Raw genomic sequence first — 72089 nt, forward strand, 5'->3', positions numbered from 1 at the left:
ACAGGAAGCAATCACAGTTGATTAGACCTCGCAAACTCCTGCCTCGATTTCCCCCTGTCTATTGTCTTCAGTACCATCATCCCCCCATCTGACTTTTCTGAAAGTGAAAGTTTTCTGAGCCTGATTCTTTTTCTAGTTTTCTATAATATTCTTCTTATCAGCTGGAACCTCTCTTCATGAATGGAAGTGTCAAAGGTTCCTCCTTGTGATAAATCTGGTGGGTGTTTAGGTAACATCTCTTTATTCTCTTGGATAAGATTTACAATTATAATAGTATTGTGTCTCTCACAAATACATCTCCACCTGATGTCGTAATCTGTGTCTCTGTGTGAGAAAGCATGTGATGAACCTGGCCTGTATTCAGTATGATAACAAAGAGCTGGCCACATAAAAATGGCTTGCTCCTGTTTTTGTATTCCTTTATCACCTCCATTCTTCATCCTGCCTAATTACTGTCTCCCATTCAGTCACTAACATCCATAAAACTGGCCATACTTCCCCAGAAAGATATCATGCAAACAGCAGCAGCTCCCTCATCAGTCAGACCGTGAATCTATTTTGGGTTTTGGTCCAAACTTTGTAGGAGTGAGTGCCGAACTGAATTTGAACAATTAAATTTCAAACTAAATCCTCAAGTAGAGTCATTGACCCAATGGCATGGCATCCATCAACCCAAACTGAATACAGGAACCTTGTCCTTTCCTGCTAATGGTTTAACACTTCTGCTAATGAAGATGGACGTCTTTGTAGTGAAAGTATTTTTGCTGAGCACATATTTGCTATAGTTTAGAATGTATTTCTGCCCCTACTCTGTTGTTGTTGTTATGTGCTTCCAACTTTGATTTATAATAACCTTGTCACAAAATTTTCATGCAAACTTTATTTATTTATTTATGCAATTGCCTTCCTCTGAAGCTGAAAGAGTGTGACTTGCCGAAAGTCACTAAGTGGGATTCACTGGCTGAGCAGGAGTTTGAACCCAGCTCTTCATAGTCCAACACCCAAACCACTGCACCATGCTGGGTCTAATATATAGCCTAGAGTTACACATTCATAACTGATTTGCATTCACAATTGCTGTGTATTCAAGAGTGTACAGAATATGCAGAGATTGTAAAATTTCCCCCAATCCTGATTTACTGGGCAGCAACCTCTGTACCTCTAAGAGTGAAAAGGGTCAGTTCTCCTCTTTCCCATAAGCAATCTCCAGTGCAAGGAGAAATTATGACAGGGATCATGTTAGCTATGGAGTCATGGGCATCACTGTCTGTCCCTCTGGACATCCAGGCATTGGCACAGATGTGTCCACTGCTGAAGCAAGCAGTATTCTATATGCTCAGAAGAAACAAGTTAAAAGATAAGTAGCTATCTCTGTAATTAGTTGTTGGTTATTGGGAGACTGCTATTTTGCAGTGCAATGGCTAAAGTTTTCCAGATACCTTTAAAGGGCATTTAGAGGTGCTTTTGGTGGATTTTTTCAAATTTAATTCCATTTCTAAGCGTTTTTTTTAATGATTAATGTAATGAATCATTAAGGCTGTTGTGGTAGTTGTTTTCCAACACTAGTAGTGACAAAGTACTTTTGAAGGCTTTCTAACAAGTTACATAACCAATTTCTTTTAAACAGGTACATTCCAAGCTCTAATCTCCAGTTGTGCAGTGTCCTGAAACAGCTCCTTGCCAAGCACAAAGAAAAGTCTTTTCTTCACCTATTAGAAGCATTTCCATGACATTTTACTAGTGGGCTTGTCAAGGCTTACTGATTTCTAATAAGTTAAATGAATGTCCACAATAGCTGCTTTTGACTGCTTTACAGTTAACTCCTTTATAATGAGCACTAGGAAAGTTACCAGGTGTCAACCGCTTCTTATCCCTTCAATATGAGATGCATACTAATCATTGATTTCATAAAAATCTTTTTAATGATTCTGTTTTTGAGGGGATGGTAGGAAAAAGGGAAAGAGCTTCATGTATATGTTGACCACTATACCTAAAGAATAAAAATCATGCTTCTCCAGTATTTCTATTTTTAATCAAGCAGAAATTAAAATTTGTGCATTTCTAGAAATGAAAAAGGGATACTAATTTGCAAATTCCAGTGCAAACAATAAAGAACACACCATCTCACAATCGAGGAAAAACATCTTTGCATTTCCCCATTTGGTGCATGAGAACAAATTCTTATTGTTGCCTGCCTTCAAGTCATTTCTTACTTATGATAACCCTAAAGTGAACCTATCACAGAGTTTTCTTGACAATATTTGTTAAGCAAAGGGTTGTCATTGCCTTCTTCTCAGGCTGAGATTGTGTGACTTGCGCAAGGCTACCAGTGGGTCTTGGTGGCTGAGCAGGGATTCGGAAGTTATTCTCCTAAAATGTCCCGGCTGCACCATGCTGGCTCTCATGAGAATGAGGCAAGTGAAAATTTATACTCTTGCCTCGGAGAACATGTAATAGAAAGGGGATGCTAATTCTATGAGGAACAAACATATATCTCACACAAAGGCTGGTCTTTCAGATTGTTCTTTCAGCTAAGTGGGAATTACTGAATAAACAGCACCCTCACATATAAAGTAGCATATAGTTTTTACAAGGGCACTCCTCAAGTACATGTTGAGACTCAGTTCCTAAGATACCATATAGTGCATTTGGATATGAAGCTGACTATGCAGTTCATCTTGCTGTTTGCTGTAGTGAATGATAACCTCCACTTGTATGACATCAGAATTGAACAAATGTTTGCCATGCATGCCATAGTCAGTTTGTTTGTTTATTGTTTATTTATTACATTTAGGTGCCACCATTCTTGCATGAAGTTGGACCCAAGGTGGCTCACAAACAATGAAACAAAAGTAAAATTGTGGTGTAGTGGTTTGCTTGTTGGACTATGACTCTGGAGACCAGGATTCAATTCCCAGCTTGGACATGAAACCCACTGGGTGACAGGCAAGTCACAATCTTTCACTCTCAGAGGAAGGCAATGGCAAAACTCCCCTGAACAAATTTTGCCAACAAAACCCCATGATAAAGTCGCCATGAGTCTGAAACGTCTTGAAAGTACACAACAATAGGAGCTACAGTCTTTAAAATAGTCTAGACTCAAGCTATATAATTAAATTAGCATCCCATGCCCTGTTATAATGTCATAACTTCCAACATGTTTGACTAAGAATAATAATAATGACAGGTAAGAATTCAAAAACAGAACAAAACTCAATAATAAAAATCTGCTACTTTTGTTTGGGTATAAACCTTTGAAGGGTTAGATAAGAACAGAGTATAACTCAAAAACATATGAATGCCTAGAAAGAAAAGACATTACTGAAAATTGCTTAACCATGTGGCAACATGAAACAACAATGCACTTTTTAAATGGGTCACATTAAAGTATCACAATAGAGATCTTAAAATGAATGTAGTAAAAAATTTAATGAGTTAACAAGTAAATTGAGATAAGGGAAAACAGTGGGCCCTTTGAGGGCAACAGAAGGAAATCTACCTAGACCAGAAATTTCTCTGTTCATTAAGGGTGGCCATTATTTATAGGACAGGTTATAGCTGCCATTTGTGTAAGAAGGCTGAGCATTCCTACCTCCTATCTCACCACTGTAATGGCAGAGTGCTCTTGCAGTCCTTGAATGGCCTTTCACAGACAATAATGTTACCACCTTACATCCCTTATCCTCTCCTATATAAATACTCTGCCATTCTGTGGCCCTACTATCCCCTCTTTTTGGATTTCCTTTAATTTTGAACAATTGCCCATTTGGGGTGATTTAACACACATTTCTCTAAAAGCCCTAGAAAAGATCAAACAGTGTTCTGCCCATGCTTAGAACATGGCTACTTTCTGCCACTCCTTGCATCTCCAATAGTAATGTTTCTTAAGTTGGACAAGTAGGTCCTTATGGGCATAGGAGTTATTGTCACTTTTAGGTTTTAGTTGTCTGGAAAATATGCCATACATATTGCTGTATGGCAGCAATATAAAATGTATGCTGTGCATGTGTTAGTATGCAGCTCATCCTTGCTCTGAATGAAGCTATGTATATTTGTATAGATCTGTATTTGCTCACATTTATTTATTTCTTTTGCCTTCAGTACCTTCCATCTTGCTTTATTGTCTTCTCACTGTCAAAATCTGAACTGTAAGCAGGCAGGGAACTTTGGGAGTGTGCTTTGCAAGGGGCTCTGTACACCAATGGTGCAATATTAAGAATAAATAATAAAAAGTGGATAATCAAGAAGCCGTGGGATGTGTGCATACCAGTGTGCCCGGGTATTTTTGACAAGTAACACTTTGTGTTAATGAGATCCTGTCATCTGTGATGACAGCACAACTTTATGATCCCCATGTTTGATTGGCATGTGTATGTGTGGGTGGGTGAATGTAATGCACCAAAGTAACAGCAATTGCTGAGCCATGAGAATAAATCGTGGGTGAAAGGCTAACACTGGATTTATTGAAATGATGCCATAGAAAGAAACACAAAGTACTCCTGTCAAACCAACCAACCAGAAAACAAACAAACGTACAGAAGTAGCTGTGTGGCAATAGAGACACATATGGACAGGTTGCTTACCTGTAACGGTATTTCTTCGAGTGGTCATCTGCGAATACATACAAATGGGTTGAATCATACAAATGGGTTGTACTGCGCCTGCGCAGTGCCTTCGGAAACTTCTGGAATCACTAGGCAAAGTACACTTTGCAACATGTTGAAAACTTTTTGGCGGTAACCCCGCCCATCCCCTATAAAACCTCAGTTCCCGCTCTTTTCCCCAGTTCTGCAATTTTTCCGCCAAAGGGCGACAAGGATGAGCCAATGTGAGCAGGACACTGAGGGGAGGATGGGCGGGATTTGTATGTATTCGCAGATGACCACTCGAAGAAATACCGTTACAGGTAAGCAACCTGTCCTTCTTCTTCGTGGTCTCTGCGAATCATACAAATGGGTTGAGACTGGCGAGCTAAGGTCAGTGGAGGCGGGAGTGTCATAACACCTGAAAGAACACCAATATAAATGGTACCAATAAACGACAATGAAGAACCAAACGAGTTGTACTGTTTGTTTATAAACTCTTAATAAAGAACATATCCCACCTCAAGAGGTAAGCCCCAAGTCTCGTGCTGTCAAATTTTGAAATCAACAGTTAAGCTCTAGTCAATGCAGTCCTGACAGCAAAACAGCTCTCCCAAAGGTAGCATCCCTTCTGGCTCTTGTGTCCAACCTATAATGTTTGATAAAAGTTAGAGGTTGAGACCATACAGCAGCCTTACAGATGTCATCCAAAGGGACGCCGGACAGAAAGGCAGAAGAGGCGGCTACCGCCCTTGTGGTATGGGAGCGAACTCTAGCAGGTAAGGGTTTGCCCAAGAGTTCGTAGGACAGGAGAATAGTGCTGGACACCCACTTTGAGAGTCTTTGGGCCGAGACTGGGAGTCCCTTTTTCGGTTCCGAGTAGCACTGGAACAGTCTATCGGAACGGCTGTGTTCCTTGGTCCTATGCAAATAAAAAGCTAGGGCCCTACGAACGTCAAGGGTATGAAGGGTCCTCTCGACGTCGGTAGTCGGGTTTGGAGCCAAGGTCGGCAAAACAATGTCCTGACACATATGGAAAGCAGAGACAACCTTGGGTAGGAAGGTAATGTCCGTTCTGAGAACCACCTTGTCCAGGTGGAATCGTAAGAAGGGCTGGTCCCGGCGCAAGGCACAAAGCTCACCCGCACGGCGGGCAGAGGTAATGGCCACCAGGAAGACTGTCTTCCAGGTCAGGAGTCTAATGTCTGCGGTGGCCAAGGGCTCGAAGGGTTTGGACTGTAGGGCCCCGAGTACTATGTCGAGGCTCCAGGCTGGAGTCGGCAAGGCAACCTGAGGGTGCAAGTTATTACATCCTTTTAGGAATCTTTTAACAAGGGGATCTTTGAAAAATGAGGGCCTGCCCTCAAATTGAAAAAAGGAACAAATAGCCGACAGGTAGCACTTGACGGACGTTAGGCAGAGTCCCGCATCGACCAATGACATTAGAAATTCAAGGACCAGGGGCGTTGTTACCTGGTCTGGTGAAAGATGTCTATCTGACAGGAACTGAAGAAACTTTTTCCATTTAAGTCCATATGACTTTTGGGTGGCCGGCTTTTGGGATGCTAAAATGACTCTCCGTACCGGGGCCGGCAAATGCGCTAGGGACAGATTCTCCAAGCGACCAGGGGAAGGGTCTCGATGTCCGGGTGTCGGACTCGTCCTCCCTGGACTGTCAGAAGGTCTGGCCTGGGCTCGAGCCGGAGAAAATTGGCTTGAGAAAGGTGAAGAAGGCAGGGAAACCATGGTTGTGTCGGCCACCAGGGCGTGATCAGGATCGCGTTGGCCGCCTCCGTGGTCATCTTGGCCACTACCTTGGTGATGAGCGGGAAGGGGGGAAAGGCGTATAGCATCATCCCCGACCATCGAAGCCCGAACGCATCTCCGAGGGAGCCATCGTTCGGCGTCCGGGAGCAGAACTGGGGACAATGGAAGTTGTACACGGTCGCAAACAGGTCTAACTGAGGAGTTCCCCATCTGGTGAAGAGATCGTGTACTGTCTCTGGATGGAGTCTCCATTCGTGGCAGGATGACGGAGACCTGCTGAGTAGATCTGCATGCGAGTTCTGGATGCCTGGTAAGTGTACCGCTTGAAGCATGATGTCTCGGGTGATGCACCAGTCCCATATCCGGAGGGTTATGTCCAGGAGAGTGCGGGACCTGGTGCCTCCCTGTTTGTTCAGGTAGTACATCACCGTGGTGTTGTCTGTTCTGAGCTGGATGACCCTGCCTAGCAGAGAAGACTCGAAGGCTTTCAAGGCCTTCTCCACCGCCAACAATTCTAGAGCGTTGATGTGGAGTGTCCCTTCGTCCCGGGACCAGATGCCTTTGGCCCATAAGTCCAGAACATGGGCTCCCCATCCTTCTTCGGACGCGTCTGTGGTGAGCACCAGCTCTGGCTGAGGGAGCGAAAAGGGCATGCCGACGCAGACGTTGCGGGAGCTGAGCCACCAACGGAGGGAGCGCGCGACAGGTCTCGGGATGGTCAGCCTGCGGGACGGGGGGTCCCTTTCTGGGTCGAACGCCGACAGGAACCATGACTGCAGAGGTCGAGACCGAAGCCTTGCCCACGGTGTGACGAACGTCGTCGACGCCATGTGCCCCAAGGCCACCTGGATGTCTCTGGCTGGTACTCGCCTCTGGGCGGTGCAGCGGTTGACGGCCCGAACCAGAGCCTGAAAGCGGTCTGGAGGTAGGTATGCCATACAGTCGTTGGAGTCGAGGATGGACCCTATGAATTTTATCTGCTTGGTGGGGAGCAGCTGGGATTTGTCGAGGTTGACTAGCAATCCTAGGTCCCGTAAGAGCTGGAGCGCCTCTGAAGTGTGTTGGCGCAGTTCCTGAGGTGACGGGGAGACAAAGAGCCAGTCGTCCAGATACGGGAAGACCCTCATGCCTCGGCGGTGGAGATGAGATATTATGGGTGCCATGCACTTGGTGAAGGTGTGAGGCGCTGTAGACAGGCCGAAGGGGAGGACGTTGTACCTGTAGACATCCGTCCCGACGGCGAAGGCCAAGAACCTGCGGTGGGACTCCCGGATGCTTACATGGAAGTAGGCGTCCTTCAGGTCGATGGTGGCAAACCACAGGTCTTGCTGCAAAAGAGGTAAGATAGAGGCTAGCGTTACCATTCGGAAACGGCGATAAGACAGGTAAGTGTTCAACTGCCTAAGGTCCAATATGGGTCTAACACCTCCATCAGGCTTAGGGACAGTGAAATAACGGGAAAAAAAGCATCCCGGTATGTCGACAGGTTCGACAGGAGAGATGGCTCCTTTTGCTAGAAGGGTGCGTACTTCGTCGAGAAGGGTGTCTGAGGGGGATGTAGACAGGATAGCTCCAGTTGGTGGGAGCTCTTTGAATTCGAGGGCATAACCCCTGCAGACGATGGTGAGGGCCCAAGAATTGGTGGTAATGGAGGCCCAAGTGGTGGTAAAGGGCCTCAACCTGTCAAGGAAGGACGGGACAGAGGGAGCGACGGAGTACGCTGCGTCTCTTCAGGGTCTTTTCTTGTTCTGATCTTGATCTTGCCTCCTATAGTTTTTCTTATATTTAGGTCCCGACCGGCGACCCGAGGAGGAAGAGGATTGAGATGGGAATCGCTGCCTGGACTGTTCCTGGCGCTGGAATGGCCGGTCTTGTTGATAGGACCTCTGGCCCTGGCCATACCACTGGCGGACCGCAGTGAAGCGTTTGTGGGAAGATGACTGGGGGGAGGAGGACATACCGTGCTTTTTTGCCGCGGTTCTCATCCTGTATTTGAAGTTGAGCTTTTCATCGGTCTCTCGATGGAAGAGGCCCTCCTCATCAAATGGCATGTCCTCGATGGTCGTACGGGCGTTCTGATTCAGGTCCGACGACCGTAACCAAGCGTGTCTGCGGAGCGCTATAGCAGCCGCCATAGATTTGGCAGAGCAGTCGGTAGCATGCCTGGCCGAGGTGATAAGCCAACTCCCGATGGAATGGGCCTCATCGCGGACTTCTGACAGAATTGTCTGGGAGTCATCTGGTAGGTCTGGTACAAGGGGGGAGATCTTCTCCATCAGCCACTGAATATAAGCTCCCATGCACGCGTTGTAGTTTGCAACTCGCATGCCTAGAGCCGACGAGAAATAGGCCTTTTTGGCCAGAGCATCGATCTTCTTTGCTTCTCTGTCTGAGGGCATCAGGGAGGCTTTCGGGGTCGATGCTCGCTGGGATCCCTCCACAATGGCTGAGTTTTGTTTAGGATGTCCGAACAGCCATGACGGAGTAGCTGGAGCGATCCTATAGAGAGACTCCACCTTTCTGTTGTTGGATGAAGTCGATGAGGGAGCTTCCCAGGAGCGCCTGGCCAACTTCTCCAGCGAAGGGAGAAGGGGAATCGCCGGTGGGGTTGGCAGCTTGCCATGGACCCGCCTCTCAATGGGGTCAGATGCTTCATCCTCAACCTGGGAGGTCTTAATGTCCAGAGCATTAGACATCTTTATGACGTGCTCTGCGAAGGACCTGACATCATCCGACGGTGAGACAGCCCCCGGCTGGGCGAAGTCCTGAGAGATGGACTGGTAGTCATCTTCCCTGGAAGACAGAGAATCGCCTCTGGGGCGATAACGGGCTCGGGATGATGTTTTGTCGTCCGACTCGAGCTCCACGACCTCCAGATTGGTGGCGTCCACCCGGCAAGGTGAGAAAGTCGATGCCCTGGAGGGTCTGGAAGCAGCCCTTGGTCTGGGTCTCCGGTCCCGAGGTTGAAAAAGAGAGTCTTCATCATCCCGAGGGACCAGTTTGTAGTACCTGTCGGTCTCAGTATTGTAATAATACTCCGGTTCCCGTTCTCGAGATGGCGATGGCGAGGCCACTCGACGGGTACGGGTTGGCATTGGGGTGAGCGAGCGGCGGTCGTCTCTAGAACTGACGGGAGAAACCGGGTCTGGTAGCGTAGGTCGGGACCTCAGTGGTGACTCGGAGCGGTGATCAGAGCGGTGACCAGCAGTTTGAGGAGATCTGGGGAGCAAGTTCCTAGATGTCCGTGATGCCATCCGGGGGTCCGATGGTCGACCCTCGGCACCCGGCGATCTCCGATTGGTGTCTGCGCGCTCCCGATCAGGATCTGGACGGCTATGTGACACCTCTACATCGACGGTCATAGACGGGTCTCGCTCGTCTTGGTGACGGCGCTTTGCCGAACGATCTCTCTCTAAAGAGGAGGTGCGGGGCCTCTTAGATGTGGAAGAGCACGCCGTCTTAGTCGGTGACTTGGTCGAGCCGGAAGGAGTCAAGGCCTTGGTGGCCGAGGAGCCCGAAGTGGAACCCGACTTCGAGGTGGAGGAAGTGGGTGCCTTCGGGACAGATGATCTCAAGGCTGAACCCTTATGGGAGCTCGAGTCCTTCGCAGTGTCGCGACCCTCCTTGGGCCCCTTCTTGTGTTTTTTGTCCTTCTTCGAAGGCCGAGGGACTTCTCCCGATGGGTCCTGGTCTGGAGGGTCCGGGGCGGCAGTTCGCGCCGGTGGGTCATCTGAAAGCTCCTGGGTTGGAGCTTCGGCGACAGTTGGCAAGGGGGTCGCAGAGGAAGAGGAAGCCCCCGCAGAAGACATTGCCCCTGATGTGAAGACTTTGGTATATATCGCAGCCTTCAATCTAGTCTCCCGATTCTTTCGCGCCTGAGGGGTTAGGGACTTACAGAGAGCGCACGATGCTGGAACGTGCGTCTCTCCCAGGCAGAAAAGACAGGACGAATGGGGATCCTGGCCAGGAATCTTACCCCCACACACGGAGCACTTTTTGAAGGGCACCGATGGCATGATCCGGAAAACGAAGTCAGGCAGTCCGAGTTGGCAACGAGCGAGGGAGACAAGCCGAGGGGTAAGAAGATGCGAGGTCTAACAGTCCGAGTCAAAAGCCAAAAAGCAAGTCGTGGGGCAGGCAGAAGAAGAGTCGAGAAAACGGTCCGAGGTCAATTTTCCAGTGATTCCTAAACTGAGTCAAGAGCGAAGTTCCTACTGGCAGCTAACGCGGCGGAAAAAAGGAACTGGGGAAAAGAGCGGGAACGGAGGTTTTATAGGGGATGGGCGGGGTTACCGCCAAAAAGTTTTCAACATGTTGCAAAGTGTACTTTGCCTAGTGATTCCAGAAGTTTCCGAAGGCACTGCGCAGGCGCAGTACAACCCATTTGTATGATTCAACCCATTTGTATGATTCGCAGAGACCACGAAGAAGAAATTTAACTGTTAAGTGAGCCTGGCTACACATTACACTGCCCAGCCTGGCTCTTAATAGTCAGGAATTCTGAAAGTTTACCCTCAACAAGTTATAGTAGTGGAAAGCTGGTAGTCTCATGAGGAAGTTTCTGCCATGGCAGCAAAATCAGGAGAGATGTGGTTAGGCCTATCCTTTGCCGCTGCTGTGAAGCCAGGAGGGGCACAGCAGGAGGAGGGTCCAACCGGATGTTCCCTCTCTTCTGGGGTGTCACCTGGTATGGGCTGCACCCCCTAGTGATACCACTGGTAAAGGTTTTATGACAGTGCAACAAAGATTGTTTTCTGAGGCTTGAAGGGTATTCAGAGGTAAGGGCCTGAATTATGTTGGTACATTATGTGGATGTAACTATGCTGGTGTACAATGGCAATTAGTGGTTCCCATGACATTGGGACAGTGAATTTACTCCAGGTCTAACTCCAAGCTTTAAAAGAACTCTCCATGGTGCTGCAGCCCATACCTCAAATAAGTAGCCAAAGCCTGATGTTGATTCAGTGCTCTGCTGACACAGGAGACACCAGCCACCACTCTTGGTGTAAAGTGTGGTGGCAGGAGGACAAAGGCCATGGACAGAGCAACTGTGAATTAGGTAAATGGGAAATAAGCTACTTGGAGCCAGCAGATTTTTTCTGCCTTCCTTCACCACTGCTGCATGATGCTGAAAACAGTGCAACTAGTGCAGCAACATGATTGTGACCAGAACGTTTACTTTTCCAGACACAATTTAATAAGTAGTTTCTTAAAACAGAGTCTGTTCCATTCAGAAGGCTCAAAATGATATAATTTGAACCATCATGATGCATTCTTTTAAGGTGGGAAGGGGACTTCAGAGTGTTCGTCAGCTTACTCAAAAAGGCTGTTTAAGTACTTCAGATTCACTCAGAATGACTTCAGTGCTACCATTTCAAATTAGTTAAGAATCCTATAAACATTTGTCTGGCATTGTCCTTTTAATTCAACAGGACTTATGGTAGTTTGAAGCAGACAAGGATAGGTTTGTACAGTATTGTTAAAAATATAAATAAAGCTGTGATACATGTTAGAAATGAGTAAGACAGTATGAAATAAAAATAAAATGCATATATGATTTTATTTAAACAAATATCTATGAATTACAGACTTTGGAATAAGAAAAACACAAAAAGGGATAATAATTCCACAGCTGTTAGCATGGCATTTTTATTCATTCATTATCAATGAAACAAATACATAATGTCTTCTCAACTTTCAAACTAGAACACAGTGATGTAACTTGGATGTAAATCTGCCATAGATTTCTGATGATTGATTCACATTTTTATAATTACTTTCAGGGGAGCAGCCTTTTAGTTGTATAGTGTACTGCGTACAATCTCTTTCCTTGTAGTAAAATCTTTAGTGATTAAGTGTTATTTATTCTAGGATGTAGTTATGTGTTCTTGACCTCTTTTATAGTGAACATATCATATGCTGATAAGGATCAACACAGCTGCCTGCCTTTTTTGGACTTTCCTCCAGGGCCTGGCTATGGGTACTGCCCCACTGAGCACTTGCATATCAAAATCTACCACTATCCCAGTGGGTATCTGCTGAGATTCACATTGTGTATGCAGCCCACTGCTGAACAGCAATTATGAACGGTTGTACTGAGGCTTGACAAACTGCTTACTTTTGCAATCCCAGGCAGGTATCACAAAGCAAGAATTCCACTGAAACTCCTACATGTAGAGTTGTCAAAGCTCATGGCCTGACTCTTAGGCTGGCATCCTCTTCGACAGTTCACCAGGAGAGAGGGAGAAATCTCAAGGTAACAGTCTTGAAAGTGTGTGTGTGTGTGTTTACAAACACACACACACACCCCTTATTTATTAGACATTTTAAAACATGGATGGTATATTCTGTGGCAGTATGATACATTGGTTTGAGCATTAGACTACAGCTTTGGAGACCAGGGTTCATTTCCTTGCTCAGCTATGGAGACTCACACACTGAGTCACATACTCTCAGCCCCAGAAAAGTCCATGAAAGTTTGCTACAGGGATGTCATAGATCGGAAACAACAACAACAACAAAATTCTGTTCAGCTGTGCTGGGTGTCTAACATATCACCATTACTGAGATCAGCAGGGGGTGCACCTTGTATCCTCACTAGAACCTGTTTCCTGTGACATGACAGTCGCCTTGGGTCCCACTCTGGGAGAAAGATGGCATATAAATGAAATAAATAAATCAATAAATTAATAAATATTACATGGTCCTGTTCCTACACTTCAGGTTTTGGCACCCAAAATCTCAGCGTCTGGCAATGTACTGACCTGACAGTCTTATGTATATGCGTGTCTGTGTGTAAGGAGGTATGAGGCAGTATGTGTGCAATTTGAATTTAAACAAAGGTGTCTGTCATCCAAATTTCTCAACAGCTATGTCCCTATATACCTATCTATATTCAGAGTTTGGGGGAAAAAATTGGATGACAACTGCCAGAATACTCCAGCTATTATGGCAATAGACCAAAAAAAGTATTTTCCCAAGTCTTCTGTGTATTTTAGTTATGGTATGTGTATTTACATTCTTAGCCCTGTCATATTTCCATGACCCCACCCCATACATATCTGCAGGGTTTGGGAAAATTACTTTTTTAGACTGTGGCCATAATGGCCATGGGATTCTGTGACATGTAATTTGGAAAAGTAATATTTCCCAAGCTCTGTATGTAGATAAATATATGGGGGTTTAGGTGCCGAGAAGTTTAGACAATAGACATTTTATGAACATATGAAAAATCCACCAAAGTTCATACACCAAAGTTTGCATCAGTATCTTGTTTCCCATAGTGGCTTCCTAGAGATGACACCAGGAAGCCTACAAGCTTGGCATGAAAGCAACTTTCATTCAGTTGGTCAGTGAATCATTTTACACCCCACCTTTCTCCCTTGAATGGGATTCAATAACCCTATCCTGTTGTTGCTCGACCTCTCAACAGCTGCCTTTTAGAAGCATGCTGTCTCTGAAACTGAAAGTTTTATATTGCTGTTACAGCTAATAGCCACTCAGTGATAACCTTAATTGCCACAAATTCCCTTTCATTTTCCCTTTAAAGACTTCTTAAGGCAGTGGTTGTCATCATATCTCTGGTACATCAAACTGCATACATTAATTTCTTTTTCATTCCACCAAATAGTTCCAAGTGTATGCTTAACTCTGGACCCTGCCATTTAATATTTGTCTTTGTCAATTAAAAATGGCCCACTCACAGTTAATCAACCACATGATGTCAAGACAATTAACACTGCAATCCTATATATTCAGCAGTAAATCCTTTAAAGTTCAATGGGTCATACTCCCAGGAAGGTATATATTGATTTGCAGAATACAGCTTGTAGTCCAATAACATTTATATGTGTCTTTGTCCATATGTTAATAAGCATGCACACACACACACACGTCTTCTGAAAACTATTCAGTGTCATTTCATGGTATAATGCTCTTCATTTGATTATATTATGTCTGCCTTTCACTATGTAACAAAGAAGGGAAGTACATCAAGCAAATGCTGCTGCAGATAGAACAAGCATCCTCAAGCAGGAGTAATAATACCAGGAGATCTTTAGACGAAAGCCCATTTCAATGTACATTGTGTTTTAAAGAATCACTTCCTCTGTGCTCTAGGTCTTGAAAGGGAACATCCCACTTGTGTTTGCTGACACAAAGGAATGTCCCAGCCCACGTGATGTTATCAGTCCTTCCTGTAGCACTGCAACAGTATCCTGGTTGTTTCTTCCAGAGAATTATTAATTGTTTTCAAGGGAAGAGTGACTCCTTTGGGTGGGATCTTCTGGCATCTAATTCAGTTGCAGTGGGTGGTGTTTGGAGGACACCCAGGCACATGACACAGATCTCCGGCTGCTGAGAAACCAAATATAGGATCTTAGCTCTCAAAGCCATTAGTAAGCACAGATTTTTAGGGCTGATTCATAAGATGGAAATTATCATGTTCCAAAACTCAGCTTAAAGCAAGGGGGAGTTATTGCATCGTTATTAAGGAGCTCCCTCTTGAACCTAACATAACCTTGTTGGACACTGTTCTTAATATGTAATGCAATGCTGAATTTTGTCTAATTTTGATCATGTTCTTGCACTGTATGTTCAAATCCATCCAATTCAGTTTCAAGCTTCATAATTTCACAAATACATCAATCTACACTAAAGTTATTTCAATTTCAGGTTTGGTTGAAGCTAGAAGTATTAACTTGAAGATTCATATTTTCGCATTCTTGTGCCATTGCTAGTATTAGAACAATTTTAGAAGTATCTAAAAAGTGTTATGATGAATGTCCTAGCATTTATTCTCATTTTTGGGAGGTATTGAAGAATCCAGATGGACCATTCTTGGGAGTGTATGATTTTGCTACATATGGTGTTGAATTTGCACTCATGAAGTGCAAACCTAAAGCCGGTTTGATTGTAGAGTTTAGAAAAGTTACTTTTTTGGACTATTGCTCAAAGCCAGCATGATATTCTGAGACTTGTAGTCCAAGAAAAAAAAAGTTTCCATGTTCTGGTTATGGGTCAGCATAGGTCACATAATTTACATTCAACATGTTTCTCTTTTTGTTCCTTGTGACATCAAGGACTTCAGAAAGTAGGTCTGGGAAAGTCCTCAGTCTGGGAATCAAACACTATGGATATCTGAAAACATATCTCTCTTTTGAGTACATCACACATGTCAGATATTGCATGTTTGAATGCTCTTCCAAAGCATCTCTTACACAGGAGACACATTAACAAAACTGAAATAGGCTCACCTAAAGTTTGCCAAGACTGTGGACAATTCTGGGGTCACTGATTTGAATCAGTGTAGGGTAGCTCCTTAGGTGTTGTGATCAGGAGGAAAGATAGGTAAACTGTTCTGAGCTAGATCTGGCTATACTGTAGTGCCAGGCCTCCTAAACATTTCTGAAAACTGAAACACATCAGTGCTATACAGGAAGCTTTATTGGTAATCAATTATGCAGCAGGTGGTTTATGGCCAAGGAAAGCATTCTATTCCTTTAGATGAGGAATTCCAGCCTCATCTCTCCACAAGTGATAGAATCAGGTCCCTAAGCAACTAATTCTACTCAGACAGAGGACAATCTAGTCCCAGATATCAGACTATCTGGATTGGGGTGCAGCCCCGGTATGAGGCAACTGGAAAGTGGATCACTGAATCTACATAGAACAGAACCAAACAAAGGAAACTGAACTTCAGAAATATGACCCATCTCTCATCATCTTAGTTATAAGAACTGCAAAAGCAAGTAGGTAAAAGAAAAGTTTTATTTTCTGATGCATTCCTAGCTGAACTGCCAGCCAGCCAGCCAGTGTTTTCTAGCAAGGTGTAATAAACTAAAATTACCCTTTCTATGCCACTGGGATAGAACATTTGGCCATAGTATTGATAAAGATTCTAGTGGGGCTAATACTTATCACAATGACTAAGCAATTTTAAGATGGCAGGTGGTTCTGTTTTTTTTTTTTCCATTTTGTTCTTTATAGCTGCATCACTAATTCATACTTATTTTGGAGTAAGTCACAAGGAATACAGTGGGCTTAATTTTGAGCAAGCATGCATAGGATTGAGTGGAAAATATCGTTTTTCTGTCTTATTTTAAAATTGGTATTCCAATCCTTATAAATACACATTCACTGGACTATATAATTCATATGAGATATATAATATATGAGACCTGTCTGCAATCAATCCCTTTTTTTTTTTTTTTTTTTTTACAGTTAGATACATTAAATATGCTGTTGGGAAATTGTGAGGAGAGGCAGGCACATCAAGATTTGATTTATTTTACAGACAACACAAAATAATTCATTGCTGAAACACAAATGGTGATCTGGGCTAGCTTCAGCCCCTTGATGCAGTGGCATCACTAGGGATGGTGTCAGCTGGTGTGGGAACTCAAGGTGTGCCCCCCCCTCCATTGACCTCCTCCCATTACTACACCATACAGAATCCTTAGTAATGTTTTTGTACTAATGTTACTCATAAATCGTAATTCCCATATTACTCAATCTAATGGTAATAGTTGTGACTAGCAAAATTAAATTTATACCTTTAAATTACAATATCATATGCACAGCCTAAATATATGTACAGATGAATAGTTTCATGTGGTTAAAGTGAAAATTTGGTCAAATGCGATGTTTTTCAAGAAAATGTTAAAGAATAAAGTTTTTATTTAAAAAAAATAAGACTTAATTTAAAATAATAATATATTTTAAATTAAAAACCAAACCAAACCCTGGAACCTCTCCTTTCTCCTCCCACCAAGCCTCACCCCACTGATACCATCTCTTACAGCATTTTAAATGGAAACAGGCAAATACCACAGTCCATTTCTGCCAAAATACAGATATTTCAGAAGCAGTGGTGCCACCCCCTCTTAGGATGTCACCTGGTGCAGTCTTAACCCCCCGCCACATCCCTTAGTGCTGCCATTGCCCTGATGAATTAATCCACTAGATGGTTGTTGAATGTGAATTTGTATTTACAATAATTGTGAAAAGGGGATTAACAATCATTCTCTCTCTCTCTCTGGGAAACCCTGGAAACTATAAGGGTTTTAAAATCAAAGAAATCTTATCACCCTTGCTAAACAATTCCCAGTATTCCTTGGCGAAGCCATGACAAAATGGCATGCAGCTCATGTAAACTGTAGTACAGATAATCCATCTGTTCCCACCTCTACCTATAGAGATTTAAATTCTATTACAACTATGCTACAAAGTGATGAATCTTGGAGAAACTGCTATTTCAAATTTTGAGAAACAGAATGAACAAACTTACAGATTTATTTATCAGACCTGAGATGTAAAAATAATGCAGTGACAGATTTTGTAGCATAGGGAAGTATGTTGACAGTGCAATGAAATATATTAGTAAAATGTTTGGTATTTCTGTCTATAACAAGCTACTTGCACTCATTTTAGAAGTGACTATATATTCTGTTCCATTATTACTTACATAGATATTTAGTTAGTGTTAGCTAGTGCCAAGCATGAGCTGCTGTGACATAAATGCACATTACTTCATCTAGCAAAATATGAACTTGGACGTTTCCCATCAATGGGAATGTTTTAAGCTCTAGTTACTACGCCACCCACCAGAATTTTAATGACCTAGTGTGTGTAATATGTGTACTAGTAGTGACAGGAATTATCTGCCTAGCTATCCAAGAACAAAGTGTTATTTTGTGAGAAGAACTGTGTAATAATGCCATAGCAACCTTGCTGAAAATGGTAGCGACTAAATTGCGATAACAGTGCTATGTTATTTCCTAATGACACTTATGTTTCTGCTACATAAACCATTGCCAAACTAATAAGACTGTCCATGTAGCACTGTTTTTTGCTAAATGAGTCAAATATGAACTTTCCATATTTAAGTGAAGACTTTTTGTGTGTTTTTTTTAAAAAAAACTTTACATGATGGTATTTATCTGTCACATTTATATCCAACCTTTTCCCCCTGAAGGTGTTGTACAACTCATTTTACCTTTCTGCACTGTGTCATCATGAGAATACAGTGAGATAAATTAGGCTGAAAGATGATGGTCTTATGTCACTATCCAGTTAAAGCACTTTGATGCCCTTTAATTGCCAAGGCTCTATCCTATGGTATTCTGGCATTTTGTGAGGTATTTAAAATTCTCTACCTTCTCTAGAGCCTCACCAAACTACAAATCACATGATTCTGCAGGATATAGTCATGGCTGTGGAAAGTGGAATTAAAGTGCTATAATTACACAGTGAAAAAGAAACCAGTGACTGGCTCAAGGTCACTTGGAGGTTTTTCTAGCTTCATGGGGAATTTGAAAGTGGGTCTTGGTAAGGGAAGGCAGATAAAATCTGTTGGCTCTGAATATTATATTTCTCCAAAGTCTTACCTCCTTCGTGGCCACTGTGTCTGTGACCATTTCCCTGTTGCTTCTGCCTGTGCATAATTACATTGGAACAGCATACCAACAGAATTCTGCCCTTAGTCTGAAACTCTAACCACTCTACTACACTGACTCTCAACTGTGCATCTCAGCCCATATCATATATTTGACCTCTAATGTAGATAAGCAAGGACACTGTATGGCTCACACAGATAGCTGGCCACCCAGAGCCTACTCTTCTCCCATGTGTGTATAGAAAGCAAGGGTATGTGTAACTCATGAAAAAGAGGCATCTGTGGTGAAAAGTGTTATAACTGGAGAAATTTGTATGAGTAGCTATATGCCTATGAGAAACCACAGAGGACTCTGTCTATATTGTCTGCTCTGTTACTTCCTCATCAGCAGACTAATGGTATCAGACTTAACCCCACATTCTGGCAGGGAGTTGGACTTGATGGCCCTTGAGGTCTCTTCCAACTCTATGACCCTTATCACATGGAGGCTTACCATCGGCAAAAGATTCCTGAAGCATACCTGAAGCACTAAGGTGGGATAGCCAGTCGCGCTTCTTAATCATCATTGAGGGATCTTGCTTCTCTCCCATTTTCAAAGCATTCATGGAGCAGTCATTTCTTGAATAACAGGAAAATCATGCGATTTTCCCATTAGAGTTTTTGTTGTTTATTGCCTGGTTATTCCCTGGTTGTTCATGGGATAAAGGCTCTTGTGTTAATCACATTTCAATCATGTTTTAATCTCAATTGTGTGATTTTGATGGGTTAATCACCCAATTTCACCCTGTGTGATAAACTTCTATGATTCTGTGATTCTGTAATAACAATTTTTGGCATGGTCAGGGTTAGTGAGTGTGACTGCGGGGGGGGGGAGGGATATGACCAGGGGAGAGAGAAGGATGAATAGGGAGTGTGTACATTTCAGCTTGATTTTCTTTGTAACAACAAGAAACTTTTAATCTTTTTTGCTTTAGAAAAATATCCTTTGCCAAGTAATTGTTCCTCCCTAGGGCTTGTCAGAAGCCAAAACTTTGCTCACTCCTCCTCCCCATTTTTCCTTTTCTAGCCCCATTCTATTGCTATAATGCTATAATATTATGGTGCACTAATAGTGCCCGCATTCCTTCTCTCTCTGTCTCTCTGTCTCTCTCTCTCTCTGTCTCTCTCTCTCTCATACACACACACAGAGAGACAGAGAAAGTAAAGAAGTGCCAAAACAGTCTTAAAGTTTACTAAAAGAATTTATTTCCTATGTCTCTGTTTCTTTGTTCAGACATACTACTCACTGCATGGGGATAGATTAGATAGGTAGGCCAGTAGCTATTGACATTCATTCATTAGTGAAGTATGATCTATTCCGGCCGTGGGAAGTGCACACACACATGTGCAAACACACATACACACTCACATAGGGTTTGTTCTGAGGGTAAAATGGGATATCTCTTTATATACCAGTGAATTTTGTTTCGTAGATGCCAAGGAGTGTTCTATGTTTCTTAGATTCTCCCTCTCTCTCTCTCTCTCTCTCTCTCTGTGTGTGTGTGTGTGTGTGTGTGTGTGTATAAATCCTAAAAGGAAGGAAGACTGTAATATTTTTTTTCTGATATTTCAAATATTAATCATTCTCAGTACAAGACATATTCTGGGTAATATTGTAATCTTTTTCTGGTTTTATAACTTATTTGCATAATATGGCTTATATAATATATGGCGCAAGCCTTTGGTTGTATTTACCTAAACCAGACGTATCTTTATTAACTGGTGAGCCTTGAATCCACATCTTATTTCATCACTGCTGGTGCTGCTTATTCAGAACTGGTACTCTCCAGTAGCTTATATTGCATTTCAAACATCTTCCTAATAAACCCTGGATTGAAGTAAACATATATTTTAAATTTTCTGCACATTGTCTATTAATTTTTTCAAAGAGTGTTCTTTCTGGGCGGCTTAGGAAATCATTTAAACTAATTTTTTAGACTCTCAGATGTAGATCCTGTTGCCACTGTGAGAAAACTACACAATGGCCTGTTACAGACTGCCAAAATAAAGCTGCTTCAAGTCACAGTGGAGGCATGGTGTTTCAATGATGCATGCGTCCTAAGAGTCCAGAAGCCGCACCAAAGCCACACTCCAGTCCTTAGGGCTGGAGCGTGGCTTTGGTGCGACTTCTGGACTGTTAGGACGCATGCATCATTGAAACATCATACCTCCACTGTGACTCGAAGCAGTTTTATTTTGGCAGTCTGTAACAGGCCAATCTAACATCAAGACTCTGGCATTTGGCTTTTATGCATGCACAATAGACTATATGGCTACACCAGGTGTTAAAGGACAACGACACCATGTTTCCAAACATAAAGTTGTCATCACAAAACACCAGATGCAGATAGCTGCCTTGAGCCATGAAAGGGATCATTAGGAAAGAGATTTTTTTAAAAACTCACCTGCCAATATTGCTATAGCCTTTGTACCAATGGATGGTGACACCACACTTGGAACATGGTCCAAATAAGTATTCCATTCTTTCTGGAATGGGAGCACAAAGCTTCCTGCAGCTGCTTCATCTCTGACCAATGTAAGGTGACAAGTTGGTCTTTCTGTTGTCATAATGTTCTTCCTGGAAGGTAGCATTTACAATGGTACTTAGTCCCTTGGCTGGTGAATCAAGCTAAAATATGCTTTTTGTCTGCTCTCCAGTCCCAGGGCACTTGGAGCTCTGGATCTCAGCTGCATACAAGGGACTATCTCTGGATAAGGGCTTGAAAATCCAAGTCTTTGAGAAACGATTGTCTACCAGCTGATTTATTTGGAGCCTGTTAGCTTGACTAACAACAGTTATCACCATACTGAATGCTTCGTTGGTTTGTATAATTTGCTTTATTCATCTGACTCAGTCCCACCCCTTCATCACATCCTTCCAGCCCAAAGTTACAATTCTAGCCAAAAGATATATGTAATGGTTATATATAATATATAAAGTCATGACATTAGGGGAAAATATTGCATGAGTTTCAGTAATGCTTTCTTTTGTTTGAGAATGTAAAGATAGAGAAACAACTGGCCTCAAGTAGCAGAAAGGATCGACCTAAGGTGCCTAGACATGTTTCTCACAAGATAGGATGCCATATTTTACACAGAATTTCAGCAGGTTGCTGACTTCTGCGTCACCTTTTGCATTGTATTATTGCATGGGGTACAACATTGGCTCAGCAGGATCTTTATTTCTGCAAAAGCAAAGAACTGTGAAAGAAATTGTTCCTGCTGTTTTGCATTCAGCATTTAAGTGCTACGATTCATCCAAAAAGATTGAACTGTCTGGGCTGTGAACAGAACTGAGCTATGAGTTTCTTAGATGTCCATTAATGGTTTTAATAACCATAGCATCACTGACATTTAGTTCCAAAACACCTATTAGGGGATTCCTTTATTAGAAGAACCTGAGCTGCCAAAATATTGTACAGGTTTTCAAGGTTTTGAGATGCCTTCATCAGGCTAGGTGGCAAATAAAGCTAAAGAGCAAGAAGAAACTAAACAGTTGATGAAGTGAAAACAAGGGATTTGCTTTCATCACAATCATAACATGAAGAAGGAAGTTGTACTGGATCAGATTAGGTTCTGTTAGGAACTGTAAATGTAGTGTCATTTGCCTAGGAGTGCTGGGTGGAAGAAACAGAAGTGCCTGTCCCTGGTGATGCCAGAACTGACTATGGTGACCCATGCCTTGATTACACCCCATTTGGATTGCTCTAGCACACTCTAATTGGGTGTGCTTTGGAAACTGGAAGTTTCAGAAAGTCCCAAATATTATGGCAAGGCTGCTGACAGGGGCTGGTTACAGGGAACATACAGTCGGCCCTCCGTATCCATAGATTCTGCATCCATGGATTCAACCATTCATGACTTGAAAATATTTTCTAAAAATCCAAAAAGCAAATCTTGATTTTATCATTTTATATAAGGGACATCATTTTATAACACTATTGTATATAATGGGACTTGAGCATCCACTGATTCTGTTAACAAGTGCCATTCAATGGCAGAAGGTTACCTCTGGATATGCCCCCCTTTATTTTACTCTGATGAGAAGTGTTTTGCATCTTCCTTCCCAGGTTTGGGATTTCTCCTTTGCTTCTCCCTCTTGGTCACTGAAGTAGGTAGGCTATAAAAATATCAAATGAATCTGTGAATTATCAACATTTTGTAAAATGTGGTTATAGCTTAATTTTCAGATTCTCATTTGTTGTTGGTAATGTTGTGTACCTAGAAGTTGTTTCTAATTTGTGGTTAACCTATCATGGGTTTTTCATGGCAGAATTTGTTCAGAGGAGGTTTACCATTGCCTTTCTCAGAGATTAAGAGAGTGTGACTTGCCCAAGGTCACCTGGTGGGTTTGCATGGCCAAGCAGCATTCAAACACTGATGTCCAGAGGTGTAATCCAATGCTCAAACTACTACACCACACTGGCTCTCTTAACTTTTAGATTCTCATTTGTGGTCACAACTTAATTTTCAGACTCTGATTTGAGCAGAAAAAACGTTTCATCCATTAATTCTGAAATGACCCACACCCTCAAGAAAAAGCCAACCCAAGCTGTTTTGGATTTGTTTTTGTTTTTAGGTCTGGATGCTTTCAGTGGTGTGAGTCAGAATACAAGTGTATCTTTTTTTCTTTCATTTTTGTTTTTTGCCCTGGGGCAGAAAGATAAATTTTAGATTTCTTATTTTTCTCTAGTCCTCCTCCCCACCTTCTTAAGGGCTAGTTGACAGGGAGTGTACTTGATGGAAAAGTCACCCCCCCAAAAAAAAATCAAACAAAAATGCAGTTAGTTTTTAAAAAAGAAAGAAAGAACTAATCTGCCATTGGGAGGGAATTGGCAGTGAGTGGGGGAATATAACACATGAATATCTTGTTAAAAGATTTATGAATCCATGCTGAATGTCAGCCCATTTTAAGACTGTTTATAAAATATTAAACAAAATGACAGAATTAGTGGTTCAAAGAATGATTATATGAAACAGGCTCCAGGATTTTTCTTCAGTGTGTGACCCAATTCTTTGCTGAATTTTAAGAAAGATGTCTTCCAGCGATTAGATGCATACTTTGCTATGTAATTTAAGTGCTTTCTTTCTCTCTCCTCCTTATCTCTCTTAGAGATGATGTTAAGATCTTTGTATTAACATATATCTATTTTTTCCCTTATGGTAGAGGAGTAGTTCGGGAAAAGGAATAATTTTGCAAAGGAAAATGCTTGAGAAGAAAAGTGTTAAGAAGCCCCCTCCCATTTACTGGCTTTGAATTATAGACTATTATGGCTGTTTTTCATTAAAATAAAGCCTCACCTTCCTCAGTGCTGTAGCCGGGGGGAGGGGGGGCTATTGTCTTAGAAAAGACAATAATGCTAGGAAACGTAGAATGCAGTAGAAGGACAGAGAGACCATATGCCAGATGGATGGACTCAATCAGAGAGGCCATGGGCCTGAGCCTGCAGGACCTGAGCAAAGCAGTGCAGGACAGGGTCTCTTCGAGAGGTCTCATCTACAGGATCACCATGAACCAAGCGCCTTTAATAACAAATAATTTAAATAATAATAATTTGTTTTATTTATATACCACTATTCCAAAGATCATAGTGGTGAACAGCAAGTAAGCTAATTAGCAAGTAAGCTAATTTGCCCCCAACAGTCTGGGTACTCATTTTAGCGACCTTGGAAGGATGCAAGCCTGAGTCGAGCTTGGGCCCTTTTGCTGGTCTTGAACTCGCAACCTTGTGGTTTTGAGTGAATGGCTGCAGTACAAGCATTTAACCACTGCGCCACCAGGGCTCCTTATAGATAATATTAGATGTCTGACTCATCATGTACTTTAATACTTTAAATATGCTCCCCTCCACTGGAAATAGACACTGGTTCTGCATATTCAGTTTTGATTTTACCTTGCCTTATGACAGCATAGAGAGAAATATCAAATCTTAGTTGTTAATAGAAATTGAAATACTCATGGATGCTATAAACAAGGGAGCTGAAACAGAGGAACTTAACACTGTGAAATTCCTCAAAACTGTTGTAATACAAATAAAATGGCAGCTACACTTGTTTCCAGATTCTTAATTAGCATCCTCCACAATGGTTTCCCTCCATTCCAAGAGCATACCGATACAGATAACAGAAAGTGATGAATAGAACACTTAAGAAAACAGAAAAAACACTGAGAGAGAAGTGATAATGAACTGTAATTAAAAAGGACATCTAAAGCCAATTTCTAGATGGGAGGAATGTTAAATTGGAAGAATTTATTTGTGTGCTTTTTTGGATGTTTTTCTTTTGTTGTTTAGTAATGTTTACAGTTTAGCTATTGTTCATGTATGATTTTTTTTTTAAAGAGATATAAATAAATTCTGTGGGGGGCTATTTTTCTTTACAAGCTTAATAAACATGATTAACAAAAACAAAAACAAAATCCTTAATGGTTCTTTTGACTTACATTTACTATTCCCACTAGGCCAGTTTTTTATCTGGGTTTCAATTTTGCCTTTTCTGGGGGTTACGTATGGGGCCTCTGAAATATTTTCTTCATGATCTTCTTAGGCTTGGGCAATTGTCATTGTCACAAAAGAGGAGCAGCAGCCTAAAAAAAAAAGGACAAAAAAGGGCACAACAAAATTAGAATGGTCTAATATATAAGTATAGATACAAATATGTACATATGTAGAAAGTTAGCATGTAGTAATATGCAGATGTAGATGCAAATGTTGAAAGAGTGTTCATCATTTAAACAGAAATATAATATCCATTATATTGGGGAAGACCAACCAGGTGGCCTGGATCACCATCTAATTGTTGATAGGCAGCTCCAAGGGCTGCCTTTTTGTTCAAATCTTAACAGCCCCCTAAACAAAGAATGTGCCAGTTGTGTGAGAAAATGGGCCTGGCAAAGTGGAAGTCAGGCCATACCTTTTCAGAAGCAAAGAGCATTTTGTTCTGCTCTCTTAGTTATAGTTTGCATATCTTCCAAATCATCTGAAAGAAAGCACACAGGAAGTGTATGGAAGCTGGGGCAAGAGTTCTCTTTGTTCTGTGGACAATTCCTCCAATGTAGCCTTTTCAAATTATGTAAGTGGCACAAAGCATGAACCCAGGCTCTTGTATACGTGCATGTACAAATGAAAATTATTCCATGATATATGAGCAGAAGGAATTGCAGGGGCCAACATGGCACAGAATAAACCTTTCAATGCAAAACTGAACTTGGAAATGAATTTTAAAACCAGCTATAATATGTTGCATGCTATGTTTGAACTGCACAAAATATCTTTAAAATATTAAAGTTCTGGTCATGACTTGATTTCCTGGATGGTTTAAATGGCTTAAGGAGATGAATATGTTTAGCCTGGAGAAGAGAAGACTGAGAGGCAGCCATTTTAAAATATTTAAAGGGATGTCAGATAACAAATGGAGCGAGCTTGTTGTTTGCTGCTCCTGAAACTCAGAACCAAATAGGTAGAATCAAACAGTGCTCCAAAACAGACTGGCAACCTGTGGAACTCTTATAACAACACAGTCGCTCAACAGGCCTCCACGAAAGGGCAGCCTGCAGCCACCCATTTTTATGCTGCAAGGAGGCTGCACTAACCAAATGGTGCGACTTCCGCCAGGACTAAAAAGAACCCACTGAAACCGGGTTCTTTTTAGTCCGCATGTTGGGCGCCATTGTTGCACTATTGGCACATTCGCATGCACCGATGATGCATGCATGGCACCATGGTATTTGGAAGCTGCTCTGCACCTGCATCATCATGGCGGCCCCCATTTGGACGGGACTGACCCATGATGGCACCGGCAGTGTGGGATATGGCTTGGGAGCGTGCAAACGCTCCACATCCCGAGCCCTAAAATCAGCCCCAGATTGCCGCTTTTCAGCAGTCTGTACTGGGCCTTTAGTTGTGTGCCTTTAGCGAGTCCCAATCAACAATCTGGCCAAAGTGTTTTGGGCCAGCAGATGTTTCCAGGCACTCTTCAAATGCTTCTTCCTATAGCCAGGTCCAACTTCTGTAGGAATGAGGAGCTGGTTCACAATCCTTAACTGTGCAAATACACTCCTGGCTATTGTTGAAACCTGAGCTCCCATCCTTAGAGCTGAATCCAGGAGCACACCCAAGCTGTGCACCTGCATCCTCAGAGGAAGTGTAACCCCATCCAACATCATGAGGTATGACTGGCACCAACATTGGTTTTGTTTCAGGATCAGTGTAAAGCATTCTTTTTGACAGCCAGCATGGCGCAGAAACAGAGGGCCAAGTAACAGGGGCAGGTCAGGGTACTCTGGGCTGCCCTGGAGTATCTTGGCCATTGGAGACAAGATCCTAGTCTTGATTTTATTGCTTTTGCAGTTTTTCTTTGTTTTGCTAGCATGTTTGAGAACCAATGCAGTGTGGTGTTTGACTAGGACTCTGGGAGACCAGGATTGAAATCCTAACTCAGCCATATAAAGCACCTGTGTGGCCTTGTGCAAACTGCAGTCACTCAGCCTCTGAGAAGGCAAACTCCTTTTGAATAAATCTTGCAAAGGAAGGTCATCATATGTTGGAAACAATTTGAAGGAATTGTGAGAGAGACAGTATATTTGCAGTGTCTGAGCGCATGCATATATGCATGCAAACCTACTGAATTGCTGCCCCTGAAGGTTTTTAATAGAGGCAACTTACCTTTGACATGGACAAGTAAAAGGATCACATGGAGGGCCTTTTTTGCAGCCCCAGGGTCTTAAACATTCTTGGTTTAATGTAACCCATCCCTCTGGTTTTTCAAAAGTAGAGATTGATTTCCAGGTACTTCTGATTTGTCTGTCTTTTCCCCTGGGAATCCATGCAGCCAGTGCAGGAGTCCAGGAACAACAAATTGGCTCTCATGCTCACTGAAGCTGGCCATCTGCTTTAGAAGGCAAGATTTGCATAGAACTACTAAAGCCTAACTTTTGGATCTGTAAATGTTTCTTGGGATACTACTGTCTCTGCAGAGACACAATGGCATTTTTGACTGCCTATCACTTTAGTAACTGTGGAGAGGGGAGGAGGAATTTTTCACTCACCCCTGCCCCATGCACACACACAGAGGTCAAGGCAGTGTGCCTAACATAATTGGAAGGTTAAATGAAGTGTAGGATGTGGGGATGTGGAAAGAAAATTGCCACCTTTTGCTTTGGTTTTGACCCATGTGTTAACTTGGTTTGGCCTGAACAATCCAGCATTTTTCCCAATTTGGGGGGGGGGGGGCTTGAAGGCTTCAAGTATTGCAAAATGGGGCCTTGTAGACCATATGAGCTCACATATGTGCCACACTTTCCCCACCCCTGGTTTAAGCTCAGCCTATGGGGAAATAAGGGCAAATAATACAAAACACTAATAAACCACTTCTGACCTATTTCTAAAGGAAACCAAACCTTGATTAAGTACTGTACCCTGGATCTTCTGCTCACCAAGAATAATGGAGTGGACATGACATTATTTTAACAATTTTTGAATGAAAAAAAAAACTCCCAAGGTGCTGTTTTCAATGGTTTATCAGTTTGCTATTAATTAAGCAGTTTTATTTTACAACATCAAGGGATGCACTTTACATCTGAAAACAGATTTAAACAGCAGGAAAAAGAGTTAACAATTTTCCCAGACAGATTAGCTCTGTGTTTGCATTCAAATCTGTGATCCTTAATCTTAACCTTCTTTACAGAACCTTCTTTTCTCAGAAGTTGATTAAAGAATGAATAAGTAATTGTTTCATTATAACATGTGACACCAAATGAGTCGAATTCAATCCAAGTACAGTCATTCTATTAATTTCAATGTGCTTAACATTTGAATTTAGCCAGTGTTTTGAGCCCTGTTGTGCCTGGAGTGAGTACAGCACAATTTCACATACAATTAATAATAATAATAATAATAATAATAATAATAATAAGTAGTAGTAGTAGTAGTGATGGTGCATGTTATTCAGCATGTTGTCTACATACTTCTACATAATTCTCTTTGTATGTTCATGCTAGGTGCCATTTCCTGCTACAAGGCTGTAAACAGTCTCCCAGTCACCAATCACCACTAAGGTCCAAAACACACAGCAGAAATAACCCAGTCTGAGACTGCTTTAACTGACTTGGTTCAGTGCCAGGAAATTAAGCTAACTGTAGTTTTTTGTGAGGCATTTAGTCTTCTCTGCCGGAGAGCTCTGGGGCCACAATAAACTACAGTTCCCAGAATTCCCTAGCATTGAGCCAAGGCAGTTAAAGCTGTCTCAAACTGGATTATTTCTGCAGTGTGTTTTGGACCTTACATTTTAGGATGGCTTGGTTTATTTTTGGTCCATGTGATTTTTGAAAGTCTCCACACATAAGTCCGTTCTGTCCTGCTTCCAGACTAATGACATTTAAAAATCTAAGCTCATATTTAAATACATATTTGATTACATATTTTGAATACATTTTCTCTTAAATTATATATGTTTAAATATATTTTATCTCAAAATATGAATTTCTAAACATATTTCATGTATGAATTGTTTTTTTTAAAATACACAGATTGTTGTTGTTGTTGTTATGTGCCTTCAAGTCATTCCAGACTTATGGTGACCCAATCACAAGATTTTCTTGATAAGATTTATTCAGAGGAGGTTTTGTCACTGACTTTCTTTGAGGCTTGGAAATTGTGACTTGCCCAGGGTCACCCAGTGGATTTCCATAGCTGAGCAGGGATTCAGAACGCTGGTCTCCAGAGTTGCAGTCCAACCATCAAACCAAGACATCATGCTGGCTCTCAAATACACAGATACATCATATATATACTTTTTAAAGAAAACTAGTTGAAAATTTCATAGCAATATTTAGTCAAGTGCAAAATGCAATGCCCAGAATTTCCAAATCAAGTTAGTTTTAACTTGCCTTCACAAAGATCCAGTTCTTCAAGCATCCCGACTTAGAATGCAGCCTAAAACATGTTCGGTTTTGATGTATCTTGGACTCATAAACCAATTAAGCTAATGCATGTTTCATGCAATCTCTTTCTTTTCTGTTTAGTTGAAAACATAAGACAATACTAGCAGATTTAGGGAGAATGGGGATTACATTTCTGTCATAATAATGATTATTTCTTGTTTTGAATTAATTCCTTGAAATGACCATGAGCCAGCAATATTTAGATGGAAAATTTTCTGTACTACGAGTTAATACACCAAAGCATTAGAGTGTCAGCTGACGTTATTCATTTCACTTTGATTTGATGAACACTTGACTTCAAAGTGTTTTCCGGCAGCCAATCGTTCTTGTTATATAAAATGGGATTTGGCTTACTGCTAGCTTTGCTCAATACCCACCCCCAATGTTCTTCTAGTGTAGTTTATAATTGAACAGCAGGAAGATTTGCCAAACAATCGTCACATGGAAAAGGCTTTGCTGCTCCAACAGCTGATTCTATTTTTCTTTGGCTTTCCTATTTAGAGAGGTTGCTATACTAGCTCTAGAGATATGGCTAGATGCCCAACAATTACTTGGCAAACTGAAAAACAATTGATATGCTAAATCTCTCTAGTAGATCAGGGGCCATCTTGGATCTCTTTCATACTTCTCCAAAGGGCCGTCTTTAGTCAAGTGTCATCAAAGCTTCCTTCCACCTGAAGCATTCATACCCCAGCTGGACTAAAGAGAGCCCAGCATGTTATGAAGCGAGGTATCATTACACAACATATTGACAGTGGGAAGTAAAGTTTCACAAAACAGAAACATCAGCTGTTCAGCATGCTCCATTCTTTGTTTGTGATGAAACTTTGTGTTTCTGAAGTTACTTGTTGTTTTTTCTCTAGCTGGCTGCCAGCAATAAGGATGAGGGTCAGCAGCTGCCTAAATCTTCATAACAGTTCAGGCTGTCAGTATGAGCAGAGTTTACTGATGACATGGTGGCAACCTGGCCTCAACCCAGCAACTCGACGTCTTGGTTAAACATTATGACACATCATCACAGTCTTACTTTTGATTGGCCATAGTTGCTCCACAAACAAGGAGAAGTAGTCATAGCAGATAAATATGGATAAGGGAAGCAGTACTGAAGCACACACACTATCACACACACTCACACTCATACACAGAGAGAGATGCAGATACAAAGCTACAGCTCAGGATTGAGCAATTCAACTGAGTCATCAATGAAGCCAAGCTTTGTAGGAAGGTGTCTTGATTTCATCAAAGAAACTATGACCCTGAGTTTGCAGGACATGAACATGGTTATCAATTACAGGTTTGCCAGAAAGCAAGGTCATTGCAAAGGTGTGTAACATCAAGGAAGGTGTTTTACTGCATTTGAAAAGGGATGACTGTTTTGATATCACCAAGTAATCCTATATGTATCTACTGAAAAAGAGGGATGTAAAGAATGCTTTCAGGTTTTCTCATCCTTGAGAAAGGCTAAACATCATGATACCTTTCTTGTTTCAGTGTGTGTGTGTATGTATGAGTGTGTATGTGTATATATGTGTGTGTGTATTGCAACACACACACACACAAAATCACAAATAGTTATGAAATATGAAAAGGCATGAAAATTGTATCATGCAATTTAATAGTCCCCCATAACTCACAACTTTTTTAAAAAGGAGAAAAAAACTAACCTGAAGTGAGAGCACAAGCTGGAGGGACTTAGGTTGATACCTAATCATGTAGAGAACAGGTTTGTGTGTTAGAAACTGGAATGACCAAGCCAAAAGGATGCATTTGATTTCTGCAAAAGATTTGAAATGGAAGAATTTAATCAGATCCGAAGCAATGGAATGCCAATTCACTACCCTTTGCCTGGATCATGCACAGAAGAGCTGGAAATTACTCCAAGGCTCATCTTGTCCAACCACCCTGACTATTGCAGAAATCACAGCTGACATCCAGCACCTGTTTTAAAAACCTCTAGCGAAGGGGATTCTATCACCTTCTGAGATAGTCTATTCTACCGCCAAAAAGCATTTCTTGTCAGGAAGTTCTTCCTGAGGTTTTCCATTAATCTTTCCTGATCTAATTAGATATATGCAATTGATTGCAATGAACAGATAGATTTAGGAACTGAGCAGTTATGTTTCTGCTGGCTGAGAGGTCCTCTCCTTCTCTCCAGTACCTTTTCAAAAAACATTCTTTCTTAAGTAAATGTGATGGCTTGGCCTCTGGGGAAGTAGAGCATAGCAGTTGCAATGTTAATAACAGAAGCCTTACCTGTGCTATATCAAGCAAGTGTACTTAAAAGGGAGCACTCCTGAAACATCACTCATAATGAGGATTGTTATAATCAATAGTCTGGAAAACATTAAAGGCTATAGTAATATTCTTCTACTGCCATGATGTCACACTGTGTGAACACAGGGCAGGAAAAAATGGAAGAAATATCAGTTCTTAATTCTCTTTTAAAGACCCTCGTTGACCCCTGTTTCAGATGGCAAATTGAAAAGAAAAGCTGCCTGTGCTTTCAAGCCTGAAAGGTTTTCTATTAAAGCAATTTGGATTTCTTTTTCTCTTATCTTCTCCTTGCAGACAGTTGGTATTATGTCCTTAAGCCATGCTTTGGCCTTGGGGCTTGTTTGGGTTTTTTTTTTCTTTTGTATGGAAAGGAACCACCCCAGGTTTTCACACCCTCTCTTAGAACCCCAACTTGTTAATGCCATCCTAAAGTACACTCTCATCACCGCTGTGCACTTAAGCTGTAATGACAAACAACAAAAATACATAAACAGGACTGGCTGACCAGTTGGCTTGTTTGCTTATTTGCTTGCTTATTTATTTATTGTGTCATTAATGTGTGATGTACTTTACAGAGCAGAGTTGTCTACAATCCATAATCTGACACAGGCAAGTGACAGAAAAAGGGGGAGGAAAGAAAAGCCAGGCTGATCAGGGAACAAAATAAAATACTGTTCCAGTTGTCTGTGTCTAGTGGGGGAAGCAGACTGGCAAGAATGAGTGACTCAAATCCGCCCCTTCTGAAGACAGATTGGGAATGTGGCAAATGCCATGGCCCCAGTCTACCTTCAACCCAGCCGAAAAACTGGCAAGGGAAAAGCCAGTTTGCCAGCCCCTCTGTAGCCCCAAGGCAGCTTCATGATGCCCTGGTGCTTGTAGGCATGTAAACACCATGCTGCTGAAGCATCATGAAGCCACCCACATCTGGCTAGCTGGGCAGCTTCATCCAGCTTCCTGGTGTCATCACAGCATGCGGCGTCTAAACACCATGCACTGATGACACCCGGAAGTAGGTTTATTTCACCTGTCTGTTTGGGCTATAAGATTATTTACAGAAGGTCAGACTAGATGATATGCTGTCATGGAGTTGTGCTCCAAAGTGGTCAAAGATGTCTGATTGTTGTCTGATTTCCTCAACAACATATAGTCCGTCCTCTGTATCTGCTGACTTTCAGCATCCGCAGATGGCAAGCCCACCGGGGGAGGGATTAAGAGGAGGACAAGCAGTAACAGTGGCAACGGAGGTGGGATAAGAGGAGGAGGAGAAAGCAAGATGGGGAAGTGGGGAAGAGTGTAGGAGAAAGAAAAAGGAGATTGAAGAGTGGAGATGGAGGCCTGGTGGAGAGGAGGAAGATGAATAATAATAATATAATAATAAAATTTATTTATATACCGCTATTCCACGGATCATAGTGGTTTACAGCATAGTAAAAACAATTTAAAAACACAATATACAATAAGATAACAAGATAAAAACAACAATACAATTACAAGGCTGACAGAATGGAAAAACGTCACATTCAGGGGGAGAAAAATAACACCGATTCATGGGGGGAATGCCTGACGAAAAAGGTAAGTCTTCAAGTTTTTGAAGAAACTTCAAGTTTTTGAAGAAAAAGGAGGAGGAAGAGCAATGGCAGCAGTGATGGAAGGGAGTAAGAGAAGGAGAAGAAAGATGGAGGCGGAGGTGGGATAAGAGGAGGAGGAAGGTAAAGGGGGAGGAAAATGAGTAAGAGCCATAGTAGTGGCAATGGGAGTGGAGAAGAGGAAAAGGAGGTGGGGAAGAGGAGGGGAGTGGGGAAAAGGAGGAAGAAAAGGTAGCCTCCTGCTACCCACCATGAGGCTGGCTTTGGAGGGGTACAAAGTGCCATTGTCTCCAATGGTGGCATGGCCATAGATATAATTCTATATGTTTTCTAGAATTTTTACTATGATGTTTTATTACCACTCCTCGCTTGTGTTTTCTTACTTTCCTCTTGTTTATAATTCAGGACCAAAGGTACATTTGCCAGAAGGATTCCAGCTGTGCTTTTTATCCAGTGGATTAAGTGCTGTTTTATTACCTTTAATTCACATTTGTTCATTTTACTTCATAGTTTGACAGAGATAAATAGGAAGGTAAGCCATACATTTCAGTTACATAATTCTGGAATAATGACCTTTTGTCAGTACGAAGTGTGAATCATTTGAGGAACTTGTACAGATTTTCTAGGTTGGCAAGATGTTACATGCATTTGAATGTGTTAATGTATAAAGTATTTCTTATTACAGTTCAGATCACTTTTCAGATTATAAAAATTGAATAATAACTTTAGCAAAGAAGAACTAGAAACCTTAAGCCAGGGGTAGGCAACCTTTTGGAGCCGGGGGCCGGGTTGGTGTCCCTCAGACAAGTCGGGGGGGCCGAAGCCGGGGGGTGGAGCTTCCACCCTCTGGGGCGGGGCTGCATGCTGGGGGCGGAGCTTCCACCCTCCAGGGCGGAGCCACCCTCTGGGGCGGAGCCTCCACCGAAGCCCTGCAAGGAGGAGGAGGCGTGTGCCCGCCCTCTCCTCCTCGGTCCCTTTCTGGACAAACACCCCCAACCTGCATTCCAAAACACACAGAAAAGGCACTTTGGAAAGTCACACTCTCTTGGCTTCAGAAACAGTGCGTACATGCCTCTCAAGCTGACTCATATCATTATCATTGTCATCATCATCATCATCACCATACTATCATTGTCAAAGCAAGGGAGACTTGTTAGCATTAAAAGCACACAAAACACACTTTGCAAGGTCACGCTCTCTCAGCTTCTGAAACAGTAGTTGCATGCTTCTCAAGCTGCATCATCATCATCATCACACTATCATTGTCAAAGCAAGGGAGACTTGTTAGCATTAAAAGCACACAAAACACACTTTGCAAGGTCACACTCTCTCAGCTTCTGAAACAGTAGTTGCATGCTTCTCAAGCTGACTCATCATCATCATCACCACACTATCATTGTCAAAGCAAGGGAGACTTGTTAGCATTAAAAGCACACTAAACACACTTTGCAAGGTCACACTCTCTCAGCTTCTGAAACAGTAGTTGCATGCTTCTCAAACTGACTCATCATCATCATCATCACCACACTATCATTGTCAAAGCAAGGGGAGACTTGTTAGCATTAAAAGCACACTCACCACCTTCTCCTCTTCCTCCTCCTGCTCTTCCTCTCTCCTCTTCCTCCTCCTGCTGCTGCCCCCATCTCCTCTTCCTCCTCTTCCTCCTGCTGCTGCCTCCTCCTGCTCTTCCTCCCTGGAGCAGGACGGAGGAGACAGAGGAGGAGGTGGGCAGCGCGGGGCTTCATGCAGCCCCGTGGGGAGCCGGGGATGGCCCCGCGGAGCCCGGTGGGGAGGCGGGGAGGGCCGCGCGGAGCCGCGCAGAGCCCCGCAGGGAGGCGGGCAGAGGCCCCGACGTTTTCCCCGCCCCTCAGAGCGGGCCGAAGCCGGCCCTGAGGGGCGGGGAAAGGCCAGCGCCGGCTGCCCCGGCGCTTTCCCCGCCCCTCAGAGCGGGCCGAGGCCGGCCCTGAGGGGCGGGGAAAGGCCAGCGCCGGCTCCCAGAGGCCCGATGCGGCTCCTGGAACCCTGATTCAGGGCTCCAGAGGCCGCATCGGGCCTCCTAATGGGCGCCGCCATTTTGCCCTTCAAAATGGCGAAGGTCGCGCGAGACTTCGTTGCCATTTTGAAAGGCAAAATGGCGGCCGGAGCGGCCGAAATCGGCGGCAATTTCGGCGGCAGGAGGGAGCGGGGGCCGGCACAAAGGCGCCCGCGGGCCGCATCCGGCCCGCGGGCCGGAGGTTGCCGACCCCTGCCTTAAGCAAAGAGGAACCTAGCAGCTAAAAGAACAATCCTCTACTACTTAAATATAAGGCTTATTAAACTACAGTAAATGGAGTTTACTCTAGGGTAAGTGAATACAGGATTACAGTTCCAGTTAAATAAATTTGTGCCTGAAGGGCAAACTGCTGTCCTACCTGATTCTACCCATGGAAACTGAGGCCCTATACAGACTGGCAGAAAGTGCCAGTCTGTTGGCGCAGTCAGGGTGCAGCATTCTCTTGCTGGACGTCCTAACTTTGCCCCCATGGTGCCATTTTGTCGTGCGCTGGTCCACACGGCATGTGCCACCATGACTTACCTCCGGCACTACATCCACGTGATGCAGCGCTGAAGGGGCATCATAAAGCCACATCGCCGTGGCTATGACACCCCTTGGAGGGCGCAAAAAAGAGCTGCATTTGGTGACTCCTTGTTGTGCTCTCCAGAGGCCAGATCAGGGCCACGGTATGAGGTTGACATGGCCCTGATCCAGCCAGAAAGGGGTGGCTACATGCCACTCCTTAGGGGAAATCTGTATAGCCCCTGAGTGGACAATAGCAATGAAATAAGATCTTCCACCATTCTTGATAACAACAGATCAGTTAAAGTTAGGAGTGAATATCCTGCAGTTTACCAGAAACTACTGAACGTCAACTACAAGCATTCTTCTCTCAACTAATGGTAAAGTTGGCTAGGGCTGCTAGCACATTAATTCCATCAGGAGGGTTGCATGACTCCCACCCCTGGTTTAGAGGTTTAGAAATGGTCACATGTTATGCATGTTTATGTCCTACAACAGAGAAGAATGGTCAATGAGTTCAGGAGGAAGAGACAAGAAAAACTGTCCTGGCCCTGCAACATCTGCCCTGGGGATTCTGCCCTGTCAATAGGCAGAATGAGGGGTAGATACCTCATTCTGCCTATTGACAGGGCAGAATTCCTTAGGATATCATCATATATAAGGCTAGCCATGTGCGTACATATTTCTTTGAATGGAAAGCTTCACTATGGAGGAAGGACTGTGAAGCATCACCTTGTTGTAAGTGAATATAAGTATGCCTACCTACAATAATGCCTCTATTATCGGTGCTGTTATGATGGTCTGTCAACTGTAGAGTTTGTCACACTGCTCTTTCCTGTCCTTTTTTCCTGAGCTAGATGTGGGATGAAAATTTGAAAAATCATAGCATCCCGTACCTGATTCAGACTCCTCCCGCACTTTGCAAAGAATGGGAAATTCCCATTCTTCCAAAAAGTGCCAGAGAAGTCCGGTCAGGTATAGGATGCCATGATCAGGTACAGGTGCCTCCTGCCTGGGCATGGTGGCCCGTGATATAATCCATGTTTAAAAGTTTTAATCCTGTGCCTAGCTCAAGAGGAAAGGGGGGGGGGGGAAAGGGCAGTGAGATAATCCAGTGGGGATCCCACACTAGGTGTCACCTGGTGCAGCTGGTGGGACTTCTGGGGCCAGCAAATAGCTGCATGAGCTAGAGGAAGCATCTGCATGGGCCAGGGAAATATCTGCACATGCCACCCACTGCCTGCCCCCGAGCCCTGGAGTAGCACCCATGCAGCCCTGAGGGGCACCTGCACCGGCCCAAAGACTTCCTGTGAGGGGCAGGGGGCCAACAGGTAGTATCCCCCTATTCCGGGGTGTCACCCCCCTTCTGGAGTGTCACCCACCCCAGTGACGCCACTGTTATAACCTCCTGTGATAGGTGCAAGGGCCATTTTTTTGTTCCCATGACCCTTTGGGGGAGGTATAGACTGCCAAAAATATCCCAAACACCCCCTCCCACCCCATGACACACAAATGGCTAGAGGTCAAGTTCCAGTTTTGAGACTCAGGTATTTTCTTTTCATGTTAAATGTGCAGAGGTGGCTTGTGACTTATTCAAAATATAAATTCTTACTCTTAGAGACTTCTACATTAATCTATTAATTTTTGGGAGGAGCAGAAGAAGGTGAATGAGGAGAATCTGGAGGAGTCAAGGCCCACACAAACATCCTGGGAGGGCCATATGCAGTCTCAGGAACTTGCAGATGCTACATAGTCAACTTAACTAGGGACAATAGCACTTAAAATGGCTTCATACCCTTACAAACATTTCCTTAATTTTAACTTTGTTTTCACAAACAAATGTCTACTTAATTGAGGTTCCTGGTGATAACTGCACATCATTTTTGTGAAGAAAAGTGCTGTAAAGTGCTCTGTTTGAATAAATAATGATTACCCTAAAATGAGAACATAGTTTAATATTGAACATTCTACACTCCCCGATGCTGTGCTGATGCCGGTGGGGGTGCTGCTGGCATCACACTCTCTTCCTGATTCTCTCTTAACACCTCTCCTTACCCTATGCCCTACCCGGCATGCCTGTTGGTTATTTGATTATTTTTTAACTTTATTTAAACTTTTCCATGCTATTCCAGAGCTCTGTCACTGTGATTGAAGTTTTAAAATGAAAACTTTAAAAACAAAAGAAATAGAGGGGAAAATATAGGCAAACAGCCTGCTTGGGAATAGCTGGGGGTGGGGGTGGGGATCACAGACAGGGGGAAAGGAGGAGACACTGCCACCATATGACTGCCAGTATTGTAAGTGCCCCAGCAGTGATGTTTTGAACCTGGGGACTTGTGCAGTTGTGAGCTCATTTGACACAGTCACTATGGGTCAGGGATGCAGCAGCTATGGATCAGAGGCAGTGTATAAGTACAGTAAACCCTCCATTTTCATGGGGGACCCTTTCCAAACACCCCCCCCCGGAAAACAGAAACTTGCCGATATTCAAGCTCCATTGGCTTGAATGGTGACATGTCTTCATGAGTGCGTGGGGATGTGTGCTGCAGGCACACACTCCATTTAGTCCCCCTCCATTTGCCCTCTGCGGATACGTGAGGGGCGCAGATGTCAAATCCATGAAACAGAGAGGCGACTTTATTGTCAAAGCCACTTTTTTCTGGGTCTAATTGCAGTTTAAAAGCCATGTGTTGTAACCTGCTAAATGCCAGCATCAGTCCATAAGGTGTTCCTTCCAGGTTTGAATGCTTCTGATCTCCATATTCCACCCCACCCCTATATATGCAAGCTACTAAATGCAAGCTGAACCCAACAGTGTATGAGAGCATTAATAACTATGCTGTAATATACAAACACATGCACAAGTTCTCATCTTCTCTATGAAAACCAGTACTTTGTAGGTTGTGATAACAATGCAATGTGAAGCAAAGCTGCAGGATATATTTTCAGAATAACGCTGAAGAAAAAAGCTTGATTCTGTCATCTGACCTCCGCTTTGTTGACAGGGGATGGAATCATGCAGACTTCAGTAGAAGCTATTCGATTACACAATGGGCAGAACACAATGTAGAACAATAAAACCAGTAAACGTATACATCCTTTGTAACAAATTTAAGCATAGTGTCTGTGCTGTTTAGCCAGCAAGAACTGCATTTGAACTGAATACCTTCCATCTTGAGGGTTTTCCCCTTCCTTGATTTTTCCTTTTTGTATATTACCTGCTATTCTATTTTTGAAACAATGTTCTTTCTCGGGCCCTGGGAGTAACAAATTACAACATAGCCATCTGTAAGAAGATATAATAGTGAGGTGCTAGCAGTTATCTTTAATTAGTTATTTCTTCAAGAATGAGGGTGCAACATTTCAATTCAGTAAGCTAAGAGTATATCCACACCGCAACATTAAATAATTTGAAACCACTTTAGTATGGCTCCACACTATGGAATCTTGAGATATGTAGTTTGGGGAGGGTCTAGCGCAGTCTAATCTATTTCCTTGTACTAGCAGAGAATTCTAATCAAACTACTTATCTTGGGATTGAACAGAATGGAGCCATAGCAATTAAAGTAGCACCAAACTGCTATAATTGTATAGTGTGGATACATGTAATTTGGGCTGACTATAATGAATAGCGTTTTCTGATTACTGTTCAGTTATTTTACAGGACATGTTTACGCATTTTAGAGGCATTTTGAATGAAGCTTTTCAAGTGTTATGTCATTTTAAAAAAATTAATCTATTGTTGGGTTTTTTTTAAAAAAAAGAATTGAATAAAGCAGGCAATTCAACGCAAGAAATAATAAATTACTCTTCAAACACCACAGTGAACAGCAACAAAATTTTACTTTTTCAGTACTATTAGGTGGGTGTGGTCAAAGTGTGGCTCACTAGTTTCTTAGGGGTAGGACTTACCACTCAGTGGTAGCAGCAGCTGCATACTTCCCTAGCCCCGGCAGCAGCTGTGTTGGCAGCCTTCACAACAATCTAGTTGTGATGGTTTCGTGAGAGAGGTGGTGGTGGCGGCTTTTTTTCCTGGGGTCATTTTCTTGGAACAGCAACTTGTAAATAAACAAACAAATAAATAAATAAGTATCCCAATAAGGATGCAGTGATGTTGTACTTTGACAAAAGTAAGGGAGAGACTGTGCTGTCCATTGGCTTTGTTAAGTAGCCAGTGTAGCATAGTAGTTTGAGTGTTGAACTGTGACTCTGGAGTGCAGAGTTTGATTCCCAGCTTGGCCGTAAAACTCACTGGGTGAGCCACATGCTCTCAGTCTCAGTGAAAGGCAATGGTAAACCTGCCAAGAAAACCCTAGGATAGTTTCACCTTAGGGTCACCATAAATCAGAAATGACCGGAAGGTACACAATACAATACAGTGGTACCTCGGGATACGAAATGCGCGGGTTACGAAATTTCTGGGATACGAAAAAGTTGGATTGGCAAAAACTGTTTCGGGTTACGAAATATTTTTCGGGTTACGAAATTCATTTCGGCGCGAAATTCAAATGCTATAGGCTTCCAGCGCTAACGGAAAGCTATTTCGGGTTACGAAATTATCGCATTACGAAGGGAATGGCGGAACGAATTAATTTCGTAACCCGAGGCACCACTGTAACAACAAACCATTTTAAAGCCAATTTTGTCAGAAATCAGTGTTTCATGAAACATCACCTCCCCAGCACCACCACTACTACAAGAACTTTTTGACTCAGCACTAATTCTATGTTGACTTCTCCTTAGGCATGCCCACTGTGTAGGATGTACCACTGAAATCCATACATTCCCCATCCCTCCTTTTGCTCATTGCTCTTTTATTTTCCCTCTTGATCATGCCAACACACAAGTCTGTGTATAAGAATGTAAAGTGTTTTTGAGGTAGAGGTGTAAAATTCATTATTTTTCTATACAGCTCACTGAAGATCAAGCTTACTCCCACAACACAATTCATTGTCATCTGAGTGTAATGTACAGGTAGTTAAATAATCAAGGGAACAAATGTACTCAGTACAAATGCCTCAGGGCTTTTCCAGCACATTCAAAGCCTTTTGTATTTGCAAACAAATTGCAGTAACTGGACTTGGCCCATGATAGTGTGACACCAAAGTGACATTAAAATAATAGCAATGATGATGGTGGATTTTAAAATTCAGGGTGACATAATGCTGGCATGCAAGTACTGAAGCAGTCACAAAGGAAGAAATTTACAGCTCACTTACAACAAAGTAATTAGGTTGTGGGCTGTAGCCCAGTGTTGCATTCTTTCTAAAAGTACATACATCAGCAGAACTCTTATTAAGTTAAAAGTAGTTCAGTTTTCAATTGTGCAGTTTATTCAGATGGAAATGGCTGTGGGGAAAAGTTTGGCAACACACCAATTTGAAAGTAACTGGAACTTATCTATTTCACAAGCCCACACAGGCTGTGTTGTTATGCACACTGGTAACATACTAACAGTTATTCCATATAGCAAATATTACAATTATGTAAGTGGCAACCCACATTTTTACTGCATTGTGCAGTTTTCTGGTAGCAGCAATATATTGATTATTTGTTTATTTACTTCATTTGTATGCTACCTTTCTCCCATAAGGGACCCAAGGTGGCTCACAGACAAAAAATATGTTAAAAACATCACAATAAAATTCAACACAATTAATATAATCTAAAACCTTTATGAAGTTACATTAAAATATACAAAATTAAAAGATGTAACTAAAACGCTTATACACCATAAAAGCCAGCCTGTTATAATTATATGATGAATGCCTACTTAAATAAGAATGTTTTAGCTTGCTGTAGAAAAGCAACCAGGGCGGGGGGCAGCATAGTTTCTCATGGAAGGGAGTTCCAACAATTATTAGATATAATGTGCTGTACATTTTTGAGTTCTCATTATTTGGAGGACCACATCTTCCATATCCGTCTTCTAGGATTTTGAAATTTTTGGAGAAGCTCATTTCTTTGCCCCACCATGTTCACAGATATATTTGGTGAGAACATGGGAGAGGGCCTTCTCAGTTGTTGCTCCCCAACTCTGGAGCTACTTTCCTAGTGAGAGTAGACTATCGCCTTCCATTGTGCAAAGAAAAGATCCTTGAGTGCATACATTAAAGAAAGCAAAGGGAAAATGTTAATAAATGTATATAGAGAGAATTAGTTGAAGAAACAAAACATTCATATAGAAAGACACTCATGAAAAATTTCCTTGATGTCTGCAAAACAAACCACTACACAGTACATAAAAAGCACAGAAGAAAAAGCTGAGGAGGGGACCAACTGGAAATGGTAACATAAAGGCTAATTGCATGCATGTTAATTCAGCTTACCTCTATTCAGTTTAAAACGTAATTTGGGCAGCATCCTGATGTTACCAGATGGTTTTTACCACTGAATTTGCCACACAAATACAGTACAGGTCCATCCCTTTTTCCAGAGCCACTCCAGCGGCCATTTTCTTAACTTGGAAAATTTCCAAGTCTGAAAGAGCCAGGAGGAGCGGCTCTGGGAGCGGGTACGGACCCGGGCTGTATTTGGGCAGCAAATTTGGCCATAACATCAGGATGCCACCCAAATTAAATTTTAAACTGGATACAGGTAAGCTAAATTAACATGCATGTGATAAGACTCCGAATGGGACACTGAAAGGGAAACTGAAGGCCCTATATTTCTGGTTCAAAAATAGGTGCTTAAGACACATAGCAACAAGACAAATACTGAAATGATACCTATATGGATAACTATGGACAACAAATATCATCGCATGGGCTGTAAGACAGCCATTCTGGGAAATGTGAAGTAATGTTCCCAGACATAGAAGAAACTTTCTTCTGCTTTGGGGGTGTGGGCAAAACAGCATTAGAATACTAAGTAATGTCTCTGCAATGGTATTTTCAGCCTTTGGGAGGGATGGAATTTTAAAAATTTGAGGTCAGAGTTTGGGAAGGCCCAACAGGACCCAAGAGAAAGTGGAACTGCCTTCCCTCATGACAACATGCAGCTCATAGGCTCCACAATTTCAACCCTTGATATCGATATGTGAGGGATTGTTTCCCTCTTCTACAAACAAGCAGCCTCAGCATCTGCCACACAATTTCCCTGGATACAAATGGCACAAATAGAAATAGGCATAACTCTGGGTTAATAATAAATCCTTCTTCCATTGGTGCATGTACCCAGGACATTACTGTTGTGCTGTGTAAATGTTTCTTGCTAGGATTTTTTTCTCATGTACAGCTGCTGGCCACAAAGCTGTTTTTGCTGCCTGGCCTCTTTTATTTTAGAGCACTTTCAAATTCAAGACCAAAAGAGAATGGATAGTTCTGTTGTCCTTGGCCCTTGTTAGTGGGCACTGCATGCTTTTTCCTCTGTTTCCATTTGTGCCTGTGTGTCTTTCCTTGAGTGCTCCTTTTATGAGAATTTACTCCAGTCAGATTATATAAATCAGATCCTACATTAGAAAATGGAGCAGTCATTTGGGGTTCAGCCTGAGGCTCAGCTTGTTCTTCCATGTCCAATTACAGAAATTTTTAGCTGGGCAAATTAACCCAACTAAATGATGGAAATTTCACTCTTCCTACTTTGCCCTCTTTGTATTTTCCCCCATCCACCACCATCACCTTCACCCATCTGGGAAGAAGTGGTGATTATTAAAAGAATTCACTTTTTCCCTCATTGAGAAAGGTAGCAGTGGAAAAGAAGAAAAAGTAGGGTTTTTTTAATGGAAGACATAGCATGCAGCTTTGCCCAGCTGGTGCTTTCTAGATGGGATGAATTACAAGTCCCATTACCCCCAAATGCTGAGTTGATGGGAGCTGTAATCCAACACACCTGGAAGACATCATGCTGGAGAAGACTGTTTCTAGAGGCGGGTTACAGACGGGCAGGGGAGGATGTCTTGGAGGTGTATTCAGCTGAATGCGGAGCCTCCAGACGGCCCGCCCCGGGGCGTGCTTCAGGTGTTGGAGGTTCCACACGGGGGGCAGTGACGGCCTCACCTGGGTCCGTTTCAGACCCGGAGCTTCCATCCGCCGCCTCGGAGGACGCTGCAAAAAAGGAGGCAGCTTCCGCACGGGCGGCCCAAACCGCGGCTTTTTTTTTTTCTTTGCCGGCCGCGGATGCGAGCTGCGCAGCTACACGCTAAGCAGCGGCAGAAAGCCTATGTGCGCATTTAAAGCGCCCAAGCCCCTTTAAACTTTCTCTCATCTACGAGGCCATGGAGGCTGGCATCTATGTGCCAGGGAACCCAGCATCCACATCACAGGCCAGCAGATCGGGCCCCTTTTCTGGCTGACTGTGCCTTCCCCATTCGGAAGTGGCTCATGACCCCCTTGAGAGAAAGAGAAGAAGAAAGCAGGGGGACTGTGAGGAATGCCCTGGCAGTTTTTTTCTGACAAGGAGATCTGAAGGATGGCTCCTGTGCCATCATCTGTGATGTCAGAGTGCATTGTACTGTATAGCATAAGCACATGTAAATGTATCCCATTATCCACAGTTTGAGTCTGCCTATCATTCCTCTGTGCTGTGGGCATGTTTTGCCACGTGCCTGAGGGGGACCACCCACACACACACACACAAAAAGTCTCCTGGCGCCTGTTTTCCTGGGGCAAAAAGATACATCAGCTCCAACTGCCAATTGCTCCTTTGACAATGTATCAATCCCCCTCAAATTCAAGCTTTCCTAATGGCCCATTTGAATGTATCATGGGGCACCCAGAGGACATCTATTGGGGAAAGATTCAAACTGCTCCTCTGAGCTTTCATTGGACTAGGACCACCTTGGCCTAACGGCCCAGAGCCGCAGGTGCCCATAATAACCGTGCGCAACTGTGGAAAGACCCCAGGACAGCGATCAACATAGCAGCGCCACGCAGGGGGTCCCAGTCCGAATCGCCTACTGGACAGACGAAGAGGTCGGGATCCTCCTGGACTCCCTGATGCCACAGGCACCCGAGGGGGTGATTGCTAGCACCAACAAGCCCAACCGGGGCATTTTCTCGAGGCATCTCGTGCCCTCCGAACCAAGGGTTTCAAAGAACGCTGACCAATGTAGAGTGAGTTTAAAACTCTGAAGGCAGCGTTCTTTGAAACCCTGGATTTCGGAGAGGGCCCCCGGTTGACAGGCAGCCACCATTCTTCTCGCGGCTGAAGGACCTGTGGATCAGGGGAGATCGGCCCAGACCGGAAGATCGCCGTCCTCCAGGTAAGCCAGAGCTCTTGCCATACCCTGCCTACCCTCCTTGACCCTTCCCTTGCCCTCCTCTCCTTCCTGCATGGTGCCAATGCCATCCCTCCTCTTCCTCTGCAGGCGTGCGGCCGAGGCGGAGGCGGAGGGAGGGAGGGCACCCTGCCAGGTCGCCCTCTCCACCATCCTCGGGGATGAGGATGTCCCCGAGGGTGGGCCACAGCCAGGACCAGCTGCTGTGGCCCCTCCGCAGCCAGAGCAGGCTCCTCTGGCGCAGGTAGGTCCCCAGGGTGAGGGGTGGGGGTTGGCTGCCTGCAGCCCCCACGACACTTGCCTCGTCTGCCATGCCAGCATGGTAACTTGGGCCTTTCCTTCCTTTTTTCCAGGCCTGAAGTCCTCGCTGCTGTTGCTGCCGCCGAGGAAGAGGAGCCTGGGCCGAGCGCCGCCCCTGCCAGGAGAGCCAGGGCACTTGGCCCTCGATGCCAGTGCCCTGGATCGTGTCCTCCAAGCCTGGCAGCAAGGTAAGTGTAGAGGTGAACCCAGGGAAGGGAGTGGGGGCACCCAGAAACCCCTGCCTGTGGGAGTGGGGATGGGCTGCACAGGCTGATCCTAACCATCCTCTTTCTTTTCCCCCCACAGAGAACCGGACGGAGAGGAGGTTCGCTGCCCTGGAGGAGAAAGTGGACCAGCTGGGGAGAGAGTGTCCTCCATGGAAGAGACCCTCCAGGAACTCCTCCGCCGGCTGCCCCCCACCGCCTCCTCCCCCTCCCTGAAGCAGCTTCCCTCCCTGCCCCCTCTGCCATCCCCCCTTCACCACCCCCTTCACCCTCCCCCTTCCTTTTGTACATATTGTATATAGAAAAAAAGTTTTATTGTTGTTATTGTAAATAAAAAAGTTTATTTTTTAAAAAAAAATTGTGTGGTTAATTATGCGCAACTGCGGCAGTGTGGCTGTGGTGTGAATGGGACAGCTTAGCGCAACTGTGCAGTCTAAAGCTAGGCCGGAGTGGTGTGAGGTAGCCATGTCCAAACTCTGTCCTTCCAGGCATTTGGACTTCATCTCCCAGAATCCCAGCCCACAGGGCAAGTGGCTGGGGATTCTGGGAGATGAAGTCCAAATGCCTGGGAGGACAGAGTTTTGGAGATTGCTGGTTTGGGAACCAGTGGCCAGGCATGGTGGGAGGAGGAGAGAGAACAGGAAGGGTGAATAGAGTAGATAGGGGCTGGGAGGGAACACATGCCCTGGGAGGCGACGAAATGATGTCTTTATGGGAAATCATGGGACCTAGTGCCTTGTCAGTTGCTCCCTGCCCCTTGATCCAGGCCCTCTCTAGTTGCCCTTTGCCTTTGGGGGCAAGTTTAGAGGGCATCAAAAGGTCTTGGCACATTCAAGCTCCGGGGTCTCTTTTTTTTTTTCCTTTGCCGGCTGGCGAATGCGCAGCTGCGCAGGGCCTAAGCAGCGGCGGCAGAAAGCCTATGGGCACATTTAAAGTGCCCAGCCCCTTTAAAACAACAGGTGGTCTCTGCCAGCTGGTGATCACGCTGGTGTTGGCATCCTTGTCCTTGCACTTTGCCAGTGTCAGCCGCATCATAGATGCCTCCTCTCCTTTGGTCCCCGCTCCTGCTGAATCTGCAATGCGCAGCCACAGCTGTCTCCGCTGCCACCGCTGTCCCCCTGCCATCTCCCCTCACCTCCCTTGTACATATGTAAATATTACAGTTTTAGCATTTTTTATTGTTAGGTGAAAAATGGCACAGGAATGTGTGTAGGGGTGCACTTTAAAGTCCAAACTTTCTAAGCAGCGCATGCGTACATGTTGCTCTGGGTTAGGTTAGGGTTAGGGTTAGGGTTTCGAGTCTTAAAATGCGCTGCAGCTGTGCCGCAGCTTCCACACCTGCATGGCAGAGGACGTTGCAATTAAAGCCTACTGCAAACTGCGCATGTTCCAAGACCCCAACTCACTATGCGACGGAGCTTAGTAATGGGCAACTTAAATTAGCGGCGTAGCAATTCTGGTGTACCGGTGCAGCAGCTCTCATGGCTTCTTCCCCTTCTCGATATGTGTCAGCATTCAGGTAGGACTGCTCCAGTTTTCGCAGTTACTCCAGTTTTCTGGGACCATATAGCTATGAGGTCAGCCGTCTCAGTATGAGACCGAGACGTCCCCTGCCTTTTTTCGGGGTGCTGGTGGATGGCTGAGCCATCCTGCCTGGTGGCAAAGGGGAGCCGCCACACAGCTGTGCCAGGAGCAGCCGAACTGTGCCCTTTCCCAGGTGGAAATGCGCAGGAATGTGTGTAGGGGTCACTTTAAATCCCAGACTTTCCCTTTTCACTTTCTACAACCAAAACATCCGCCGGCCAAAACTTACAACTTCCCGCGGTTCTACCAACGCATGCGCACAAGTGGCTCTAGGGTTGGGTTACGAGGCTTAAAATGCGCCGCACGTGTGCCTCAGCTTCCACAAGCTGCATGGCAGCGGACGTTGCAATTAAAGCTTGGCTGCAACCACGCATGTCCTGGGACCCCGACCCTTATGCGACGCACTGACACGGAGCTTTTAAACCCGCAACTTATATTTCGCGGCGTAGCATTCTGACGTATCGGTGCAGCAGCTTACAGACGGAGCTGCGCGGTACGTAATCAAACAGAAAAGAAGCGGAAAAAAGCAGCACCTTTTTAATGCCGCTTCTTCCCACTTGAGGCGTGTGGGGGGCGTGTTCATGACGGCATTCAGGTAAAGCCCGTCTGAAGGCTCTACCTTCATGACGTCATGAGTACATCCCTTTTTGCCCGTCTGTAACCCGCCATAGTTTTCTTTTTTAATAGGTACATACCTTCATCTCATTTTTCCTTACAGTGCCTCTAACGTGGCAAAGAATTTATGATCTCATTTAATTCTGGGAAATAAGAACTTAACAGATAAGGAATTGCTTGAGGCTACTGAGAAATTCCATAGCTAAGATTATTTTGGAATCCAATCTTCCTAGATCAACAACAACACTCTTCCTGCTGATTCACAACCTTAAAGTTCAATCAGGTCTACACAGGCTGTCTCCCTCAACAATCCTATCAGGCTGTTATGATTAAGCATTAAAAAAAACCCCCAGGAAGTTTCTTGAGCCCATGGATAGCTGCTGCAATCCATGCCTAATGAATGGATTATATGTTGTGTGGGAGTTGCATAGCCTAATATTGTTGGTAATAAACGTTGTGGGGGAGCTATTAGGGTAACCTAATGTATGTACCATCCCAAGTCCTGAGATTTCAGAGCCAAAATGTGAGACCAAGAGATTGCCCCTGGTCATGTCACAAATGTGAGCCCTGGTGATGTAATTAAGCATGCTAGATTAAAGATCAAATGCAGTTGCTTTAAATAAGAAAAAAAGCAAGCCTAACAAAAGACAATGCACATATACACACCTATTTCAAGCCAGTGCTCTTATCCTCAGATTCCTCCCCCTTGCCAGGCTGGTGGTTATAATCATGTTTGCAGTGCTGGGATTCAATATTTCTGGTAGCACTGGTGTCCAATTATAGAGAAATATTACATAATGACAGGACTCTTTCCTTCAAAATGTCCATGCTCTCCTGGACATCATTTTTGCTGCTAACTGCTTGTCATGGAGGGAGGTAGCTGCTCTCTGTGAGTGCATGTGTGTGCTGTTATTTTCATTCTTGCTTTTGCTGCTCTGTGGTTCATCCCCTCTGAGTCTGAGGACTGGTAAATAAATGGCAACAACAGAGGAGGAGAATCAGTAGGATCTCAGCAATGAGGACTGAAGTCCCTTGCTGGGTCACATGGTCCTCTGCAAGTACTTGAACATGTTAGTTCCTAATGCTGGTTCTGATATTTGGTATCAAAGCAAACTAAGCAACTAAGGCTTGTCTGGATTGTTGGGCCAGTGTTTTTAACAGAATGGTTTTCAACAAAATGTCACAATGCAGAATGTTCATGCTCAGTACTTCTAGCCAGCCATGCCGTCTTCTATGATACACTATTCCCTTCCCCTACCAAGACAGACTCATAACATTCTGTGCTTCTTAGCATGTCTACTCCTCAGTGGGCTGTTTTTGGTCTGTGTGGCTGGTGGGTGGGAACTCCATAAATCTCAATTTTGCTGTCTGATCGCAGCTGCAGAGGATATGGCATAACAGCATTCCTGGACTGTGGGCTGCATGCATCTTGCCCAAACAGACTTTGGATAAGCCTGTGATCCTAAGCACTTTTAGTAACTTGGAAGCCAGTGCCATTAAAATAAAACAAATGATTATGCTAGGGACTTGGTTGGCCATTTTATATGATACAGCAATGGGCATGCAGGAAACAGATATGTGCAGAGCTTAGAGAGGTTACTGTTTTGGATTACAACTCCTGGCTGGGAGATTCTCTAAACTGTAATGAAAAAGCAACTTTTCCAAGCTCTGGAGATATCTGGAAATTGAAGCAGCATTTATTATAATGACATTTCTTCTAAATTCTGTAAAGACATAACAACTTCATATTGCATTCTTGTAATAACAACAATTTCTACAGCGGTACAGAGAACTTTCAGTTCTCAGCCAGTTATATAAAGGGAAACCATGTGATAGTTTGAATTACTGTAAATATAAATAGGAAGGGATTGGGTTGCACCTTGGCCAAGAAGATGTGAGCACTGATTTGCTTCCTTACAAGTCAGTGGCAACTTCATCAACACTGGATGGAGACCAATATTTCCCTGTGACTTTTCCAGTTCTATCCGGTTTTGTTGTGCTAGCTTGAAAAAGCAAGGGCACTTTCTAACTGGCTGCTTTTTCTGGGACCACCAGCACAGTGCACTTTAAGAGACATACGCAATTATGACATTGAATCACAGCTGTATCTAAGGGCTGCAGTGCTAATCATGCTAAAATGCCATATCTGCAAATTGGAGATTGGAGAAATTACTTTTTTGGAATAAGAACTCCCACAAGTCACTGGTCATGCTGGCTGGGAAATTCTGGGAGTTGTGGTGAAATAAATAACTTTTACAAGCTCTAGAGCAGATCCATTTGTAGATGAAGATGCATATATTTTACTTTCCACACAAATATCTTTTAATCTTATCTTCATAATGTGTTCAGAAGGTAATTCTTGCTTGCATATCCTGCATGCCCATGCCTATATTAACAAATATCTGCATCTTTGCATACCAATGAAACTTTGTGTATATGAAAACATTGTTTGTAGAGATGCACATCTTTCACTATTTTGCCCTTGCATGCAAGGATAAATAATTTCTTTAGTTTTTCCCCGCTGGGGGAGAAAATGAATAATTTTGAGCAGTATTCTTTCATTCACACAACAGAAAGCATTCTTGGGATTAATCTGCACAGAAATACATGTGGGTTTTCTGTGCCAAAACCAAGCCAAACCAAAACAAAAACTGGAATTTAGCACAAAGAACATGTACAGGAAAAAACAAGTGTATTTCTTCACAGAATAGTTCCACAGAAGACTTGTGGATGTGTAATTGTAAGGAGAGAATTGTACAGAAGACTTCTTGCTCAACTGTTCTTTCAGTTGGGTTTCTCAAATGTTGGGAAATCTCAACTAGGAAATGAATAACAAGGCACATTCATTCACCCTCTGGTCATGTCCATAAATTTTATGAGCAGTATTGATTAGAACCCCAGATTCATGAACCCAAGCAAGCGACTTCTAGCAATTGTAGGTCAAAAGGCAGAGTAATGCACAGATATAACAAAAAGTGCTCCATACCACCTAACGTTGCAGAGATTAAAACTGGGACACTTGTGGCCAAGCAACATCAGAGTGCGGTCAAGATGGCAAAGGCTCATAAACCAGGAGAGGCTGCAGTGGCTTGTTTTTGCCTGAGCCTACTGGAAAAGGCAAGATTCCAACCCTGCCTCCTGTCCCTCCTGCTTTGTTAATTGAGTACCAACTACTTTTTCTGTTTGAACTCGGTTTGCACCATTGAAGTAAGCTAAGGACAAAAGAGGAAAGTATGGGAAGGAGAAATCAACCAGTAGATTTTAAAAGCAGCTGAAAATGTGAGATGACAGAGAATTAATTGAGACTGTCCCTACAAGATTGGGATAGTTGGGGAATATGAAGTTCTCAGTTCACTCCATGCAAAACCAACCCCAGACTGGAGAAAGAAGGACTTCCTGTCTTACACAGGACTGTATCAATCCATTGAGAATATGTTGGTCAATACAGTGGGCCCTTGGCCCTTAGGGTTTGGTTCCATGACTCCCCATAGATACCAAAATCTGTAGATGCTCAAGTCCCATAATAGTAATAATAATAATAATAATAATAATAATAATAATAATTATTATTATTATTTATGTCCTGCCTCTTCCGCTTTGAGGATCGAGGCGGGTAACAGCAAAGTGAATACAATATACAACAATAAAAACAACAAGCCCCACAAGACCCCAACCTAACCCTCCTTCCCAACTATAAAATTAAAAAGTAAAAAATGTTTTAAAAGTACATGGCAATACATCAAAGTAAAAAAACAAATCACAAATAATAAAAATTAAATTAAATTAAATACATTAAATACAATGGGAAAGTAATATGGTGTCTCTTATATAAAATGGCAAAATCAAGGTTTGCTTTTGGAAATTTCTATAATTTTAAAAATATTTTCAAACAGTGGATGGTTGGATCCATGGACAATGAATCCATAGATATAGAGGACTGACTGTGTTTGCACAGAATTGCAGAGCTGTAAAATATCAGTGAGTCCACACTCCTGCCCAAAAGCTGAACCAGAAATCTTCCTCAAGAAACAGCCTGTATATTTCTGACAAAGGTGGTGAAAAACAGGAAAAATAAATTTCCTTTACCAGCCACCCTTACCAAATTCTATCCACATTAGCTCTGATACACTACAAAAGCAGCATCCCCCCCCCAACATATACGGTAGAATCCTGATGTCCAGCACTATTATTACAAACAGATAGTAGTCCTCCTGGCAGGGTTTCAGTGGCCCAGGCATCTTCTTTACTATGATTTTTGGTATTCTATAGCACCAAGACCTATTTTAATTCATTTGGGGCTGGAAGCCAAGGCCAAACATTTCATTTGAGGAAAGCTACTATCCATACATCCTTCAAATCATTTTAATGTGCTTATTTCAGACCCTCAGGAGCAAGAGAGGCAAAAGCAACCTATATATATGCATTAGTGAGGAGGTACTTTTTAGAAAGCATGTATTTGAGCAGAAGATGCTCCGGAGGCTTAGGTAATTATTTGTGTTGTTCTGCATATCTAGTTGTGTAACGTACATATCCATATACTTCCCAGGAGTAGAAAATTAAGATTTTTCCTCCAAATTGGCCTGTGGGAGCTTACTACTTAACAGCTGTCTACTGCTACAAGGTGGGTGATGATAAGCTGTCTTTCAAAAGCCCCATTACTGCTGTTATTTTTCATTGCTTCCCTGTGTTGATTCCAGAGTGCATCATGCAGCTAAAAAGAAAACTTAGGGGCAAAACAGACTGGTAGATTCAGCTGGCTTTGGGGCACTATGGGAGCATGGCCTTCAGATGACACATGGCCCAACGCTGCCCCTAAGCTGGCATCACGCTGCCCACCTGCCCAGACACAGGCAGAATTGTGGCACTCTGGCAGCACAGCATTTATGTGCCGCATGCCACAGAACACCAAAGAGTCACTGCCACGGCAGAAAAGGCACCCCTTTTCTGCCCTCAAAAGGAGCAGCATTTTGCCAGTTCTTTTTGGGCTGGAAAAATGCCAGATCAGGGCTGTGGCATGTGGTTGTCACGGCTCTGATCCAAAGCTCAAAGAGATGGCGTGAAGCTGCCCCTTTAGGGCCGTCTGTACTCGCCCTTACTTTGTTTTCCAAGGTATATGTCCATGTACTAAACACACACAAGTAAGCCAAAAGATCCCCAGATATTAAAAAGCCTGTATTTAGTCTCCTTAACAAAACCTAGTTAAGTCAAGATCCTCTTGTTCTTTTTTTAAAAAACGGTTCTGAATATCAGCCCCTTTACCTAAAGAATGATTCTGATCAATACCTAGTTCTTGGATACAATGAGTAATATGGACCACATACACCACCTCACCTTGTTTTCACTATGAGCAGTCCAGATGACAAATGGGAAAATTTGGGCCCTTTCAGCACCTTGGTATGGTTGTTGTTGTTGTTGTGGTGGTGGTGGTGGTGGTGGTGTCTTCAAGTCGTTTATGACTTATGGCAACCCTAAGGGATTTTCTTGGCAGGTTTCTTCAGAGGTGGTTTGCCATTGCCATATTCTGAGGTTGAGAGAATGTGACTTGCCCAAGGTCACCCAGTGGGTTTTCATAGCCGAGCTCTGGAGAATAAAATATAGTAGTTGTCAGAAATTATCACAAAGATCCCAGGAAGACAGCAGATGATAGCAGGAGTCATCTGGAGATTGACTTAGTGTTCCTCCTACCTACTGCATGATCTGTCACCCCATTATCCCTTCTTTCTGTCTTACAGGTGACTCACCAGATGATCCAACCAACTCTTTGGTTACAAACATGATACAGAAGTACAGTTGGCTCTCCATATCCATGGATTCCTTATCCATGTACTTAAGCATCCACGGCTTGAAAACATTTTTAAAAGATGTATCAATTCCAAAAAGCCAATCTTGATATTGCCCTTTTATATAAGGTACACCATTTGACTATGTTATTGTACTGAATGGGACTTGAGCATCCACAGATTTTGTTATACACAGTTGGGTCCTGGAACTAAACCCCAGCAGATATCAAGGGCCCACTGTATTGTGCAAGAACCTCAGATGGCTGGGCAAAACATTGCCTCCAGAATACTTTTGCCTATTGGATAGAAGACCTCTGGGAGCTCATTTTTGTTCAAGCAAAAATCTAGGACCAGACCTAGTGGGTAAATCACAAGATGGGGGCATTTAGGAATCTTCAAGATCAGCAAGGAAGGCAATACCCAGAGGTCAACCTTACATCTCTTGGACTACCTAAAATACACTTTCCACACCTTATCCATAAATGAAGACCTGGACTCTGTTGGTCAGTTCCAGACTGAATCAATTGTTGAATGCTAAATCGACGCATATGTAAATTCCACTGGGTTAATGGATTTATTCTAGTTGGGATTAGCCAAGTGATTCAAGCCACAGGTCAAAAGAGTTCTCATTTTACATACTGCATCTCTTTGGGGATAAGGTGTACAACTGCCTATTTTTTTTTATATATTGGAGCCACCATGGCAACATTTCTGTCTTTGACAGTAGAAAGTATTTGTAAGTGTGGATTTTGGGAAACTATTATGCCACTGGTAGTGAGACCAGAACCTGAGATCAGGAGTCTTCTCATCAGTAATGAAGCTGGAAGTAGCCTGAGATTAAATGAAGATGATATAAGGTTCTTGGTTACCTGGTGGACTCTTGCTAGATAATATAGGACTGTATCAATTGCTGTGTGGAAACTGTCTTGTAATTCTACACCCAGCTGATTGCAGACGAGCCATGTCTTAGCAGGGCTAAACAGCTTTAATGTCAAATCAACCACTGAACTCCAGTGTCCATAAAAATTGTTGATTTCTGTTCATTTTTGAACAATGGTTGGTATAGAACATATGGCCACAAAGTGTGGTAATCCTAGAGTGAGTTAAGTAAAGGAAATATAGCTTATGGGGTATTGCTTTCCATTGTTTGGTATCACTAAGATGATGTACATATTTTAAATCTACCTTGTATCAAAGCATGAATGGGCCACATGAGGCCTTTACTGCTGTTTTTTGAGGCCATTAAACTCTCCAGACTCTCCAAACCATCCTCAAAAAGAGGGTGAATAATTCCTCCTGGAAGCCCTGAGAAGCAGTAATTTTCCATTCAATTGGGATTGCCCTGAATTGTTTCACATTTTAAAAATTCAAAATCAGAATGAGACATCCAGTCATTTTTGTTCCCTCTGCTCTTTTTGGCTTCTTTGGTATTCCATGTAGCCAGAGGGGAAGAAATTTGCCCCTATGACCTGCAGTCACCCACCCCTATGCAATAAAGTGTGTTTGTGTGTATGTGTGTGGGTGGCTGTGCATTAAGAAGGATGAGGAAAGAAATTAGGAAAGTATGGGGGTGGGCTTCCATTTCAAAATTATACTCAGTGCCACTATTGTTGAGTTAATATTTGCCATTCCATACGTTGACATGAATGGAGATATCTATGTCTATATTGAGAGAGAGAGGGGGGGGGAGTCGAAAGTGCTTCTCTGTCTTGGACACAATAAATAATAAATGCTTGTAAATACACAAGTTTAAGTCTCTGTGAATGCATGCATCCCATTTTCTATTCTTTCCTTCACAGTAGGCATTCATTATTGTATCTTGCCAACATTTTCTCAGCAAAGCTATAAATCTCCCTCTTCCTATGTCACAATATTATTATTTATTATGTCCATCACCTACTTCCAATAGAAGAAACGTCATGCATGAAAGTACTGTACTGCAAAAGAATACTGTCTATTCTTAGGTAGAAGCCTGCAATAGCATATTTGACCAACAGCATAAAACAAATTCAGATTTGGGAATGTACAGTTTTGTTATTGTTGTGAAATCAGAACCTTAAAATCTATTATATAATTTCAACAAACAACACAGACTAAATATCCCTGCTATTTTATAAATGCTCACGTTCAAAATTCTTTAGGTCAGCTTTCTGAGTTTCAAATTTTTTTATTAGGTGCTTATTCTTAAAGTAAAAATAAAATATGAGGCTCTGTGCTCTGGCAAATATAGGGATCTTCTAGACTGATTCTACCATTGTACACCATACATTGTACATCTGCATTGTACATTGCAGTATGACACCACTAAGTGTTGTAGCACTATCCTATGTAATCCTGGGATTTGTAGTTTCACAAGCCTTCTCTGTCGAACAGTGCTGGTGCCTCACAAAACCACAATCCCAGGATGGAGTCATGGCAGTTACAATGGAGCCAAACTGCATTATTTCTACAGTGTAGATGCACCCTAAGTTCTCAGAGTATAGTTCCATGAGTTTTGCTGGCTGTTGTCATCTCCATGTCCACTCATTCTACTGTAGCAATTTGTTTGATCTGCAATAGGACATTTCCAAAGCATTTTTTAAAACTGGGTTTGCTGAGGTGATCCTGTTGTTTTAAGGTTGTAGAACACTGTTATGACAAGGAACGACAGCAGAGGAACCAATGACTCTTAATAAGAAACACTGAATGTTCATCAATTGGCATCTCAAGGTCAGGTGGCTATAAATCCCACAGAAGCAGCAGGTGTTTAGACACTTCACCTTGAAATGCCAGGTGTTGATCACTCAGGGTTTCTTAAATAAGAGGCATTGGATCTTCTCTCACTTTCCCTTGGCATGACAATAGTCCACAAATTATGAGGGTGTCTCTTTAGTGCCCCTCAACTTTAGCTGAAGTGGGGGCTAACCCTCATCAACTCCATTAGCCACTAGCTGCTTAGATTTAGCAGTGGGTTACCACCATCTGAAGCCTTTCTGTATCTCTTTGCATTCAGTTCCTCAGATACTATGACAAGGATAAACTGTCTTTTCTTAAAATTTCCAGAACAAGTATTTCACCTTTCAGACAAGGCACACTCTGTAGTGTGTCACATTTAAAAAAACAACAACAAAACCTGGACATCTGATTATTTGTGGGGGTTTTTTGTTTGTTTGTTTTTGTTTTTGTTTTGTTTTGTTTTGCTTTTGGCAGTCTCTGCAGCCTCAGAGGGCAGAAAATTGCAGCCCTACAACCCAGCAAAACTGCCTCCCACCAAAGAGCTTATATACCTGTGGAAAAGCCTCCAACTATCAAATCAGTGTGGTATCAAATATTAATTGGTCCTTTGGTCCACAGTCCAGCTCAGCCTGTATCTTGAGGACTCTGGAGCTATAATCCAGTCCTAGTTACAAAATAGGTTTTCACAAGAGCATTTATACAGTGTTCCCTTGCCTTACATGGGAGATCCGTTCCAGACCCCTCCCCCTACATAAGGCAAATGTTGCATATGCTTGAGCCCCATAAAAAATAACGGGACTTGTGCATGTGGTGCGGCACAGTGCGCATGCTGCAGGCATGCACACCGTTGCCGGTTATGTCACACAGCTTTCAGCATTAGCTGAAAGCAGCGTATAGCGAGCTCACATATGACACAGGTGCACTCTACTCGCATTTCTTCTACTTTTTAATGGTAGGGGACTAGTGAAGTAAAAGCTTTACGTCAGTTGTGAAGTCTGGGTCCACACTAGCATTTTACAGGATGTGTCCTTATGCCTCCTCTAGACTCAAAGTAGATGCCTCTTTTCTAGCTATCTCCTCATATTGGTGACAATGTCCCCTGGGGCAATTGCTCTTTGACATTGTCCACATCCTATCCAACCTGCCAAATGAATAGTAGTGTCAGATAATAGAAACAACTGCCCACTTTTGAGTATGAGTGGCTACACCTAGCTGTTATAGCTCTTCACTTGCTATTGAAACTTGTGTAACAATTTGCTCTAATTAAGAAGGCTGGTGTGGACCTTCCTGTATTCAAAGTCCCCATTGGCCTGAACTAATAGAACTGTGCAACACAAGCTCTGCCTGTCTTTTCTCTGCAACCCTTTAATACTTGTTGTGTATTAAGAGATGATTTAAAATGCACCATAAATACAGATGAATTACTACACAAAGATCTTAGCCTACTTGGTAACCCTAAGTAAAATAGATCTATTGATTCAATTGTTGAATAGTGAGTCAACACTTATTTACATACTATTGAATTAATAGGCCCAATATCTTTGAGACTACTGACAGGATTTAGGCCAAAAACCATCCTAAAATTTACTAAAGGAGAAGATAAAATAATATATGTAAAATAGAAATACATTTCTCTATTTTTACATCTATATGTTCCTTCCCATTTTAATTGTCTCTGCAGCCCTATGAGGAATTTGATATAGTATCTGGCTCACTTAGCTTTAAGGCTGAGTGGGGATTTGAAAATGGGTCTCCTGAGCCTAGACCATAATTTTGATCAGCTCTGCTACATTAATAGAGAACTTAATTCTTTTAACCTATATATAATGAACCAGTCTTGAATCAGTCACTGTGGGTATCAGTTTGTATGTCTGATGGTCCTTCTGAGTCTTCCAGAAGCACATCTATTCAGAAAGTGAATGGCCTTTTTCTTCAAGAGAAGATTTTCTCCTTCTCCCTGAATTGCCAAAGGGACAGGAGCTTTTACCAGAAGAAGCTGGCAGTGTTCCAAAATTGTCAAGATCATACAAACTCTGCATATATCCATGCAGGAGAATAGATCCCTAAAAGTGGGGTCCCAAATATCATGTTGACATTGATAGTTCAATGAAAAGGCTTTAAATCTGATTTGCAAATTATGGCTTGCTTTTCCTTCATCTAATATCAGTTTGTTTGATATTTTCCAGTGCTACAAGCTTTTCTTTTTTCCATATATGTTTCTGGCAGATGTTTTTTCTTAGAAGGGTTGCGACCCTTTTAGAACTAAGCAAAGGCCTTGACCTCAGAAGTTCTTCATAGCAGTTCTCTTTTACATTGAATATTAACAATGGGAACTTATGCCTTGGCATCTATATTGTAAACATCCTTGCCTGGCATGTCCTTATACTGCACGTTTGCATTTATTAAGATGAACCTGAGAGGAAGGACCAGCTTACTGATGGAGCTGGAGAAAGATTCTGCTTGTTTTGCCTTTATTAATCAATCAACGAGTACATTGGGTGGTTCTGTAAACGAGTACAAAAACGGCCAATAACATTTTCCTTGGTTTGCATTAACACAAAAAATAAATAGCAGAATTAGATAACATTGAGATTATTATTATTATTATTATTATTATTATTCAGTCCAAACACCCTATTGTTAGAGATGGGCAAGAATTCTGTTTTGAATGGTTTTTGCTAAGAATTTGAAATAATGTTCATATTTCTTCACTTCCGTCATGGAAAGAAGTTGAGATTTAAAAAAATTCAGATGTGGGAGGAATCAAAACTGATGGATTCATTTATCCATGCCCAGGGTTTGCATGCTTTAACTCTTAAACATTTGGATTTGAATCCCAATGTATTCAATCATGTTAGTAATGAATTAAGAATATTGCCTCTTTTTTTCCTTATCTTTAACACCTATATGACAAGCAGGTAGAAAATGGCCTTCTCCATGACAAGTAGCTGAGCATATTGAGTTTGGCCAGTGTAGATGAGAGCAAAATTTGTTATTTTTAAATAATTTATTTAAATTCACATGTTTTTCATATTCATATAGAAAGATATTTTGAAATGTGTTGATGGAGGAGAGTTCTACAGATACTATGGTCGGAGTGCCAAAATGACCGATAAATGGGTCAAAAGACAAATCAAGCCTGAAGTCTCCTTAAAAGCCCAAATTACCAGACTGAGGCCATATGATGAGACAACATGACTCCTTCGAAATGCTTGGTAAAGTGGTAGAGAATTGGAAAAGAGGAAGGTCACACTAGATAGAATCAACCAAGGAAACTGCAGCCCTGAGCTTGCAGGACCTGAGTAAGGCTGTTAATAACAAGGCCTCTTGAAGGTCTCCCATTTATAGGTTCACCACAAATTGAAGCAAACATGATGGTAAGTAACAATAAATGAAAAGTCCTTGGGGTTTTAAGAATACTATAAAAATGTGAGAAAGCAAAACTCTTATTTTATCCACCCATCTATCTATATGGCTTTACCCAATAAACTTGATTGGCAACCAAAAAATATTGAATTGTGTCTAATGACCTATAATCTTTGGGACCAATCACACTACATTAAAAACTAGTTTGCAAACCTGTTTAAAAGGGAATCATTCACATTTGCGCCGGTTTTTCCTGATCGGAATTCAAGGGGGACCAGCTCAAATCCCCCTTAACTCAGTTTTTCCAAGATCATCATTAAACAGTGTTTTTTTAAAATAAAATTTGACAGCTTATGCACATATTCGCTATTGCATGGCCACAGTAGACTGCACCTTTAAATACTCTCGTCACCATTATGACAAAGGTAAGCATGAAGTGCTTGACATTAAAAAAAAATCCTATCAGTGAGGCTGTGGGTTAGGGGTCATTTTTTCCTCTTTCCTAAGAAATAAAACCATAACAGACTCTACTCCCAAGTTGGTGCAAACTAAAGCTCTCGCACACAAATTATATTGCTGAGAGATTATGGTGGGTTATAGACCGCCACTTGAGACGTCTACAGGACGTCCCATTTTAAAAAAGGGGCATCTCTTCTAGACGCCCCTGGCTCTAATACGGACTCTGTCCGTACAATATGGCACCGGCTGTTCCACACGGCCGGCGCCATCTTTACGTATCGGACGCTGTGCGTCTGAACGTGTCGTGGCGCTAATGACATTGCGAGTGCGCCAGCGGTGCCTCGCGACATCATTAGGGCACTGCAGAAAGAAGCTCCATTTTAGAGCTTCTTTTTTTTTCCATAAGGGAGCCACACGGTGTGGCTGCGACGGCTCCCTTATGGAGCAAACGGCGGCGGCGGCAGACCGCCTCAAAGCAGCGGTCTATAACCCGCCTATGTTATCATATTATTATATGGCTGAGAGAGTGTGACCTCCCAAGGCTAACCTATCCCAGCAGTGGGATTGGCCTAACAGTGTGACACGGATGCGCATTATTTGATTGACAGTGTAAACTCCCCCCCCCCCGAATGATCAAAGTGACAGCTCCTTTTTAAATCGATACAAATGGTAATGCGAACTACATTGGGATTAAATTGCACCGGAGAGAATTGATTGGCCTAAACATAGTGGGAACTTTGCTTCAGTATTGCTTCATCGAATCTCCCGGATCTACTCATGAAAAAATGCTAGTGTGAATGGCCCAACAGTCTACATTCAGCAAAGTAGCATCTATTAAAGTCTTGGATTAGAACAAAGAAACTATTGGAAACAGTCTCTTTGAATCTGGACATAGTGAGAGCCCAGAGAAAGCTGAGAATCTTTACCTGGTGTTGCCAAGACTGGGTTAGAGGGCTTTGCTGCACTCTGAAGTAGGATCTGTAGGTGTGATGCATGCTATATTTGCTTTCAGTAATCTGTAATTATGTAATTGTAAAGAAACAGATATTAGAAAAGCAGCAGGGGAGTGGGGAAGAAAGTGTTGTTATGATGTAGTTGGGTAATGTTTACTTTAGGCTCAAGAATGTCCATGTCATCTCAATGAGATGTATTTTTAAAGGCTTTATAAAAGACTGGGGTCTGGGTTTTTCATGTCTGAAGCACAGAGCATTTCCATTGGACCAATCTGCATACTTACAGACTGCTTTCCATGAGATGTTCACGTGACTTACTCCCACCTTTTACATTTGATGATCAGTCTCTGTCATTTCTCAAAGATATAGATATCAGTGAGATATGTATATGGATGAACCTGGTTCAACCATACACATATGTCACTGATATCCATACGTGTGTGTGTGTGTGTGTGTGTGTGTGTGTGTGTGTGACTGAGATCCATAAGTATGCAGTTGTATGTGTTCTGTGCTCCTAAATGTAGGACTAAATATACAGCTGACAAGTTTAAGAATCTATTTCCAAAGCTCATCGTAAAGGTAATAGAGAAAGTTAGGGATCAATAATGTGTTAAACAAACCATAAGCATATATAAAATACTTAGGGAGGTAATACACATAACCTTCATTCCCCCCAGAATCACATATATATATATATATATATATATATATATATATATATATATATATATTTGCATTTATTAATCCAGAATATGCTCCTAATGAAAGCCAGATCAAGCACAGAGCTTCCATATCACTGAAGGAACAACTCTATGTTCTTGACAAAGTTTCCCCAAAACTATTATATCATGATATTTATGTTTATGTAACTTGGATTCCAGAATTCTGTTATCTTACTTTTTCCACTTAATATGATATTACATACAGTACTACAAGAAACTGGGTCAGGCCCAGGTCAGTTTCTTGGCAACATGTTGACTACCTCAAACAGAATGTTCCATGAGTAAGAGTTGCACAAGAGATTTTCTTCAAACACAGTTATAATGTGTGTTTTTTTAAAAAAATAAATAATTTAAAAAAACCAAAATGTTCTCAGCGTGAATGAGAAATTACCCTGGGTCTTAGTTTAGATAAGCAACTTAAGAGTATCCAAAAGCAACTATATGCCAAAAATCAATGGTGCCAAATGAACTTTATCACTTGATTTTCTCCAAAGTTCACACACCTCACCTACAAATGTTGATCAAGACCCAAAACCTTCAGAATAGAATGGAAGAGGAGAGTTGCAGTTCGACACCAGGTTCTACCTTGCATTACCTCTGACATCATTAGATAATTTTTGAATGTTATTATGGTGCTGTATACCTTTGTCTCTCATTCTCACCTTCCCAGGTGTTCTGAGCAGCTCACAACAATAGTCTAAAATTACAAGCTGAAACATCCATGTTGAAAAATGAAGGTCACAGTACCTTGACCAAATGGCTTCAAAAACCATAAGATTTTGTAACTCCTTCCGAAGACCAGGAAATATTTGAGGAATATGGCAAAAAATGTATTTCATTATTCAACCCCATGATCTGTTTAATCCTAGTTGGAGTGTACCTGATGCTCCCAGGTCATCACATAATTTCCTATCTATGGGGCCTTCTGTTTCCCCCCTCCCCTTTTAGCTGGTGGAATGTTATTGGCGGTACCTCAAAAAGCCATCTTCCATTTTTATGCCCACTTAAAAAAAAACCTCTCAGAAATATGACAGCAATATCTTAGCCCTCTCCTGTTTTTCTTCTCTCCATGCCTTGGGGATCTCAGCAGCAGTACCTCAGAGAGCTGTCTTCTTCTTTTCCAGATTTTTAAAAAATTCCTGTGAGTTATCGTAGGCCATCTTTTTTGCTCAAGTCCTGCATTGGGAAATTTGATTTGAAACTGGACATTGTAACGTGGGTGAGAACCAAAAACACTGTGAAGTTTCAGTCGCAAGATCTGAATGAATTGTGCCTCATCCTGTTTTTGTTTCTAGTAAGCCTTCTGTTTGAAATTTTAACTTGAAACAACCAGAGCACTGACAAATTGTGAGATGGCTAACATGATGCCCTAATGAGTTAATGGCTATCCAGACACTCAGATATTCTCTTTGATTAGTATAGATTATGGAACTGATATCTGATATTTTTGGCTGTGCAGACATTCAATTATCCTCTTTTATTATTGTAGATTGCATGGAACATATCTGCTATTCCTCATTATCCTGGTACGACATATTTATTGTTTATATATTAACTTGTGAGGTTACAGTTGAAGCAAACTTTTAATTGCCATGCTCATTACTAGCTGAATTTTGTGATCCTTAGTACTGCTAAGTATGTCAACTTAATTGGTTCATGAACTGTGCTGCAAACCAATTCAATTGCTATGTCTGCTTCCCTTAAGGAAACAATGCACTAGTGCAGCAGCTGAAAATTCATGCAGGAGTCTCACCAATGAGCATTTTCCCCCAGAGATCTGTCTTATATTTTTAAGCATTGCCAAATATAGGTCATGCTAATGAAGAAGTCAGCAAAGTTACTATGGAAACTGATATGGAAACCATCCATTGAATTGTGATTGAAAAATGTTGAAATTAGTGTTGTAATGATTATTATTTTTACCATCAGCTTTGGAATGAATTTCCAAAACCTTTCATGGGGCCTAGGAGAGTGTGAACTAGAAGAACATAGAAAAACATTGATGATAGCCTCAATGAACAGTTATGGGTCCTCTCTGTACAGACCAAATAAAACAGCCTCCCCCTGCCCCTGCATGTACTTGCCAGGGAGTCTGGATGACACAGTAATAATAAATAAATAAAATAAAACGTTTGTTTCTACCCCGCTTTTCTGTAACAAAACAATCAAAGCGGCTTAACAATTAAAATATCCTTACACAAAATTACATTAATAATATAACATCCCCCCTTAAAAAAAGAATTAAATATATTACAATTAAAATCGAAGTTTTAAAATATCTCATTAAAATAAACAGAACATGGACAATGTGACAGTATAGTATCTGATGTGAGGGGGTAATCGTTCTTTTTTTGGCCGTGCAGTTTTATTCAGGAAACGCCTGCCTAATCTTTGAGTCTGTTGCAAACAGTCCAGATGCTTTCTGGCCCAGTCAGCACCAGACCGAGGCTATATCCCTCTTAAAATGGAATGAAAAGGCTATTTGCTTCAACTCTTCCTGGAAAATCTGGGGCCCTCCACTGTGACGCAAGTTGGCTGTGCACACACATCTCCTGCTGGGCCATCTGGCTTAGTTGCCCCCACAGCATGTCACTTGCTCCAAGCCAAAACAAGGTGCCGAAAGTCAATCACTTGGCTTAAAGCCTTGTTCTGACTTCGAAGTGAGTGACATGCCGCTGTGGCAGCCACACCTGAAAACACAGTGGAATGCACATGTGAACAGCCATCCAGCATTGCAATGGAAGGCCCCAAGAAGCAGGAGGAGAGCTGGTCCTGGAATATCCTGGCCGATGCAAAGACCACCATAGTGGTGCTTTGATTAGAGTGTTGGGTTCAATATGGAAAATCCTGCCTCAATGTTTTGTTCAAGAAGTTTGATTACCATTAAAAAGCAGCAAATTGTTAGTAATATACTTTGGGGGTGTTTATATCTTTACCTGCAAAGTAAATATATAATGGCATATAGTGGAGTAAAGAGGAGCCTGCATGGTTTGAGTGTTGGACTCTGACTCTGGAGGCCAGGGTTTGAATTCTGGCTCTTCCATATGAACCCACTGGGTGACCTTGGGCAGGTCACACTCTTTCAGCCTCAGAGGAAGACAATTACAAACTTCCTCTGAATAAATCTTGCAAAGAAAATCCCATGATAGGTTCACCTTAGGGCTGCCATAAGTTGAAAACAACTTGAAGGCACACAACAACATCTACATATTTACTAGCAGGGGTAGGAAGAAGTGTTGGATTTTCTTTCCCACATGCTAGAATAAATTGTCTGGGTTTGGTACTATGCATCTTCACCATTGTGGACAGAAGGCACCCACTGTGGGTGCTTTGCCTCAGGCAGTAAAATGTCACTCAGTCTAGCTACATATTTTGGTGTTTTTTTTTTCTACTTCAGGCACTCCAACTCCATGGGAAGAATGGCTTTCAAAATATACACAGCATATAAAACTAGAGATGATAGATAAGACCCTCTCATGATTGTTGCAAATATATCAAGCTTCATTGCTAAGGCCTTCATGTTTATAGCCTTTTAACCACAAATGTTTTAAGGCTTACATGCACAGAGGGCCTAATTAGGAAAGGAAAGTAGTAATTGTCATGATACACACTGGGGAAAAAAGGTTAATAAACTGTCATGAGGGGGGAAAGAGTGAAAACTGCCCCTAACCTGTAATAGTGACAGCCCTTAAAATCAAAGGCTCTGGTCCCTGAGTGAACAGGCTCCCCAAGGAGGACAGATGAATTGGAGATTCGGGATGCAGGATAAACAAAATATGCCTGTTCACTTAAGTCAAGAGGAAGGAACTTTTTTCAGCCCGAAGACCACATTCAGTTCCAAATAAGTTCTCAGGGCCAATCCTAGTGGTGGAAATAGTCAAAGGCAGATAAAAATGCCAGCAAATTTTAGGTTAAGATTTTTACTGTTGGTAGCCAAGGCCTGGGAGAGAAAGCCTTTAGAATGGAAAAGGAATAAATATATATAAAATCTGAGAAACTGCAAAACAATGATGTCTTGGGCATCATCATCATCATCATCATCATCTTTAATCGCCTCTCCCCATGAATCAAGGTGGGGGACAACAACAATTAACAAACAAACAACATTAGTTAAAACACACATCAATTTTAAAAGACAAATAAGATGTGCACATATTTAAACAATCCACATCTAAATTTCGTGATTTAAAATTCACAATTTAAAAATCATCTGGATAAGTCTGCCAGAAAAGATTCATCCTCAATGCTCTTTTAAATTCAGAGACAGCATGTTCATTTTATGAATCTCTCATGACAGACTATTTCACAGTCCAGGGGCTGGTAAAGAAAAAGTCCTCTGGCTAACTATGAACTTTATCACATGGGGGAAATTGGGCCAAATTGGGGGTTTAAACTGTGATTATCCCATGCAAAATGCGATATCACAATTAATATTTTCACACAACATCATTATTAAACAGGCAATAAACGGTAACATATCATTCATGGGGAAATCCTAAAAATGATTTATTGCTGTTTATTGCCTGATTATTGCCTGTTTAATAATGATTTGTGGAAATCTTAATTACGATATCACATTTTGCATGGGATAATCACTATTTAAACACCTGATTTTCCCTGAGTGATAAGGTCCCTATTCCTGGCTGACTGGAGTAAATGTCTGCCAGAGGACGTGAGTGTATGGGGTGGGTTATATGGGAGGAAGTGACCTGAAGGTAAACTGGACCCAAACCATGACATGGCTATCTGGGGAATGCTAGAAGGCCAGATTAGGACTCCAGGATTTACCCCTACACTTGACATAACCTAAGGGAGGGAAAGATAAAAATAACAGAGTACTGTATTTACTTATTGCCAAAAAGCCAGTAAAAGTACACTCTGCTATAATTTGCAGCAGTTGCTGCCCAGTAAGAACACTCTGCTGGTGTGCAGGGTTGGGCCAAGAAATGCTACTTAGCTACATAACTAAGGTAGTTACATAGTTAAGTAACTAATCTTGAATATCATCCAATATGTCTGACTTTGCATTTATTTCAGGCCCTGTTTGTCTGATTTCTTCCCAAAGGTTAGTCTCTTGCTAAGTTTTAGGACAGTTGTCTTTTTAGTTTAGTCTATTGTTAGTTTTAGTACAGTCGTGCAGTAGCAATTTAGGAGTTTATTGCACACATTTTCCAGCCCAATCCGAGGCCAATTTTGGTAAGTTGGAAAGCTTCCATAGTATCAAAATTGGCCGCCAGAGCACTGCTTGGGGATGGATCATTCTCAAAGAACAGCACAGCAGCAATTTTGTGTGCAGTAAAACCCATTTTCCCCCATTCCAGCCCGATCCTGTCCATTGCATGGATCGGGCTGGAAAATATGTGCAACAAACACCTTAGACAGGTCATTATACACCTTTATTTATGCTTTGTCACACTTACATGGCTCTCTGTCAGTTTGTGCCATAACATTGACCTTTCAAAGGAGTTGTCTTTTTTTTTTTTTTCTCAGCTGAGCAACAGCCCCTAAGCTATAGCTGCTGTTCCTGGCTGATCTAAAGACTTCCTACAAGATCCAGTATGAATGGAAAAACTAAATTCCTCAGAGCAACCACATACTTGAGAATATATACATTGTGGTATTAGCTGTATAAACATGAAAGCTGATGTCTCTCTCTTAATCCAGAATGGTTTTTATCATTTTGTTAACTCTGTGTCAAAAGACAGGAGGTTGTTTCATTCCACAGTAAGAACATTCATGACCTCTGCAACCACATGATACCTCTTGATGAAATCATAAACTCTTAGTATCCTCCATTGTTTAGTCATGGCACATCATTTTATATTCAGACTCCAGTGGTACTTTTCTTTAAGCACAATTGATCTCACCCTTCATTGGAGTAAATAAAGGGTATGATGACTTAGGCCAGTAATAGCATAAGTACAGTTGATTTGATAGTGAAATATGCTGCTTCAGAGTGGAGCAGAGTCAGCTTCTTTGGAGGTTTTTGAATGGAGACTGGATGGGCATCTGTTGGGAGTGCATTGAATGAATCCAGTGATTCTTTTCTTACACTGGGGAAGTAGAATGTTTGTACAGTAATGTTCTTCCTTCTGTGGTGACCATCATCTCTTTTTTTCCTTTTTTGCAGGTATATTAGAAGTCAAGGCCAAACACATGTTAGCCATACTGAGTTCTTCTGTATTTTGGTGTTGTGTAATTGTGTAATTGTCCACACGACCCCAGACAGACCCTGTAATGCAGTCCGCCATAGTCCCCAAAGCAAGGGAATTATGCACTATACCTAAAGGATAGGACTATTGGGAAACACTGACCTAGGACAGGCTAAACAGAAAGTTTGGAAGTTGCAAATAGTACATTAATACCTTCACAATCAGAATGATGTTTCACCTGATGGGCCTGATAAGGCTTAATCACACACCTATTCTCACCTTGAATACTGCCAGACCATGACCTCACCTACAGATGTGGATTTACTTTTGCTCAGATAGGTTTTGGCCTATAAAAGTATCTTGAAACCCCTCACCAGTGTGCTAGTTTGGATTGTATGGTGACACCCTGTCTCTATGAACCCCAACTAGCTCCGACGTGTGCATTCATCTCAGCTCACCAGAATGGCTGTGTCCCACGTAACACCAACCAATTGGATGTGGAAGCAAGCCTCATCTTGTGTAAGTATCATCATTAGATCAGCTTCTGAAACTATTCCACGCTATCCCCTGATTTCCTGAGCCTTGAATGAATGTGTGAGTGAGATATGCTGTGTGATTTCTCTCAATAAAAGAAACACTTCATTTATAAAATTCTGCCTCTGTGCAATTCCTTTGGTACTCTTTGCTCTCAGTATACATAAAGAAAATGGTCTCGTGGGTCCTTGTACCTGACCCCAATAAATAATTTGAGCTAAATAAATTTTCCCTAAATAGACTTGGCTACACACGTCACAATTTCATTCACTGTGTGGAATAAGGTATCTCAAGCAATATTCTCTGGAATTCTAAGGTTCCATGAACAGCCTGCTAGGGATTCTGTGAGAGACTAAGATTGAAAGAAAAAAATAAACATCTTGTTGATGAGTTGTAAATATAATAATTTTAATGCAAGGATTCTCTTGTACCTGAAAACTATTACAAGGTTTCTCTGAGGGTAAAAAGGTTGGGAAAGGATGGTGTAGATATTTGTATGAGCCACATTCCTCCATTGTGATTTTATGCAATGGTCTTTACCAAAAAATTGCTAGTTGGCAAATCAGGCCAGAGAGCTTGAAGACCACATATGGACCACAACAAGACAAACTGGTCCTGGATCCAACAACATCTGACATGGATCCAGCATGAAACATGGCAATCTGTAGAAAGGATTGCACAGACTAAGAAGCATGTGTACCTCCAATTCTTTTATCAGAAGCATCAAAATATGTAGCATAGGCTTCAGCTGTCAATATGAGACAGGAATGGCATCTTAAGACTTTTATTCTGATAATTCAAACCTGGTCTGAAAATGTTTTCCATTATGCCATTTTCTTTCTAGGATTTTCTGACTTTGTCTTTTCCAGAACAGCCTATTGCCCTCCTGGCTTCAAGTAATTTTAGCATTGTGAAAACTCCGCTCAAGTCTTAAAATGTTTGGCACAAGCATCAGTCCTTAAGAGCCAAACATAAAGCCCCCCCCCCCCCCCCGTGGATGAGCCGAGTTCATTTTCTTTCATATAGACTTTTCTAAGGTGGGCGTTCTACGTTTAAGAAGTGTTCATTGAGGCAGCATGTTGAGGAAATGCTTTTGGAAGAATGTTATAGTGTTTGAAGAACAAGAATAAAGAGAGGACACATTTTGATGGCTGGATGAAAATTAGGATTGGCATTTAGTACTGCAGTTATGGATGAAGCTGCTTTATATTTAGTAGGTAGAGAGATTTTGTAGCACCTTTGAGAATAACTGAAAGATTTAGTAAGTCTTACTGTAAGACTGTGTAAATGCCATCCCAGCCCACCTTAAGAACCAGCAGCCAAATTAGTGAAAAAGGTCCACTCATATACCAGTTGGGATGCTTCCACCCTTTTCCCAACAATGAGTGACGCTGTGACAATCAAAAGCAGGAGCCCTGTCACAAGCTCTTGCAGTTTCAATTGCTGATGAGGGGTAATGCTATCTAGGGCTTGAAACAGATGGGCCAAATAGGCTGGTGCAAGGTTGCGCTGGTGCCATTTGCAGCAGGACCTCAGCAACTACACACACTGGGATCCCAGCTGGGCCACCACTGCGGCCCTGAACAGGGCTGCCAGAAGGAGCTCCTTCTTGGCCCGGTTCTTTCCAGATGACTGGGCTTGGTGTGGCTTTGGGCTGTGCTTGGGGTGTGCATCATTGGAATGCTACACCCTGAACACAGCTGGCATCTGTGTCATTTGGCCCGTGTGTTTTTGGCCCTCCTTGCACCTGATTAGAAGCTGAATGGACCTCCTTTGCCAGTTCCAGCTGCTGGCTCTTGAAATGGGTTGAGGGGACTGGGCCAGGAGATTATTATTATTTATTATTTTATTGACTTATATCCTGCCTTTCTCTCAATATAGGGACTTAAGGTGGCAACATAGCACATTTAAAAGAATACAGTTTAAAACCATACAAAAGCATTAAAATGTGTAAATATAAAAAAATAAAATAATTAAACAATGTTTAAAGTTAAAAACCATTACGCATTAAAAATTTAAAAGTATTAAAAACTCTAATGATGTTATTTATGCATATGTAACTAAGTAGTCAATGTAAAATATTGGCAGAGATGTTTTTATATGGCTGTTTGAGAAAAGCTGACAACAAGGGGAAGAAAAGCCGAAGGATGTCACCAATAATCCTATGCAACTTCAGTTACTCAGTGGAGAGAACAGGTCTCTTTAGAAGTCAGCTTGTCCTTTGAATTTAGAGCATGCAGTTAAATAATTCAGCACTTTCTTCTTTCTTCTTCTTTTCAACATTTTATCATGGGTGGAGGAAAATACATTTCATGTTTCCTGGAAATATAAACATTTGAATACATGTTTTCCTCAGGATCTAATTTTGCAAATAAATTCAGTACAGTCCATATTTAAATTTCTACAGAGGAAATCAGTAGGATGGCGTGGCCTAAAACAACACAAACAAGCAGATAAACAAGTCAGGCTCAGACTAAATGAGAGCAAGGTCAAAAGTTCATCATGGATGGAGAACAGGTGAGAATACCACAGGAGAAGGAATAGAATTTATGGAGCTCTTGACTGAAATGCTAACCGGGTGCTGATGCTTTGAAAGACTTTTTCTTGCCTCTGTTCCCAAAGCTATGAATGTGTCAATCAGCAACAACATCACTGGTTCAGGTTTTAAATTCTCTCTGGCAAGCAGCAGCACAATCAGATTTTGTCACAATATTCATGCTCTAGACCCTGTTTCTTTTCCTCAATGGAGAAAGTCTGGCTCAAATTATTCATAGAAATCTGTACTCACTTTCTCCCACTTCCATTTCAGTTCCTCATATTTTCATATTTGCAGAGCTCATCTGAAGTTCACAGCTGAGCCCTAGGGTAGTCTTTTCAGGCTGTATTCAAACAGGAATGTAGCTCAAGGGCCAACAGCCAGGAGGTCAAAATTAGAAACCCTCTATGGTGTTCACTGCTGCTGCTGCCAGTGTAAGAAGGCTCGCTATTTTTTTAGGTCAGGAAGACCACTGTCCCTCCTTCTTAATGCACACACACAACTATGGTTGTCAGATCTCACAGCCTGACCCTGAGTTTTCATGATTCATCTCTTGGTAGGGAATAAAGGTGAAAATTCTCCAGTTTTGCCATGCTCAGCTATGAGTAAGAGGGGGAAAAACTATATGCAAATATCCAGCAACTTGCTGCAAATGTTAAGGTGTTATGGATTTCTTGCTACAATTTTCAGAGAGAGCTGACTTCAGTAAACTTAGGGAAATACTGGGGGTGATCCTGTGGTCAGGAGTACTAAAAGAGAAGGGAGTTCAGGATGGATGTGAGTTTCTTAAAAG

General features: G+C 42.3%; 1 long non-coding RNA gene across 1 annotated transcript; it reads right to left on the reverse strand.

Annotated features, from left to right (window-relative positions):
- Positions 1–12036: 12036 nt before the first annotated feature.
- Positions 12037–48995, reverse strand: LOC121916308. Its single transcript, XR_006100818.1, has 7 exons — positions 48746–48995; positions 40052–40197; positions 25226–25369; positions 22793–22903; positions 21189–21361; positions 20479–20611; positions 12037–14705 (listed from the first exon to the last, which is right to left on the reverse strand). It is a non-coding gene; the product is annotated as an uncharacterized LOC121916308 (long non-coding RNA).
- Positions 48996–72089: the final 23094 nt, after the last annotated feature.

The sequence above is a fragment of the Sceloporus undulatus genome, chromosome 1, assembly GCF_019175285.1.
Source record: "Sceloporus undulatus isolate JIND9_A2432 ecotype Alabama chromosome 1, SceUnd_v1.1, whole genome shotgun sequence".
In the NCBI taxonomy this organism is placed as follows: Eukaryota; Metazoa; Chordata; class Lepidosauria; order Squamata; family Phrynosomatidae; genus Sceloporus; species Sceloporus undulatus.